Source organism: Rhodamnia argentea, chromosome 7 (genome assembly GCF_020921035.1).
Source record: "Rhodamnia argentea isolate NSW1041297 chromosome 7, ASM2092103v1, whole genome shotgun sequence".
In the NCBI taxonomy this organism is placed as follows: domain Eukaryota; kingdom Viridiplantae; phylum Streptophyta; class Magnoliopsida; order Myrtales; family Myrtaceae; genus Rhodamnia; species Rhodamnia argentea.
This window is the reverse complement of record NC_063156.1, coordinates 3678192-3748068: the sequence shown is the minus strand read 5'-3', so window position 1 is coordinate 3748068 and position 69877 is coordinate 3678192. Positions and strand designations below refer to the sequence as shown.

The following is a 69877-nucleotide window of genomic DNA, read 5'->3' as shown; positions in this document are numbered from 1 at the left end:
AGGAAATGAAATGATTTAGTTGCAACCCTCATCTCACAATTAGAATATACCAATGATAAACTCTTAAAGGAACAAGATTATGCATCTTGGTTTTATAGATCTCGTGAGAAGCTACGTCAAATCTTCAATCTTGATACGAAGATTTTTACCTGAATAGTAGTCAATGCAAGTAGACAGGAAACAACCGACATCGCAGTGCTCTGATACCGAGGACGTCAAAGACTCTCCGGAGCAGTCCTTGAGGCATCGGATAACACATAGAACTGGAAAGCGGTGGATAGCACACCCCAATGCACATTTCACCTTGCACGATGTAGATCCCGCGTCGGCGCCGATAGAAGACCACAGAATCAGAGCCGCCACGAGCATCATCAACCCCATTCTCTTGGAGGCTATTACTTCCATGGCTATTCCCACGTAAACAGCTCGTAGCCTCTCTCTCTCTTTCTCAATGAGTCTTGATAGATTTGTGAGCTAGTGCAGTGATGTGTTGAGATGAACAAGTGCACCACCTTTATATACTTCGAGATCCATTCAAGTCGCCGATGACTAGATGATTATAAAGGTATCAAGAGAAGAAAGGGTATCATGTACATTTAATGAGTATACGGATGATATACCATCCGGTGGATATTTTAACAAATTTTAGGGTCAAATAAAAAGGTGATGATAAGTTGCCATGTTTGGTGAGATTTTTTCTCTTATGTGCAAGTACCTGTCAAATTTAATCTCATCAATAAGTTTCTTTCAAACGGGCCCTTCTTTTCTAAAACATATTCAATTTAATCCCTGACAAGTTATTTGATTCTAGTCCGCAGCAAAGCGCCTTGAGGAAGTCCCTTAAGCGAATAAACAAAGGTTTTTTTTTGTTTCCTTTTCTTTTTTCCTTTTGAGTCCTTGACACATTGTCTTATTCTTTGAACACTGTATCACATGCATCGAGGGCCAAATTGAACTGATTCTATGAAACCATGACTTTATCGATGGAGGCCCAAAAAATAACGTCGCATTTGTTCCATAATTTCAAATAGCGTATGTCATTTTTCTTTTGTACTCACACGGTCACAGTCATACTGTTGCCACCCAAAGTAAATCTCCCACAGAAACATGTACTACACACGTGAGAGATCGATACATGTGCGGATCATTTAGGAATTAATACATATACAAAGATCGTGAGGAGTAGATACATCAACTGGACACGTGAACAGTCGGCAAACGTGATAAACACGTGTGGAGAAGACCCGATAGAGGATAAATAAGACTCCATAGGTGTCATTTGAAGATGTTATCGAACCAGCTAGTACATTGAGCATCAACAATAAGCTATCCTCCCAAATTCAAGGTGTTTTAGGAGCCCCAAAGAATATGAAAAATATCTCATCGACTTCCATGGCGGGAGGATAGACTTGAGGCGAATAAGTTTTGGGTAGACTTTAAGAATAGGTTAATGAATTCCCAGAAAGCGGGGGACATGCTCATAACCCTCACGATCGAGAGAGAGCTGGTAAGAGTCCTATTAACAGTTACAAGATTGTCATACTTCTGAGCTCCAAGATGCGAAAAACATGGGCACGACTGACAAAAATGGAAACCGAAGAAAGACACCAACATCATCAATGGTCTGTAATAAAATAACTGCTCAAAGATTGGGTTAAAAGATTTCGGAAGGACTGGGGAAGGCGGCAATTGTTGGTGCGCTAATATTGTAACAGCCGAAGAGCAATTTCCACTCCAACCATTATAAATATCACCAAGCATCCATAGAGAAAAGCCCCCTGAACAAATGAAAATTTTTATCTTATCTTTGCTTATCTTACTGAATTTATTTTTCTTAGCTGCAGTTTTCAGATTCTCGTCATCGAGTCAAACTCCAGTGTTTAGCTTTATCCCAAATACTATGCTCTCGAGTCAAACTCTGGTGCATTATTGAGGCTTATTCATGGCTCTATCATTAAGTCAAACTCTAACAAGCTTTTGGGCGCGTTGGGAATCTTAAAAGGAATTGTGCTTGCCAAGCCGTACCATTGCGCTAAACTCTAGTTTGATTATACGTTTGTGCACTTTCTTTCAATTTCATCTATATCAATTCCCTTGGATCTGCACTTATACTCTTACCTTCGTGTTAAACTCTGGTCGAGGTTATATTTGCATAGTTCTATTGGATTCTGTAAAAATTTCTTGCGTACATTCCTCTCACTATCTTAATTCATGGCCAATAAGTTGGCAGAGAAGTTCGTTTCTTTGTCTTTAATCTTACTTATCGAGTCCATAATCACCATTGTCGAGAGGGAGGACCTTTGTCAAACCTATTTCTAGCTTCTAGTAACAAAAATGGTAGCGGTTGTTATTTGGTCACGTACTTCTTTGACTAGACTATATTTCGAAACCCTATTTCGGTGAATGAGACTTCCGGCAATCTCCTTAACATGAATATGCGCATGCTTCGACTTTCTTTGTGTTTGGTGCAACCTTCATGGTGTCTACATGCATTAAAAAGGCTTATGTTTGTGGTATGACGATTCAATGAATTTACATGTAAATCATGCATAGTCCTCCCGAAAGATTATTTTTGGGAGTTTCATAGTTAATAATTGAAAATCAAGTGTTACTTTGGTTGACTTCAAGGAAGATCTAGATGTCATGATGGGGTAGAAATTATACCTAGATGCGAGCGAAGCCTTCGGACACCACACAATCGAGATTGCATTGCTCAGCACCATCAGGATATATGATTTTCCATCACGATTCATGTCAAAATTATACGTACTACCACAACGAAATACAGAGTAAAGGCGAGAAAAAGAAATCGATATACAATATTGTCCTGGTTCAGCTTAAATAAGAGCTATATCCAGCAGACGATCCCATTATAATTAATAGTCCACCCTCTATTAAAACTCTCAATTACAAGAGAAATAGATGATGTATTGGCCACTCAATAGCCATTTATGTGCTTAAGCCGAAACCACCAATAAAATACTAATCCAAACTATATCCAGAACAGAATTGTTACGGCACAACACCCGAAGTAGCTATTCACTACAGGGACTCCGTGCCTCTCTTTCGATTGAAAGTATGAACTGCGTACTAAAACACCCTCACACGCCCAGGCTACCACATATTCACCCCCTACGACATTTAATTATTTTTTTTATAATTTCTTCACATCTTCTTTTCCCTCGTTAAGTTTTTTTTTTTTTCTGGACTTCGGGCTAAGGTGGGCGCGACAACCCTCGCCTAATGCAGATCGGGTGAGCTCATCAGGTAGTAGGGAGCTCCCCCTAGCTCTTCCTCATTTTCGCATATAAATTGAAAATTTTCAAGATTGTATTGTACTGCAAATTGCAATCCATTCTTATTCGTCAAAGTTACCTTTTGGTTAAGGGTATATGTGGCTTCTTTTGCACCACAAACACATACTTATAGACTAACTTTTGATCGTCTAGTTTGTACAACAACTGGACATGTGCTCTCACGTCATGTCATGTAAGAGATTGACATTCTTTTGCACATAGCAATTTTTTTTTCACACTGCAGGATTTTGGTTGTGTGAAACATTTTCATGATAAACCTAACGTCAAATGTTACATTTTCTTTTATAGTGATATCTCGTAATCTAAATTCGGGTAATAGAGAGCGGATTCATTTGATCACGAATCAAACTTCAAGGAAATGTACTTCACTTCTGGGCAATCAGATAATTGAAATGGCAATATTTATTAGTTGGGGTATGAAATCACAAAGACATTGCGCACATCCGTTGCCTTCGTTTGATTATAAAAAAGGAAGCTTTCGAAATTTCAGTTCAATGGATAGGTCTTCTGGCAATCCTGAGAGCACGAATCGGCACAAGCTCCAACCTTCTTCACGTCCACTCCAACATTTTTGGTCTCTACATGTGTTCAAAAAATGAAACATGAAATTGAAAATGTCACTCATATCAATGGGCACATGACGAAGTCCAAGGAAATGAAATGATTTAGTTGCAACCCTCATCTCATAATTAGAATATACCAATGAAAAACTCTTAAAGGAACAAGATTATGCATCTTGGTTTTATAGATCTCATGAGAAGCTACGTCAAATCTTCAATCTTGATATGAAGATTTTTACCTGAATAGTAGTCAATGCAAGTGGACAGGAAACAACCGACATCGCAGTGCTCTGATACCGAGGATGTCAAAGACTCTCCAGAGCAGTCCTTGAGGCATCCGATAACACATAGAACTGGAAAGCGGTGGATAGCACACCCCAATGCACATTTCACCTTGCACGACGTAGATCCCGCGTCGGCGCCGATAGAAGACCACAGTATCAGAGCCGCTACAAGCATCATCGACCCCATTCTCTTGGAGGCTATTACTTCCATGGCTATTCCCACGTAAGCAGCTCGCAGCCTCTCTCTCTCTCTTTCTCAATGAGTCTTGACAGCTTTGTGAGCCAGTGCAGTGATGTGTTGAGATGAACAAGTGCACCACCTTTATATACTTCGAGATCCATTCACGTCGCCGAATGAGTAGATGATTATAAAGGTATCAAGAGGAGAAAGGGTATCATGTACATTTAATGAGTATACGGATGATATACCATCCGGTGGATATTTTAACAAATTTTAGGGTCTAATAAAAAGGAGATGATAAGTTGCCATGTTTGGTGAGATTTTTTCTCTTATATGCAAGTACCTATCAAAATTTAATCTCATCAATAAGTTTCTTTCAAACGGGCCCTTCTTTTCTAAAACATATTCAATTTAATCCCTGACAAGTTATTTGATTCTAGTCCGCAGCAAAGCGCCTTGCGGAAGTCCCTTAAGCGAATAAACAAAGGTTTTTTTTTGTTTCCTTTTCTTTTTCCCTTTTGAGTCCTTGATACATTGTCTTATTCTTTGAACACTATATCACATGCATCGAGGGCCAAATTGAACTGACTTTACGAAACCATGACTTTTTCGATGGAAGCCCAAAAAATGACGTTGCATTTGTTCCATAATTTGAGATAGCGTATGTCATTTTTCTTTTGTACTCACACTGTCACATTCATACTGTTGCCACCCAAAGTAAATCTCACGTAGAAACACGTAGTACACTCGTGAGAGATCGATACATGTGTGGATCATTTAGGAATTAATACATGTACAAAGCCCGTGAGGATTAGATACATCAACTGGACACGTGAACAGTCGGCAAACGTCATAAACACGTATGGAGAAGACCCGATAGAGGATAAATAAGACTCGATAGGCATCATTTGAAGATGTCATCGAACCAGTTAGTACATTGAGCATCAACAATAAGCAATCCCACCAAATTCAAGGTTTTTTAGGAGCCCCAAAGAATATGAAAAATATCTCATCGACTTCCTTGGCGGGAGGATAGACTTGAGGCGAATAAGTTTTGGGTAGATTTTAAGAATAGGTTAATGAATTCGCAGAATGCGGGGGACATGCACATAACCCTCACAATCGAGAGAGAGCTGGTAAGAGTCCTGTTAACAGTTACTAGATTGTCATACTTCTGAACTCCAAGATGCAAAAAACATGGGCACGAATGACAAAAAGGGAAACCGAAGAAAGACACCAACATTATCAATTGTCTGTAATAAAATAACTGCTCAAAGATTGGGGTAAAAGATTTCGGAAGGACTGGGGAAGGCGGCAATTGTTGGTGCGCTAATATTGTAACAGCCGAAGAGCAATTTCCACTCCAACCATTATAAATATCACCAAGCATCCATAGAGAAAAGCCCCCTGAACAAATGAAAATTTTTATCTTATCTTTGCTTATCTTACTGCATTTATTTCTCTTAGCTGCAGCTTTCGGATTCTCGTCATCAAGTCAAACTCCAGTGTTTCGCTTTATCCCAAATACTATGCTCTCGAGTCAAACTCTTGTGTATTATTGAGGCTTATTCATGGCTCTATCATTAAGTCAAACTCTAACAAGGTATTGGGTGCGTTGGGAATCTTAAAAGGAATTGTGCTTGCCAGGCCGTACCATTGCGCTAAACTCTAGTTTGATTTTACGTTTGTGCACTTTCTTTCAATTTCATCTATATCGATTCCCTTAGATTTGTACTTATACTCTTACCTTCGTGTTAAACTCTAGTCGAGACTATATCTGCATAGTTCTATTGGATTCTATAAAAATTTCTTGCGTACATTCTTCTCACTATCTAGAACTCTCCTGTCCATAATCATCACAGAACCCCTTATGACATTTCAAATTCGAAGCATGCATTTCGATGAAGGATATTTCGTCACGGAACAATTACGGCGAAACACTTACATCAAGTAATTTTTTTTTTTGTAGTGGTCGGCATCTCCGTCGCAAGGGGTCTTTTTAAAATGGTGGTAAGAATCCGCCTGAGGAGAAATCTTTTTACCCCGGTCACCATTAGGGGCTTGTGGTGCTTATCTTAATTCATGGCCAATAAGTTAGCAGAGAAGTTCAATTCTTTGTCTTTAATCTTACTTATCGAGTCCATAATCACCATTGTCGAGAGGGAGGACCTTTGTCAAACCTATTTCTAGCTTCAAGCAACAAAAATGGTAGCGGTTGTTATTTGCCCACGCACTTCTTTGACTAGACTATATTTCGAAACCCTATTTCGGTGAATGAGACTTCCAGCAATCTCCTTAACATGAAGATGCACATGCTTCGACTTTCTTTGTGTTTGGTGCAACCTTCATGGTGTCTACATGCATTAAAAAGGCTTATGTTTATGGTATGAAGATTCAATGAATTTACATGTAAATCATGCACAATCCTCCCGAAAGATTGTTTTTGAGAGTTTCATAGTTAATAATTGAAAATCAAGTGTTACTTTGGTTGTCTTCGAAGAAGATCTAGATGTCATGATGGGGTAGAAATTATACCTAGATGCGAGGGAAGCCTTCGGACACCATACAATCGAGATTGCATTGGTCAGCACCATCAGGATATATGATTTGCCATCACGATACATGTCAGAATTATGTGTACTACCACAACGAAATACAGAGTAAAGGCGAGAAAGAGAAATCGATACACAATATTGTCCTGGTTCACCTTAAACTAGAGCTATATCCAGCAGACGATCCCATTATAATTAACAGTCCACCCTCTATTAAAACTCTCAATTACACTAGAAATAGATTATGTATTGGCCACTCAATATATACTTATGTGCTTAAGCCGAAACCACCAATAAAATACTGATCCAAACTATATCCAGAACAGAATTATTACGACACAACACCCGAAGTAGCTGTTCACTACAGGGACTCCGTGCCTCTCATTCGATTGAAAGTATGAACTGCATATTACAACACCCTCACACACCAAGGCTACCACATATTCACCCCCTACGACATTTAATTATTTTTTTTATAATTTCTTCACATCTTCTTTTCCCCCGTTAAGTTTTTTTTTTTTCTGGACTTCGGGCTAAGGTGGGCGCGACAACCCTCGCCTAATGCAGATCGGGTGAGCTCATCAGGTAGTAGGGAGCTCCCCCTAGCTCTTCCTCATTTTCGCATATAAATTGAAAATTTTCAAGATTGTATTGTACTACAAATTGCAATCCATTCTTATTCGTCAAAGTTACCTTTTGGTTAAGGGTATATGTGGCTCCTTTTGCACCACAAACACATACTTATAGACTAACTTTTGATCGTCTAGTTTGTACATCAACTGGACATGTGCTCTCACGTCATGTCATGTAAGAGATTGACATTCTTTTGCACATAGCAATTTTTTTTTCACACTACAGGATTTTGGTTGTGTGAAACATTTTCATGATAAACCTAACGTCAAATGTTACATTTTCTTTTATAGTGATATCTCATAATCTAAATTCGGGTAATAGAGAGCGGATTCATTTGATCACGAATCAAATTTCAAGGAAATGTACTTCACTTCTGGGCAATCAGATAATTGAAATGGCAATATTTATTAGTTGGGGTATGAAATCACAAAGACATTGCGCACATCCGTTGCCTTCGTTTGATTATAAAAAAGGAAGCTTTCGAAATTTCAGTTCAATGGATAGGTCTTCCGGCAATCCCGAGAGCACGAATCGGCACAAGCTCCAACCTTCTTCACGTCCACTCCAACATTTTTGGTCTCTACATGTGTTCAAAAATGAAACATGAAATTGAAAATGTCACTCATATCAATGGGCACATGACGAAGTCCAAGGAAATGAAATGATTTAGTTGCAACCCTCATCTCATAATTAGAATATACCAATGAAAAACTCTTAAAGGAACAAGATTATGCATCTTGGTTTTATAGATCTCATGAGAAGCTACGTCAAATCTTCAATCTTGATATGAAGATTTTTACCTGAATAGTAGTCAATGCAAGTAGACAGGAAACAACCGACATCGCAGTGCTCTGATACCGAGGATGTCAAAGACTCTCCGGAGCAGTCCTTGAGGCATCCGATAACACATAGAACTGGAAAGCGGTGGATAGCACACCCCAATGCACATTTCACCTTGCACGATGTAGATCCCGCGTCGGCGCCGATAGAAGACCACAGTATCAGAGCCGCTACAAGCATCATCGACCCCATTCTCTTGGAGGCTATTACTTCCATGGCTATTCCCACGTAAGCAGCTCGCAGCCTCTCTCTCTCTCTTTCTCAATGAGTCTTGACAGCTTTGTGAGCCAGTGCAGTGATGTGTTGAGATGAACAAGTGCACCACCTTTATATACTTCGAGATCCATTCACGTCGCCGAATGAGTAGATGATTATAAAGGTATCAAGAGGAGAAAGGGTATCATGTACATTTAATGAGTATACGGATGATATACCATCCGGTGGATATTTTAACAAATTTTAGGGTCTAATAAAAAGGTGATGATAAGTTGCCATGTTTGGTGAGATTTTTTCTCTTATATGCAAGTACCTATCAAAATTTAATCTCATCAATAAGTTTCTTTCAAACGGGCCCTTCTTTTCTAAAACATATTCAATTTAATCCCTGACAAGTTATTTGATTATAGTCCGCAGCAAAGAGCCTTGCGGAAGTCCCTTAAGCGAATAAACAAAGTTTTTTTTTGTTTCCTTTTCTTTTTCCCTTTTGAGTCCTTGATACATTGTCTTATTCTTTGAACAATGTATCACATGCATCGAGGGCCAAATTGAACTGACTTTACGAAACCATGACTTTATCGATGGAAGCCCAAAAAATGACGTTGCATTTGTTCCATAATTTGAGATAGCGTATGTCAATTTTCTTTTGTACTCACACTGTCACATTCATACTGTTTCCACCCAAAGTAAATCTCCCGTAGAAACACGTAGTACACTCGTGAGAGATCGATACATGTGTGGATCATTTAGGAATTAATACATGTACAAAGCTCGTGAGGAGTAGATACATCAACTGGACACGTGAACAGTCGGCAAACGTGATAAACACGTATGGAGAAGACCCGATAGAGGATAAATAAGACTCGATAGGCAGCATTTGAAGATGTCATCGAACCAGTTAGTACATTGAGCATCAACAATAAGCAATCCCACCAAATTCAAGGTTTTTTAGGAGCCCCAAAGAATATGAAAAATATCTCATCGACTTCCTTGGCAGGAGGATAGACTTGAGGCGAATAAGTTTTGGGTAGATTTTAAGAATAGGTTAATGAATTCGCAGAATGCGGGGGACATGCACATAACCCTCACAATCGAGAGAGAGCTGGTAAGAGTCCTGTTAACAGTTACTAGATTGTCTTACTTCTGAACTCCAAGATGCGAAAAACATGGGCACGAATGACAAAAAGGGAAACCGAAGAAAGACACCAACATTATCAATTGTCTGTAATAAAATAACTGCTCAAAAATTGGGTTAAAAGATTTCGGAATGACTGGGGAAGGCGGCAATTGTTGGTGCGCTAATATTGTAACAGCCGAAGAGCAATTTCCACTCCAACCATTATAAATATCACCAAGCATCCATAGAGAAAAGCCCCCTGAACAAATGAAAATTTTTATCTTATCTTTGCTTATCTTACTGCATTTATTTTTCTTAGATGCAGCTTTCAAATTCTCGTGATCAAGTCAAACTCCAGTGTTTGGCTTTATCCCAAATACTATGCTCTCGAGTCAAACTCTGGTGTATTATTGAGGCTTATTCAAGGCTCTATCATCAAGTCAAACTCTAACAAGGTTTTGCGCGCGTTGGGAAGCTTAAAAGGAATTGTGCTTGCCAGGCCGTACCATTGCGCTAAACTCTAGTTTGATTATACATTTGTGCACTTTCTTTCAATTTCATCTATATCGTTTCCCTTGGATCTGTACTTATACTCTTACCTTCGTGTTAAACTCTGGTCGAGATTATATTTGCATAGTTCTATTGGATTCTGTAAAAATTTCTTGCGTACATTCTTCTCACTATCTAGAACTCTCCTGTCCATAATCATCACAGAACCCCTTATGACATTTCAAATTCGAAGCATGCATTTCGATGAAGGATATTTCGTCACGGAACAATTACGGCGAAACACTTACATCAAGTAATTTTTTTTTTTTTGTAGTGGTCGGCATCTCCGTCGCAAGAGGTCTTTTTAAAATGGTGGTTAGAATCCGCCTGAGGAGAAATCTTTTTACCCCGGTCACCATTAGGGGCTTGTGGTGCTTATCTTAATTCATGGCCAATAAGTTAGCAGAGAAGTTCAATTCTTTGTCTTTAATCTTACTTATCGAGTCCATAATCACCATTGTCGAGAGGGAGGACCTTTGTCAAACCTATTTCTAGCTTCAAGCAACAAAAATGGTAGCGGTTGTTATTTGCCCACGTACTTCTTTGACTAGACTATATTTCGAAACCCTATTTCGGTGAATGAGACTTCCGGCAATCTCCTTAACATGAAGATGCACATGCTTCGACTTTCTTTGTGTTTGGTGCAACCTTCATGGTGTCTACATGCATTAAAAAGGCTTATGTTTATCGTATGAAGATTCAATGAATTTACATGTAAATCATGCACAATCCTCCCGAAAGATTGTTTTTGAGAGTTTCATAGTTAATAATTGAAAATCAAGTCTTACTTTGGTTGACTTTGAGGAAGATCTAGATGTCATGATGGGGTAGAAATTATACCTAGATGCGAGGGAAGCCTTCGGACACCATACAATCGAGATTGCATTGGTCAGCACCATCAGGATATATGATTTGCCATCACGCTACATGTCAGAATTATGTGTACTACCACAACGAAATACAGAGTAAAGGCGAGAAAGAGAAATCGATACACAATATTGTCCTGGTTCACCTTAAACTAGAGCTATATCTAGCAGACGATCCCATTATAATTAATAGTCCACCCTCTATTAAAACTCTCAATTACACTAGAAATAGATTATGTATTGGCCACTCAATAGATACTTATGTGCTTAAGCCGAAACCACCAATAAAATACTGATCCAAACTATATCCAGAACAGAATTATTACGACATAACACCCGAAGTAGCTGTTCACTACAGGGACTCCGTGCCTCTCATTCGATTGAAAGTATGAACTGCGTATTACAACACCCTCACACACCAAGGCTACCACATATTCACCCCCTACGACATTTAATTATTTTTTTTATAATTTCTTCACATCTTCTTTTCCCCCGTTAAGTTTTTTTTTTCTGGACTTCGAGCTAAGGTGGGCGCGACAACCCTCGCCTAATGCAGATCGGGTGAGCTCATCAGGTAGTAGGGAGCGCCCCCTAGCTCTTCCTCATTTTCGCATATAAATTGAAAATATTCAAGATTGTATTGTACTGCAAATTGCAATCCATTCTTATTCGTCAAAGTTACCTTTTGGTTAAGGGTATATGTGGCTCCTTTTGCACCACAAACACATACTTATAGACTAACTTTTGATCGTCTAGTTTGTAACAAAACTGGACATGTGCTCTCACGTCATGTCATGTAAGAGATTGACATTCTTTTGCACATAGCAATTTTTTTTTCACACTGCAGGATTTTGGTTGTGTGAAACAGTTTCATGATAAACCTAACGTCAAATGTTATATTTTCTTTTATAGTGATATCTCGTAATCTAAATTCGGGTAATAGAGAGCGGACTCATTTGATCACGAATCAAATTTCAAGGAAATGTACTTCACTTCTGGGCAATCAGATAATTGAAATGGCAATATTTATTAGTTGGGGTATGAAATCACAAAGACATTGCGCACATCCGTTGCCTTCGTTTGATTATAAAAAAGGAAGCTTTCGAAATTTCAGTTCAATGGATAGGTCTTCTGGCAATCCCGAGAGCACGAATCTGCACAAGCTCCAACCTTCTTCACGTCCACTCCAACATTTTTGGTCTCTACATGTGTTCAAAAATGAAACATGAAATTGAAAATGTCACTCATATCAATGGGCACATGACGAAGTCCAAGGAAATGAAATGATTTAGTTGCAACCCTCATCTCATAATTAGAATATACCAATGAAAAACTCTTAAAGGAACAAGATTATGCATCTTGGTTTTATAGATCTCATGAGAAGCTACGTCAAATCTTCAATCTTGATACGAAGATTTTTACCTGAATAGTAGTCAATGCAAGTAGACAAGAAACAACCGACATCGCAGTGCTCTGATACCGAGGATGTCAAAGACTCTCCGGAGCAGTCCTTGAGGCATCCGATAACACATAGAACTGGAAAGCGGTGGATAGCACATCCCAATGCACATTTCACCTTGCACGACGTAGATCCCGCGTCAGCGCTGATAGAAGACCACAGTATCGGAGCCGCCACGAGCATCATCGACCCCATTCTCTTGGAGGCTATTACTTCCATGGTTATTCCCACGTAAACAGATCGTAGCCTCTCTCTCTCTTTCTCAATGAGTCTTGACAGCTTTGTGAGCCGGTGCAGTGATGTGTTGAGATGAACAAGTGCACCACCTTTATATACTTCGAGATCCATTCAAGTCGCCGAATGAGTAGATGATTATAAAGGTATCAAGAGGAGAAAGGGTATCATGTACATTTAATGAGTATACGGATGATATACCATCCGGTGGATATTTTAACAAATTTTAGGGTCCAATAAAAAGGTGATGATAAGTTGCCATGGTTGGTGAGATTTTTTGTCTTATATGCAAGTACTTGTCAAATTTAATCTCATCAATAAGTTTCTTTCTAAAGGGCTTTTCTTTTCTAAAAGATATTCAATTTAATCCCAGACAAGTTATTTGATTCTAGTTTGCAGCAAAGCACCTTGAGGAAGTCCCTTAAGCGAATGAACAAAGTTTTTTTTTTGTTTCCTTTACTTTCTTCCTTTTGAGTCCTTGATACATTGTCTTATTCTTTGAACACTATATCACATGCATCAAGGACCAAATTGAACTGATTTTACGAAACCATGACTTTATCGATGGTGGCCCAAAAAATAACGTTGCATTTGTTCCATAATTTCAGATAGCGTATGTCATTTTTCTTTTGTATTCACACTGTCACAGTCTTACTGTTGCCACCCAAAGTAAATCTCCCACAGAAACACGTACTACACACGTGAGAGATCGATACATGTGTGGATCATTTAGGAATTAATACATATACAAAGCTCGTGAGGAGTAGATACATCAACTGGACACGTGAACAGTCGGCAAACGTGATAAACACGTGTGGAGAAGACCCGATAGAGGATAAATAAGACTCGGTAGGCGTCATTTGAAGATGTCATCAAACCAGTTAGTACATTGAGCATCAACAATAAGCAATCCCACCAAATTCAAGGTTTTTTAGGAGCCCCAAAGAATATGAAAAATATCTCATCGACTTCCATGGCGGGAGGATAGACTTGAGGCGAATAAGTTTTGTGTAGACTTTAAGAATAGGTCAATGAATTCGCAGAATACGGAGGACATACACATAACCCTCACGACCGAGAGAGAGCTGGTAAGAGTCTTGTTAACAGTTACTAGATTGTGATACTTCTGAGCTCCAAGATGCGAAAAACATGGGCATGACTGACAAAAATGGAAACCGAAGAAAGACACCAACATCATCAATTGTCTATAATAAAATAACTGCTCAAAGATTGGGTTAAAAGATTTCGGAAGGACTGGGGAAGGCGGCAATTGTTGGTGCGTTAATATTGTAACCGCCGAAGAGCAATTTCCACTCCAACCATTATAAATATCACCAAGCATCCACTGAGAAAAGCCCCCTGAACAAATGAAAATTTTTATCTTATCTTTGCTTATCTTACTGCATTTATTTTTCTTAGCTGCAGCTTTCAGATTCTCGTTATCAAGTCAAACTCCAGTGTTTGGCTTTATCCCAAATACTATGCTCTCGAGTCAAACTCTGGTGTATTATTGAGGCTTATTCATGGCTCTATCATTAAGTCAAACTCTAACAAGGTCTTGGGTGCGTTGGGAATCTTAAAAGGAATTGTGCTTGCCAGGCCGTACCATTGCGCTAAACTCTAGTTTGATTTTATGTTTGTGCACTTTCTTTCAATTTCATCTATATCGATTCCCTTAGATTTGTACTTATACTCTTACCTTCGTGTTAAACTCTGGTCGAGACTATATCTGCATAGTTCTATTGGATTCTGTAAAAATTTCTTGCATGCATTCTTCTCACTATCTAGAACTCTCCTGTCCATAATCATCACAGAACCCCTTATCACATTTCAAATTCGAAGCATGCATTTCGATGAAGGATATTTTGTCACGAAACAATTGCGGCGAAACACTTACATCAAGTAATTTTTTTTATGTAGTAGTCGGCATCTCCGTCGCAAGAGGTCTTTTTAAAATGGTGGTGAGAATCTGCCCGAGGAGAAATCTTTTTACCCCGGGTACCATTAGGGGCTTGTGGTGCTTCTCTTAATTCATGGACAATAAGTTAGCAGAGAAGTTCAATTCTTTGTCTTTAATCTTACTTATCGAGCCCATAATCATCATTGTCAAAAGGGACGACCTTTGTTAAACCTATTTCTAGCTTCAAGCAACAAAAATGGTAGCAGTTGTTATTTGCTCGCGCACTTCTTTGACTAGACAATTTTTTGAAGCCCTAGTGCAGTGAATGAGACTTCCAGCAATCTCGTTAACATGAATATGCACATGCGTCATTAGAAGATGTCATCAAACCAGTTAGTACATTGAGTGTCAACAATAAGCAGTCCCACCAAATTCAAGGTTTTTTAGGAGCTCCATAGACTATTAAGATTATCTCCTCGACTTGCACGGCAGGACGATAGATTTGAGGCGAATAAGGTTTGGGTAGTCTTTAATAATAGTTCAATGAATTCGCAGAATGCAGAGGACATGAGCATAACCCTCACAATTGAGAGAGAGCTAGTAAGAGTCTTGTCAACAGTTACTAGATTGTCGTACTTTAGAGCCCCAAAATGCGAAAAAAACATGGGCACGACTGACACAAATGGAAATCAAAGAAAGGCACCAACATCATCAATTGTCTGTAATAAAATAACTGCTCAAAGATTGGGTTAAAAGATTTCAGAAGGACTAAGGAAGGCGCCAATTGTTGGCACGCTAATGTTATAACCACTGAAGAGCACTTATCACTGCAACCATTATAAATATCACCAAGCATCCATAAAGAAAAGGCCCCTGAACAAATCAAAAAATTTATCTTATCTTCACTTATCTTACTGCATTTGTTTTTCTCAGCTGTAGCTTTCAGGTTTTCGTCGTCGAGTCAAACTCCAACGTTTAGCATTATCCCAAATATTGTACCCTCGAGTCAAACTCTAGTGTATTATCGAGGCGTATTCAAGGCTCTATCATTGAGTGAAACTCCAACAAGGTTTTAGGTGCGTTGGGATTCTTGAAAGGAATTGTGATTGCTAGGCCATAACATCGAGCCAAACTCTGGTTTGATTATACGTTTGTGCACTTTCTTTCAATTTCATCTATATCAATTCCCTTGGATTTGTACTTATAGACTCTCACCTTCGAGTTAAACTCTGGTCGAGACAATATTTGTTTACTTCTATTGGATTTTGTAAAAGTTTCACATGTAGATTCTTCTCACTATCTGGAACTCTCTTGTCCAAAATCATCACAGAACCCCTTATCACATTTTAAAATCGAAGCATGAATTTCGGTGAAAGATATTTTGTCACGTAACTGTTGACACCTAAATTTTGATTATTTATTTTTTTAGTCATTTATTTTGCATAAAAATTAGGACTAATTTTAGTTCTAAACAAAAATAATCAAATCAATTTTTTATTTTTTAGCACGCATGCGTCACATCCGCATTAATTATGACCAATGGTGGATGGACTTAAACAAGCGATTTCTAAGTTTAATAGAATTCATTAGACTTAGTAAATTGAAAATTGGTCTAAGCCGAGAATCGCATTGAGTTTTGCTTGGATCAACCGAAGTCCACATTTTATTATCATAAAAGGCAAGGAAAAGACATGGCTAGGTCATACGTGGCCAAGCATGCAATGCAAGAGGGGAAAAATATATTCTCATGGTCAAAAGAGGAAAGAATCAAGCAAATTGGGTAAAGATTTAATTCTTCAAGCCCAATCTTCTTCTGCATGTGAAGGGAGGAAAAAAACAAGATATGTGTTCATGGCCTGAAAGATTTGCCCCACGGAGATTATGTATCCGACCATGCAAGAGTGTGATATTCATTGAAAAATATATCTTTATGTGAAGAAAGGAATCTCGGCCAAGGATGAAAAAGAAAAATTGTGATATTCTTTGAAGAAGCCCTAGCAATCCACTATATAAAGACGCATCACACACGCATTCTCGTGGGGGGGAAATTGACGACACTTCTAAGGGATGAATTTCTCGAGACAATCTCCTCATTCGGAGCCTTTGGTTGTCCACCACCGAAGAGTAATTGGCGTTCCTCGTTGTATCACGCGACTTAGGGCGTATTCCAAGCTGCAGATACTTTCCAGTCCACTTTGCATCGTTGTTCAGCTCCAAGTCAAGGTGCACCGGTCTTTATTTTGCCATTATTTAAATATTTAACCCTTGCGCTACGTGTGATAAAGCAATTGGAAGCGTCCTCTAGTGATTTGCGCTTCAAAAAGCACAGATTTACGGTGGAATTCTTCACGCGCGCTGCTGGAAATTCGGTTTTGAAAAGGTAAAAATCCTTGGTTCTTGATTGCTAATCCGTGGTTCTTGATTGCAAATTCATGCTCGTTAACTTGGTAATATGCATGCGTATTCGTGAACATGCTTTGATTTACAATTTGGAAAAACTGGAACTATTTTGATCAAAGATATGACGAACTTTTGTTGATTATCAAAGAAAATATTCTTGAGATGTTGCTTTGATGTATTTCCGTCAATCGACCATATATGCCGCTCTAATCTAAAGTTGCTTGAAAAGTTTTACATCCTCGCATATCGAAAATAGTTCGATCTTTGATTGACGATTTTAGTTCCTTTTTTTTTGGAGCTGAAGATTTGGTTTTGTGGAATACAAATTCTGGCACAAGTTCGATTGATGCACGAGATTGGTTAATTTTCATGATACTATTGGGGATTGATAAATAAAATTGGAACCATTGTCTTTCCTTATAGTAACAAGCTGTCCAACGGATTTTTTTTGGATCAATTTGAAATTGAAAATTGGGAATTTTTGGGAATCAATCGCAAAGCTTTGGCATATCCTCAAGGGGACAACTTGAAGTCTGGTAAGTGTCCCATGAGACTGTTGTCACCCATATTGAGATGTTGCATTATCGGTAAATGGAAACACCGCAGCTGGAAATACAACGAATAGGTCACAGCTCTCCATGCTAAGCCTTCTTTTGGGTCAGATGTTCAGGTCACCAAGGACAAGTTCTTCTAGTTTGGTTAGATGTTGAACAAGAAATCTAAGAACCGGACATTTCCAACAGAATGTCAAAAAATACACAAATTAAGGTAAACCAAGCTCATCAACTTGAAGATTTCCGAAGGGACTCGGCCATAGAAAAATAGTAGCCGAGAGATTGAGATGAGTCGATCTCGAAACTTCCCCGATCTGGAGTGGTATGGGAGCACTTTCCAGGTCAAGAACTATAGATATGACTACTTTCCGATGCGTTCGGTCTCGTTATCTTGTCCACGTGTCAGCACAGGCTTAGCTGACTTTACTGTTGCTGACGGCTAATGAGTACGGTTTTAGCTCCAAGTACAGTCAACTGCCATCTTTATATCCGAGTGGATGGGCTCAAGCCGCTCAACTCAAGATTCGCAAACATTCGTAAACTTGTCAGGACAATATAATGCCATATATGTCAAAACGCTTTAGAATATCTTTTAGGATTTTTAATGCGGTTATCTTTTAGCTTTTACATTTTTTCGATTTTCGTTTATTTTGTAAAAAATAAATAATTAAGAAATGTTTTGCTAAAAATAATTACTTGTATCATTTGAAATAATTAATCAATGAATGGTGTATATATTATCGACAACAATTTTTTATTTAAATATTTTCGTAAATAATAAAATTATTTATCATTTATTCATTTTTATAAGTAGCACGAGTGATTGTTTTTCAGAAAAGTATTTTCTAAATATTTGACTTTTCGTGAAACAGGAGAAACTTAAAAGAGGATTTTATTGTACGAGACGGAATAGGCTATGTTGTTGTCGATAGAACTATAGATATGACTACTTTCCAGGTCAAGAACGGTTACATGGCCAGTGTTCTCATTGGGCGCTATGCCATCTCATAAGCAGCAATCCCAGGTTTCGTTTCCAGGTTAAAGTACTTGGATTTTACTCTCAGCCCAAATACCGTAATTAGTTATTTGACGTAGTATTTTCACGTTGATAACTAATCCACGTTAGTAAAGGTGACATTAAAAGTTACCTCCAAACAAATACATTCTTTGACATGAAAACAAGGGAAATTAGAAAGGACCAACAACGATTTTTGGACGGGAGCTAACGGGGTGGATTTAGGACTATAGTTAAATTTGGTGATTTTTTTAGATGAAAAAAAAAATTGGGGCAAACTCACGATTTGACTTGAGATTTTTTACTGACAAAACGAGTTATGTGCAAAATTAAACAATGAACCCGTGACATCCTGTATTCCGACTCCTTTTGAAGCCTTAAATAAATGAAAAGTCTCATCAATGTATTTCAGTCTAATCTCACTCGGAATTGATCCCTCTCAAGCGGACTAACCAAATAGGAATGGCTAGTTAGGAAAATCAAGTACGTGAACCTAAGAACTTGACCCTAAACCGACTCTTTGGCCATGAAAATTGTTGAGGAAATATTTTGGACTAATATAGGCCAATCCTAGAATTATTAAGGAACGACTTGGATAATACCCTACGCTTGGATCACGGGTGATTCCGTTTGACCTCGTATGGGTTCCGAACATCCCTAAATTATTTTCTAACGATCGTGTCCATCGGGACTAGTGATTGACCATCGCAATTGAATGACAACCAAAGTCTCCATGGCTTGAGAAATTCTTAAACATGATATTAATCACGGGTCGATATGCGTAACTCCTAAAAGTCGCCCGTTAGTTTGAGATACGCTGAAATTTCAATTGATCGAGATTGATCGCGAATCGAGCTTCAGAATTTGATGTCGGACCTTCAGGGGTTTCAATAATTAAATTTTGGGCGTTTCCTCATCCAGTGTACAATTTCTTCGCGATTCGCCCAAAGGGTTTAGGAAAAATAAAATTTGGACTGAAAATGGGAAAAGACCCATTTGCCCTTGAAGAATATCCAATTTTTCACTTTGGCTCAAGGGTATTTTGGTCAATACTCCTCTTGGCAAAAAATTTGGACTATTCTTTGGTGAGAAATTACCATTCTACCCCTCTTGACTTTGAAGACCCAAAATATCTTTGCCAAAAAATATCCAACCTTTTATTAATTAATGTTTTTGGCCTTCTTCTTCTTTATTTTCAAGAACACACTCTCTCTCTCTTACTCACTCTCCCCCCCCCCTGGCCGAAATTCCCTCTCTCCCTCACCCTCCATTGCCGAAATTTTCCAAGCCACCCCGGTGTCGCCTTGAACTGCCAGAGCTTGACTACCGCCTTGAACTACCAGGAACCACCGGATTTTGTGGATTTTTAGCCGAGCAAAGGGAGTCGCCGGAGCCGCCGGATTGGAATCAAAACTTCTCTCGTTTTCTCGCCGGAAAATTCACTAGAATTGTGATAAGTTGGTCTCTAACCTTAGATTAGGTACCTAGGTTGCTAATGGACATTAGGTTGAGTAGATTTTGGGTGAAAAATTGGTTGGTTTTGCTCATTATCATGCCTTGGCCGAAAATGAAGATGAAGGGAGGAGAGAGAAATGTGTTCTTGAGTGAATAGTGAAATGCAATGAGTAGAATTGGATGGCTAGGATTTAATCTAGCTTTTCTTGCTTTAATCCAACGGCCTAGAAGGAATCTTGTTTAGGAAGCTTGATCGAACGGCCGACATTAATTCACGCTTAGTATAGATTAATTGAGTGGTGGAGATTTATTGCATGTGGGGATATTTTAATCGGACGGCCCAGATTAATCACCACGTTCATATAGTTTGATTAATTGGTACGTATTAATTGTACATTAGTGGAATTTCGATCGGACGGTGATTAATAAGTGCTATGTTAGTATAATTCCAATCGTGTGGTGTAGATTAATTTTTGTGGTGACAAAAATTAATCGTGTAGCCCGATTGGCCAATGGTTTGAGTGTGATCTAATCGGGTGGTCCCGATTTATTAATTCTCTAACGTGAGTGAATCACGTGGTCCCGATCGAGTGTTTATTCAGTATAATTTAATCGAGTGGTCTCGATTGAGCAGTTGAAGAAAATTAGAAAGATCATGTGGTCCCGATCTTTATTTGGAGAAAATTTGGTGAGACTGGATGGTCTCGATCTACTAATCAGGAAATTTAGCATGATCACGAGGCGAAGATTGATCGATCGGAAGGATTTAAGAGATCGTGAGGTATCGGATTGAGCGATCGAGGAATTATTGTTGACTTATGGTCTGTATGAGGATTATTTGAGAGGAAATATGGAATTTTACCCTAAAGCGTTATGACGCGGGATTCGTGTTTTTATAAGACCATAAATTGCCCGAGGCGTTATGACGCGGGCTTTGTTATTATTATTTTACCCCGAGGCGTTCAACGCGGGGTTGTGCTTATTATAATATCCGGAGGCGTTAAATGCGGGATAGTGACCTGAGGCGTTATTACGCGGGTCCGAACTATATAATGGCCTGAGGCGTTATTATGCGGGTCTATCCAGTTGTAATATAGTCCGATGTGTTAAACGCGGGCTCTGGACCAACGTGGAATGATATATGATAGCCTAATGCGTTAAACACAGGCTTTGGATCCACGTGGAATATTTATTTTATAGCCTGAGGCATTAAACGCGGGCTCTGGAACAACGTGGAATATTTTATTTACAGTCTAAGGTGTGGAACGCCGATATGGGAGCAACGTAGAATATTTGGAAAGGTGTGGCAATTTTTGGAGAAATAATGGAATATTCTGGAATTTATTTGTGGAATTTTTTATGGAAGGAAGAATTGTTGGGAATTGCTCACCTAGGACGTGTCTGGAGGTATCGGAGCCCTAACCTAGGGTTAGGGGCTTTCTTACCGAGATTTATTCTCACCCCGTCATTGGCTCTCTTTTTCAGAACTTCTGCCTCAACAATTTGGGATCCCTCGGGATATGGAAACTGTAGTGACAGAGTACCCAGGGGGGGAGGACAAGGTGTACTATAGGCACGTCACTACCATTTGAGTGGACATCGAAGAACTCTTTTGGAAGACCCACACGTACGTGGCGTGGACGTACTGCCATGGGGACTTGACGGTGGGTCCGCCGACGGGCTTCGATATTCCCTACGATGGTGTTGGGGAATGGGACCCCACTAGCACTCCACCTCCGGATGGCGTAGTGGTGCACCCGTACGCTAATCCCGATGACGTGGAGCCCAGCCCAGAGGTCGTGGCGCCCGAAGAAGATGAGGAAGTTGTAGAGCCTTCGGATGCGGAGCAACCACCAGAGATGGACAAGAATGAGCTAGCAGCTGTAGATGAGATGGTACCTGTTAGCTAGGACGAAGCCTAGGGTAGTTGGCCTCTTGACTTTTGTACAGTGCTTTATTTTGGATGTGTAGTGGGTTTCGACCACGTAGTCTTTTTGTTATAGGTGGTCACAGGCTTGTACATTAGCCTCCGAAGCCCTATGTTTGAAAGTTTGTAACAACTATGTATATATGTACATAAGTTTGTTTTTACCATCCCAAGTTATCGTAGTATTGTTGGTTTCTGTACGGGGATTTGTTTCTGCTTCCGCACGTGGTTTTGTTTTGTTGGCCTTTGGATCCTGGAGAACTGTACATAAGCGTGGCCGGGAGAGGATGTTTTCGAGCTCGAAGGGTTCGGGTCATGACAGAACCTAAAGTTGGATTTTTGTTTATGAACATGTTGGAAATAATGGCAATTGAAGTTATAATCAAAGATTTTAGGAAATTAGGCTCGGAAAAATTTTCTCTTTCAGTATCTTTGGAATATCCGCCAAAAGATCAGTGACCCAATCACAAAATTTGATATCCTTGCAATAGAAAAATTTCCTCTTTGAGTATTTTTGGTATATCTCGCAATCGCTAAATTAGATCACAGGATCAATAAAAAAAAATTGCGCTCCACGACAAATCATACAAGCAAGGGATTCTCTCTCGCTCTCTCTATATATAACACTAATTCATCGTCAACCCTATCATTCACACAACACGATGCTGCGAAAACCTTTACAGGCCCTTCGCACGCTTCACCTCGCCTCGACCCAATACCCACCTCGAGTATCCGAATCTCAATGTGGAGAGTCTGATAGAGAGTCCGAATCTTAATGTGGAGAGTCTGATAGAGAGCTTATCTTTACCAATGTTGATCTTCACGTGCGTGTCCCACGACGTCGAGTACGTTGACGATCGGGGTGCGTGTCCGACGACGGCGAGTGCTGCATGTACGTTGACGATCAGGTGAGTGTTGTGAGCTCTAAATTTTGGATTTGGATTGAATTGTGACGATGGGTGATTGTTTGGAAAGGAAAAGGAAGGGAAATTGGAATGAGACTCTTGCGTTTGGGCTTGATAGATCTGTTTGGTTGCCCACAAAATGTGGCGAAAGAGAATCGTCGAACCCTATTTTATCAGTGTATCATCTGGGTGTAATCTATGCCAAAAATATTTTATCTGTATATCATCTGGGTGTAATCTGTGCAAAACATCCATTTTATGTTATTGTGGCAAGGCAAGTTCACGCCGTAAATGTAATGGTATGGCTTTGTTTGCAGGAATTACGTAGACAAGGAAAAATTAAGAGGATTACTTACCTGGGATAAGACCATGTAATTGAGGGTTATATTCATGCTAATTGAGTGTTTTGCTTGGATTGTGCATTGTATTTTGCTTCATAACTCACAACAAACCTTGACGATTGGGGTTTCTGTTTGAGTACAGGCGACAACTTGGGAGACATTCCCTCGGGATTCGCTTGAATCGCTGCTAAAGCAGAATCCGAAGGTGTGTCTTTTTCGAATGTTTATCGTAGTCCGTGGCTTCATTGGCTCAGTGTTCCTCCCCAAGCCAAAGGCATTGACGAAGATGATAATGGTCTTTTAATAGGTTGTGTGATACTAGAACCGCCTTCACAATATCTTGCCTTTTTATCCATAGATTTTCTAGCTTAATGCTGTAATACAAGCATTTTCAGAAGAGTAGCTTGACATATATTTTGTGGCAAATTTTTGTCATGGAAGTGATTGTCTTCAGTGTAACATTAAATGCTCTTTTGATCATCATTTGATACAAATCTAAAGGATCGGTTTGATTTTATCTCCATCTGTGGGTGGTTTCTAATGGTCGATCCAACCGGTATCCTTTACGACCCGCGAAGGCATGCTGTTTCCAGTTTTGATTGCTATAACTTATGAGGTGTCTGGTTTAGACCAACTTTCTGTTATTTATTAGGTTGTTCTTAATGAGCGTGAGGTCTATCCCGGAGATGAGTTTTCTGCAGCTTTGGCTGATTTAATGAAGCTTGGTGACAAGGTTATGCCTCGCTCAGAACAGGTATTGCCTTCTTTTCCCTTCTTCTCTAAGGTGGTTTGTTGTTGTTCAAGTGATAGCTGTAGAGTACTTTTCGGCTCTGTTTGACAGTGATTATGTTCCCAAAAAATGATTCTGATCAAAATCATTTTTTTTTATTCTGTTCCCTGGATGATTTTTTTAGAATCAGAACACGTTTGGTAACTGTTTAAAATTTTTGTTCCTAGAACAGAAACACGTTTGGTAGCTGCACAAAATTTCCGTTTCCAATTTTTCATTTAAATCAAATAATTATATAATCACATTTGATGGCAAAGAATAGGGAAAATAATCAAATAGTGATTATGGAGCAAAAAAGAAAAAAGAAAAAGTAACAAAATTTCCGTTCCCAATTCGTTTGTCGATTTGTCATGAGTATGCAATCGTTTATATTGTTTGAAAAGTAATTCGTATTACATTTGCAGAATTTGTCTAAATCATTTGTTTGGTATTATTTCTTGTGACTTTTAGATTGATTGCTCCCAAAAAAAAATGAAAGAAAAGCTCCTCATTGTGCAACCGCCTATAGTTTTGCACTCTTGTAATTACACATCGTACAAGCTTACAAAACCTGCAACTCAACTACATTGATTTTTTTTTTTTTCACCTGACTCGACAAATTTTTTGTATGGCTCGGAAAATGGAGAAAAAATGGAGATTTAGTTCGCGATGCGGAGGATTGGGGCCGACCCAACCCTATGGTACGAAAAGATCTCTATGGGGGTTCAACCGACAATATAATGGTTGACAATACTTTTGTCCAGACATATGTTGGACATTTCAAATCCAAAAACCCACAGCACAATCATGTCAATCAAACTTGATAAATGTAGGTGTGAGGTATGATCAGAAAAAGAATTTCTACACTCAATCATTTTAAATCAAAGACATTAGTCACATGCTGAAGAAGGAGAATTCAGTTACGGGACGCGTGAAGTACCCGAGGTTATACTTCTTGAACTGTCGAAAGAGCAAAATTCTCAAGTGGTCCAGGCTCCAGTATGGCCCTTCTAAACACTTCCTGTATAATCAAGATAAACCCAGTTCATGATAAACAATTTAATCAACAAAACACTTTAGTTTACATTAGCTACTGACTAATTTCAGTTTCACAGTATGAAAAAGTAAAAGGCAAAATTAACATCGCTACAGAAGCTCCACCGGTGACCTACGTTGAGAGGAGGAAGACACCGAGCTTCTTTGATGAACAAGGAAAAAAATCGACTAGAAAATGCCAGACCAAAAAAAAATCCAAAGGCACAAGCAGCATCGACGACAATGGGGAGCAGTTGGTAACGGTGTTCATTTCACTAGTGTGAAGCAGAGCAGAGGAAGAATGAGACCAGCGATCGTGTTGTTCGGGGATTCAATAACGCATCAATCTTTCCAGCCAGGTGGATGGGGTGCTGCTCTCACCAAATTTCAATCGAGACTCTCGACCAAAGAGGAGACACCCTTTCGACTTAAGAATCACTAGATCCGACACCCCCATGTCTTTCCCCTTCTTTTTCGAGACAAATCCAAGATCCGCAAGCGACCCTTGAGGTCAACCCTCACTCGAGGCCGATGAGGGGTCTTTGCCCAGATCAGCAGCCTAGAGTGAGATGGAAAGGGAGACGAGACCCGAGCAAGGTGTGAATGAAGAAATGGAACTCACCGGGGTAGTGCGACGACGATGGCGGCGGTAGTGGAGCTCGTGAATCACGACAAGCTGCAAACGACTCAAGGAGTTCCTTCGTTTTTAGGTGGAGGGCACAAGTGAGAGAACTGAAGGTATGAGGGATAAGTCATAAGTATATCATGCAAAAAAGTGATCCCCAAAAGTGTTCCAAAACACCATAATCATCTTTTTTTTACTTCTGAAAAGTGGACTAAAAGTGTTCTCGGGACCAAAATCAAAATCATTTTTTTTTCATTACCAAACATGTTTCTAATCCTTTTTTGTTTCTGGGAATAGAAACAGAGGAGTAGAATCACTGTCAAACAGAGCCTTCTTGTTTATCGGTCTCAATGACCGAAAGTCATTTTAACTCTTATCTCAACTTTTTTTTTATTTTTTTATATATTTTTTTATTTTTATTTTATATAGTTATTTCTTTTCCCTCAATCGGTCTTGCTTCCATTTTATTTATTTTTGGGTTCATCGACCACCGACCCCAACTAGTATGGGATAAAGGTGATGTTGATGTAGGTTGGTAATAAGCTCGAGAGCTATCCCACACATTACTCAATAGATGAGGTACTGCCTTTTCCCTTCCTTCTCTAAGTTTGATTACTCTTTCTACTTAGTGAGGGTTGTTTTCAATGAGAGAGGTGCTTTTTATGTAATAGTTCAGGGGTGTAATTCTTTCTCCATGATTTCATTCCGACTCGATTTCCTATGCTTGAGGAAGGCTAAGAATCCAAAAGTCAATTCAACTCATGTTGCATTTTTAGTAGTTGATAGACCTTTATGGACATTGTGAATCTTTTAGTTGCTCCAAATAATTCAAAGGCATTATTTATTGGTTTATCACTGCTTCTCTCTTCTCTGGCGTGACTTTGCTCACTCTATGACCACTGCCACAGGTTATAATGTTGGACCAGGACAACCTTCGAAAAGGATAAAGTGAGAGTTACATCTGATGCAGTATTTGGTACACGGGGGTAAGATTTACTGAGTGCTTCTTGCATGTGGTATGGTGGACCATAAGGGAGATTGGTAATATTTCTGGTTTTCAGCCTTCATCAAAATTTGTGCATTTGAATTGCTTTCATCAAAATTTGTGCAACGCTAACAATGAACGAAGACAATTTGTTCACGAGCAAGGTCGTTTCCCTCTGTTGAAAATGACATTAGTCAAGACTGTTGCTTTCCATGTTTCATTGTGCAGTTTTAACCCGTCTTAGATGCCAATGATTTAGATTCTAGAAGATTTTTCTGACGTTATCCATTGTTCCTTTAAATGATAGCCCATCCATTCGGCTCGACACTTAGCATCATGACCAGCCTTTACCGTAATACATCATCCTGCTTGGTTCTGTTCATCTGGCTCTAGCTATCATGAATATGTTTCTCCTTTACTTGTTGGCAAGCAGCCGTTAGTTTTAGTAATTGATGATTTGTACATGCTAAATCGTGTCATGATCTTTTATTTTTTTGCATCTGATGTTTATGTGAACTTGTTTTGTTGCTTTTGTCAGGCAGAGGATCTTCTGGAAGGCTCTTCGAAAAAACCAGCTTCTACCATAATATAGGAAATAATTCCGTTGGGACTGATTTACGTGTGACAACATAATTTAGATGGATGCAGCCCAATGAAATTTGTGTACAATTTATCTTATTTAATGATTTCTTTTCCATGGCACATGTAATTTTCATAACAAGTTGTAAAGCTCCTGTTTATTCAAGGTCGATTGTTACATGTCACACCTGGGCTTACTGGAAAAACTGGAGCAAGCTCTCTTGTATTGTGGATGGGAGATGCTCAATATCTACCGAAAAGGCAAGTCTTTATATGGTATGGTGTTAAAGTATACCATGTGCGACTTATCAAATCATCGCTATTTGCATGTGTCAGACATGACCTAAGTATCTTGCACGCATATATCATCGCTGGTACTGAGACTGGCCTGTTAGTCGCTGTCAAACATTTCGGCAGAGTCTGCAGGTTACTTGGAGGACGTGGTCCTTGATGTTATGCTCTTTTCTAGTCCTGATACTATTTCCAAGGTGCAAGTCAAGGAATTAAAAGTAACATCCAGATGGAACAGGGCAGAAAAAACAAATAAGAGAAAATGGGCCACTCAAAGATCAGATAGAACTTGTATGGTGAGAGATGATCTATGTTTACCTCCAGCCTAGACGAACCTACCATCATAACCTGTCGGCGAGTCTACGCCATGGTGCGTCAAGGGTCAGTGCCGACTATTTTTTTCCGCTCATACGGGTCCCCATTGACTAGTCTGTGTTTTCTTTCTTCTTTTGAAAATTTAAGTCTGTTATCTCACTTCAAGCTAGTGATCTCTGAACCTTAACAATGGATTAACGTCCAGAAGTCACAAATTTTCCTGGTGATTAGGAAAGTAATAGGAAGAGCCAATAGAGATTCTCGGAGAGTCAAATAGTTCATAAGGTGAACTTGTCCATTGCAATGAACTGCATCACTCTTCCTTTCCCTGCTAAATGGAAGCATTATACAGAGCAATAATCAATGTTCTCATTTGACCAACACTAACTAGAATCACAACAAATAGTCCGACAATAAACTTCCTAGTTATATTTTACCTGCATTAAGCAATGAGCGAAAAGCAAAGTCGAGCTTTAGTAGCATCGAGCTATAAGAAAAGGGCAAACTTGAACTTTACTAGCATCGGTAAACTTCTCAGGTTTCGTCTGTCAAAGGCGAGGCCAATAACTAGTCCAACCGTATCCTATCACAACTGCTTGCCAACTAAGACCAAGCAAAAACCCTGAATCTTCATCTTCCTCGCTCGGTGGCAATGACGCCGAGTCTCCACAGTCATTTGATAACGGACTCCCACAAAGTCCTGAATTCTCCAGATATGAAGTATTGAGGAACGTATCAAATTGCCCTCCCCTCGGTCCTGAAAGCAAGTTATGAGACACGTTAAACAGGGCAAGGGAATTGAGCCGAGTCAGCTGCTGCGGGACTCCCCCTGTCAGCTTGTTCTGAGACAGATCCAGCGATTCGAGTGCTCCGATGTTCCCCAACGAAGATGGGATTCAACCTGTGAGCACATTGTGAGAGAGATTCAGAGCGTGAAGTCCTTTGAGATTCCCGATGTTCTCAGGAATTTCTCCTTCAAATTGGTTTGTGGACAAATCAACGGCCATCAAAACGTCCAAAATCTTCATGCAAACCATTTGCATGCCCTTGTTGTTGATTGACAAGTAATAGTCATAATCGCCATAGTACGTGTATATGGGCACGGTGGTGGGCAGGAGACTTTGTTGCATATCTGCAAGTAGTTTTTTGTCAGATAATCACATGGCTTCCCAACGTTGGAAGCATTCAGATGGCAACCCTCCTGTAAACTGGTTATGCGAGAGATTGATGATACGGAGCTTAGGGAAGTCGGACTGGTTTTAGGCTTCCCAATTGGACCGTGGAATGCATTTGATTGCAGGATGAGAATGCTCAATCTAGGATTAGCTCCCAACCAAGAAGGGAAAGTACCATTGACCAGATTGTCTCTGAGATCCAGGAACTCCAGCATGTCGCAACTTGCCAATGATCTGGGTACCTCCCCCTTGAGTCTATTCTGACTTAGATTGACCATATTTAGGCTTCTCGTGTTCGTCCAGTTCCGAGGAATGGGACAGTGAAAGTTGTTGCTCCGAAGATTCAGTATTGAAAGAGAACCACTGATGTTGCCCAGACATGTCGGAAGCATGCTGCCTAATCTGTTATAAGACAAATCAAGCGCCATTAGAGAATCCAAATTGCAGATCATTGGCGGTATCTCCCCCATAAATCTGTTGTTTGAGAGTAAAAAGTAGAGGCTGGTTGCAGGTGGAATCAGGACCGGCCCTTGGAACATATTAAATCTAAGTCTACAGTGTGCGACCCAGTCCAAGGGAAGAACTTTGGTTTCTGTTCAAATCCGGTTAGACGATTATGAGAAACATTCAGATACTGCAGGGTTCCTCTACTTATGCTTAAGAACCACCGAGGCACCTGACCGCTTATGTCATTGCACGATAAGTCCATCCACTCCAGCTCATGTTGGCTCCGTAAAAAATTTGGGGAACCCACTCAAGTTGCACTTGGACAATCCCAAGATGGTCAACTTGGCCAGTGTAGTATTGGCACTACTGTGCAATAGCATGATATGGTTGCCCGAAAGATGCAGGATGCTCAGTTGTTTGAGGGGAGCGAGTGTGTCTAAGGACAGCGTTCCATTCAGCATATTCGAGTAAAGGTTAAGATACCTGAGTTTCACAAGTCTAGAGAGCGAGGTTGGGATCGAACCTTCCAAATCATTGTACAGGAGCTGCAACCCGGTCAAGTAGGTCATATTCATCAGCCACGGCGGAATGCAACCACGTAAACGACAGAAGCCTAGGCCTAAGTAAGAAATTCAGCTTAGATTTGCAAAAGAAGATGGGATTTCGCCATTGATGGCGATGGCACTGAGATCCAAAGTGGTTAGTTTGGATAGCCTCCCTATCCATTGGAAGCTCCCACTGGTAAAGTTATTGGTGTCGAGGGTCAAATAAGTGAGTTCAGTGAGGTTTTCCAAAGAAGGGATTCTGCCACTCAGGGTATTGTTTGAGAGGTCTAGGACCACCAGCTTAGCGAGATTGCTAATCGAAGATGGAAGAGAGCCCGAGAAATGGCAATCTTTGATGAACAGCTTACCTAAAAGGTTCAGAGATCCTATCAAGCTAGGCAGCTGGCCTGAAAGACTAGTTCCTGTTAGCCTCAAAGACCGGAGTAGACTTCCGCTAGGGAATTCGGGGAAATGGCCAGCGAGGTCCTGTTGATACCCGGCATCGAGAAATTGTAAGTTCGGCAGATGACAAATCCTTTCCGGGAGATCCCCATGTAACCCACTATCTGTCAGGAGGAGTGATCTCAAAGAAGATAGGTTTGCCATAGTATCAGGAACCGAGGAATTTAGGTGAGCCAACCAAGGTGAAGTTCCTGTACTCCGCTCAGGTTCTGAACTAGGTTCCCGAAACCAGGACCACTCAATTCCGACGGATGATCGAAAGACGAGACATTGTCCACGGACAGATCAAGAGACCCCAAGTCCGAGAGCATGGATATCTCTAGCGGGACTTGCCCGGCGAAGAAAGATTTGGACAAGTTGAGGTACTTCAGCTTTGTCAACCGGGAAAACGATGATGGGATTTCGAAGAAATTGAAGTGGTTCTTGGCTAGACTAAGTTCTTGGAGGTGCACAAGGCTGAAGAGAGTGCTGTTTGGACTGGGAGAACCATGGAGGCAACTGTAACTGAGATCAAGGCCGACCACATGGTCGGCATCCTTGTCGCAGCGGATCCCGCCCCACGAGCAGCAATCTCCGCTCTCGTCCTCTGAGCCCCATGATTCTACTCTCGAGAAGTCACAAGAATCAGAAATTTCAATCGCAAAGCTTTGCTTGAACCGCAACAAGGCAAGCTTCTCATGGTCACTGCACAGCGGATGCTGGGAAGGGGGAGGCGAATCCGCCATTACTGCTAGTGGAGAAAGGGACAACAAAAGCATGAAGAGGCATTTCGAAGAAGGGGCCAATCAGAATATCTTCCTCTCTGCTCAGCGCGAACCGGAAAATTTGATCCTCTTTATATTTACTCATAGGCAACATAGCGAACTCCTGCAGGATAGCCACAATTTTCTCATCGCCTTGTTCAGCAGGGCACTCGATTACGTAAACAAATGGAGTACTTCCCTGTCGAATAGGACCGAACCCCATTGCATCTGAATGCATGCAAGTTTAGACTGACCAGTGATCGCCCATCGACAACTCTTATTCGCAGTCATTTGACACCACGATCATCTGATTCGTCACGGTTCTCCTGATGGCATGTGCATGCTGTTACAGACTTACAATCTTCGTAAGACGGCGTGATTGGATTGGTGATGGACCCGGCGGCATGTAGAAGTCCTGCAATCACCCGAACATGAATCTCCACAAGCTTCAACCTTCTCTATACCTGCTTCGACTTTCTCGGCATCTACACGTATTGCACAGTAAGGGTCATGTTAAAAAGAGATTCAAAATACTTATTACGCGTATTTAATATGGCTAATTAAATAGCAGAATATTGGTTGCGCCTTTAACGTCCGATGATAATATATCCAAGACTGCGGAATTTCCTTGATTGGTTACTTGACAAAAGCCCAAGGGCAGTTGGATGTCACTTTGCATTTCAAATTGCTAAGAAAACTAGTATGAAAACCAAAAAGGTGACCGTAAGTTGCTGTTTAACTATGTCTTCTATAAAAGTAAAAACGTGTCTTCTGAATGATCTTCCAAAGTTACCTAGTTGGGATGATTGTAGGTTGGCCAAATCATATTTACAGTGGAGAAATCTTGCTCAACTAAGTAAAAATGACCAGCCAATATAGGAAATTGGGCCCACACCAGTCCTTGGATTTCAGGGAAGGAAATTGAAAAGGGTATTGTACAACAAATCAAACTGCGTTTCGTAAGTAAAAGAATTGGACGAGATAAATCAAACTAGAAAAGGTATTGAGCTAAAGTCCACGAACAAAATTTAAAAAATTTAATGTTCAGGAAGCACATTGCATATTAGATCAAAATTTAGAAATCAATCATGTCATTTTCCCTACAAAAAAGCAAGACCTACCTCAATTTTAAGGACGCTATAACATGTGTATTGGACGAGATATGAAGACCTTTTTCACAGTCTTTTCTGATTAGTAACTTGGAAACCATCGCTAGTTGGCAATTTAATTATGAAGTATGATATGACTGGCATGTAAAAACAACTATCCACGAATTGTTTAGTGGCACACTTTTATCGTAATGTATCAATACAACCAGCACGGCATGCAAAGGAAGCACTGCGAGCCTTTTGCCATCAGGAATGACAAAAACCATTCCTTTATCATGTGGAAAATCTCCGAAAAATGGCTTCTTTTCGTGCGTATTTCAGGGTAGGAGATGCAAAAGAGACTGCATAATTCAGCATGAGGATGAAAAATACTAGGAAGTTCCAGCTTCAAACTTTTGACGACTGCTTATCATCATCTCATGACTCCTCACCGCCAACATCCCCCCACCGAACATTGTGCTTTGCAGCAAGATAATGCGCACCAACTGGTCCTCTGCTGCCATAAGGGTAGAGCTCGGGGACTATCTTCTTTTCCTCCAGCTCCTTCAGTAACGGAGTGAATAATGCCCAAGCAGCATCGAGCTCATCACTTCTTATGAACAACCGACGCTCTCCTTCTATTGCATCCAAAAGTAACCTCTCATATGCATCGGGTATTTCCCTAGGATACCTATGCATCACAGAAGAATCTCGGTCAGTTTTGTAAAGAACACTGTAAATTGCAGGCATGATGTAGAGGCATAAATTTTCCCGCTTTATACTTGATCTAGAGCATGGTTGAACTCGACATTGTGACTATCCTTTTTCATCAACCATATATTTTGCCACTTCAGTAACAAAATCGCATTCAACCAGTGTCCCAAGAGCATATAAACACTGGAAAAAGAAAATAGAATGATACAATTGCTACCTATTAAGATTTCTATATGACTTCTGGTATTGGATCCACACTGATTGGATCAAATGGATCAAGGATCCAATGCATCACATAGCAGTTGTGTGAACTTGTGCCATACATAGAGCATCCGCACGTTTATAGGAAATGCTGTCTAGCAGTTTCATGGGCTCAGTACCTTGCTTTAAAGAAAAGATTGAGGTCGCTGCGATCCAATCTCATTCCAAGGCCAGGAACTTTATTGTTGATCTTCAGATATATAGCTTCATCAGGTTGTACACGAAGCACCAGCTCATTTGTTGCCTTATCTAAATCAGTTCCAAAGTTTCTTTTGTACAGGTTCCCAGGGACATGTCTGAATTGAACTCTAATCTCTGCCCTGGAATTTAGCAAGCAGCAATTCAAGGTCTTTCGGATTGTAATTACTAATGAGCCAGTGTGCAGGGCAGAGAGAGAGAGACAGAGACAGAGACAGAGAGGTTATGATTACCTCTTAGTGTGGAGAGCCTTGCCAGCTTTCAAAAGGAATGGAACTCCATCCCATCTGGCATTGTTTACAAAAAGAGCTGCAGCAGCAAATGTCGGTGTGAGACTATCCTTCGGTACAGTCGGGTCATCCGTATACCCAGGAACAGATTTACCACCCTTACTGTGGCCCTTGTATTGGCCCACAATTACATCTTCCAGTTGTAGTGGTCTCATTGACCTTAACACTTTCACCTATTCAAGAACCAGAACCACTCTGTTAAAATATACTTTTTACAATTGCAGTCTTGCAATGGAAGCCTACATCCCCAAATGAGAGAGGGCAGACCCTGTTTGCTCATGGCTCGCGTAAGATAGAAATGCACCTCTGGAAAGGTAATATGAAACAAGCAACATCAGCAAACAACTAAAACAGGTTATAACGTAGTAGCTCTCTCAGCACCTTCTCATTCCTAATGTCTTCAGCATCTAAGCTGACAGGTGTCTCCATTGCAAAGAGCGCCAATATTTGCAGCAGATGATTTTGCATTATATCTCGTATTATACCATAATGGTCGAAATAACTGATGACAAGAAGAGAGTTATAGAATCAGCAACTTCTTATTTTGAGAGGACATTCCAGAAACAAGAGTACCAGCAGTGGATCTATGGAACTCACCCTCCACGGCCTTCCGTACCAAAATCTTCAGAAAATATCAGCTGCACACTGCGAATGTAGTTTCGAGACCATAATGGCTCGAAAACCAGATTGGAAAATCGGAGAACTGACAGATTTTCAACAAGTTCCTTCCCTAGGTAATGATCAATCCTATATAATCACGAGATCAAGTTTCTGGTCACAACCAAGTTCTTGCTCGAAAATAGACAAAGCAACCCCATAGATAGAAGGTACCTAAATATTTGATCCTCACTCAGGTATTGCTTCAAACATCTAGTCAGCTCACCAGATGATTCTGAATCACGACCAAATGGCTTTTCAACAATGACCCTGGTCCATCCACTTGTCGAAGAAGCAGTAATGCTAGCACATCTCACCACATCCACGAATATATTTGGAGGTATTGATAGGTAAAATAACCTATTGGCCAATTTTCCAGCCTGAAGGAGCAATTTGAGACATACTAATAATAAGGAAAGCAACATCATTAAATTCACTTGCCAGCTACAAATCACTGTCTCCTCAAATTAATATGCCGTACATGCGTTTGTTCTGCATAAAACGCAAAGTTGCAACCTTGACTTAAGAAAATTAGCAACCCCTACAAATCGGCTAATCGGAACTGGAAATGAAGTACCACAATTAGAATCCACAACATTTAGACCAGAACAGGGAACCATCACCTCCTTCTCTTTTAGCTTAATGTCCAATTCTCTGAAGTTCTCCTCCGAATTATACTGACCAGAATGGTAGAAGCATCTCTTTAGGAACTGAGTCATTTTATCTTCACAGTTTTCCCTAAAAAAAATCCACCCGGAAATAGATAAAGGAAGAACCAAGAAAAAAGTAAATGGATCCAGCATTCCACGAAAATAGCAACACAGAAAGTACCTCTTATCAATTCTACAAGTCAGCGTTTTGCTAATCATCGTCCTCAAGTCCTCGTCCGTCATTTTAGTCCGGGCGTAACCGAACACCGTAAAATTCTGCAGTAACCCAGTACCATTTTTACAACGGACATTGCTACATACCTGAGAAAACTGCATGAATCAACCTTGCACTAGAACTATTCGAGGATGTAAGATCAAGACCTTAGGTAGACAATCTTCATAGAAGAGTGCGAAGATGGCCGGAAAAATCTTCTTTTTCGCAAGGTCCCCAGAAGCTCCAACGACGGTGATGCTATAAGTTGATTCAAACTTCTCTGATTCTGAATTAACAGGAGACAAACTTTCCTTCACACTAGGCATGGAATGTTCTTTGGCAAGAGAGCTTCCTGCATAACCATACTCCAAAACACCACAAAGATTGCAACTTTACTCGACAAATCGCTGAAAATGTTCAGCCTTGAGAGGATTCAAGCACTCACCGTCGTGCAAAGAAACAGAGCTCACCGGATGCTCATTGGAGGATTTGAGCTGGAAACTCTTTCTCGAGCGATTTCTTGATCGAATCCGCGAAACCCATGAAGACTCCGGCGTTTTTCTCGGGAAAACAAGAAACTTATCCAGACTCTTGTGGAATTCGGATGAAGTAGCGTGGGAGAAGGTCATTGCGGAAGAAGAAGAAGAAGAAGAAGAAGAACAGGGACTCATGTGTCCGGCCATGGAACTGGGCAAAGCAAGAATACAGATCAGTGCAGAACACGGCGACTGTCCATCGTGTTTGTGTCGGATCAAGTGGATAATACACAGATAAAGAAGATATTTTCTAGAGGACAAGTCCTTTGGTAGTCTTTCATGCGAAGGTCGTATTTGCCTTAAACACCTCGAAGGGCCCAATTAGATTGAAGTCAAGTAATAATCTAATCCCTTGCTCGGCCATAGATTTTTATTTGAGACAAATCATGAGATTATGGTGGCCGGATCTCTATTAAGGAAAAGAATAAATTTTGGGAGATTTTTCAATTAATTCTTGGTAACATTGATACACAGGTTGACTTCTTGTATCACATATTCTTTTTTGAAATAACAGAGAGAAATAAAAAATTTTACTTTACAAAAAAAAACATTTTTTTTATATTTTTCAATAGGACTATGGTGCTGTAAATTTAATCGTATCTCGAACTTTTGTCAATTCAATGGAAAGTTTAGATTAGACTCACTTGACGATTGAAAATAGGATAAATACCATGTTTGAGACCATTGAAAAGTCCTTCTAAGGTAATAGACAAGATTAAATGGGTTACCACTTTGTTATTTGTTATGGCCGGAACTTATAATTAGATTGTGAAAATTAGCGTGTGAGACGTAAGGTAATAATTAGAAAAAAAAAGTCAAAACAAAGTAGTCAATGTCAAAGTATTTTAACATGTGAATCATGCGTAACACTATCAAGGGAAACCTATCACATTAAGTTTTTGCTTAGAAGCTTAATCTACCAAATGAAAATATCGAAATTGCTTATGTTGGTATGATCCCATGGGCCCATTTGATTTCCCCAATTCCCCAACTTTTAATTAGTGAAACGGATCATGAACGCCACTTTACTCTTTATTAGCTCTTAAGCGGTAACATATCATGAACTCCTGAAGATGTGTGACCCACAGTGCCGGCCAGCGACCCTTTTGAAATTGGTTAACCTTGATGCGGCCCGAGATAATTGTGCGAAGCATGTGACAGCAAAAGAACGCCTCGAAAGGGAGCTGCAATTGGGAGTTGCTTCACAGGAAATCTTTCTAAAGTCGGAATCAGCCACTAAATTTGTGACCGCAAGCAAGGAGGAGAGTATAGGATCGACAGTTCGTCTATGCTAGTGGAAATCGTGAATTAAAAGAGAGGATAACATCGACTCAACTAGTAGCGAAAGGGCAGTTCGACAAGTTTTACTGGCTTGAAACTGCTAGCAGTAGGCGGCGGAAACAGAGGTAGGAATTGCCTTATCATGAGCGCCAACCCAATTATCAGGGCAGTCGTCTAGCTGTGCCAAGGAAGGCGACTTTGGCCTCAATGACGCAGAGATCATCCACGAGGTATTCTTGGACCCTCTTCAGCGAGGCAAAAGAAGACCAACCCCACCCAGGGCTCGATCGACTGAACCATAGCGGACCTGCAAAGCGGACATTGATAGCCACGTTAAGACAAATGTATGGAAATACCAGGCGAAGAATTCGTGGAATCAGGAACTTGAAAGATCGCCCTGATTTCGGATCTTTAGTATCTCCAACCCAAACAAACAGCTTCTCTAGAGATTGTGCTCTTGAGTTAGTCAACCAATTTTAGTTGAGAGAGAATTACTTGACGTGCGCTCCCGATAAACAGTGCCGTCTTCGCCTCTCAACTGAATGGTGAAGCTTGCGTTAACTTTCTGCCCAAGATCGAGTTTCCCTGAATCGGCCAAACAAAGAAATATTGAAAGGCTTTCGTTCCTCGCTGCTGAAGCTCCCCTCGGATATAGATGCAACTTCCTGAACAGATGAAGCAACTTAACCAATGAGGATGCTTGGAAACGAAGTTAACATTCATATGGAAATTTTAACTCTCAAGAATCAAGTCAACCATTTCTCACTGCCAGCAAAAAACGGCTCGGACCGGCAGTGCTCTTCCTCCAAAGTCGAGAACTTTGATATCTTCCATTCATGTGTATATGATGTAGCCTCTTTTGGTGTGAAACATTCGCCCAACCCCGAATTCTTGATGACGAAGACCTCCACTCCGAAAATGCAGGTGTCGTCAAGGAGGTATCCATTGGACGGGTCGGTGAAAGCCGCTAGTGGCATAAATCTGGGAATGCCCCATTGAGACTGCATCGCGCTAAACCTCGTATCTCTCCCTTTAACACCATAATGGAGAAACTTATACATAAGTAACCAAAGGCTGAATTTTGCCTTTTCTCTTTGGATCGATGTGGATGGAAATTACCTTGTTTCATCAAGTACTGGTCGCGAATTCTGTCCAATACAAAGAATCTAACAGTGGCATTTATCTCGGAGCCAATTGTCAAAGGAGACGTCTTGGGAATCGCCAGATATATAGATAGGTGATCTCCTCCGTTTCTGCTTTTGTCTCCTTTGGGATACAGAATCAATCTCCTGCACAAAAATGTGTGAGTACAATGATCGTATAGTTCTACATGATTGTATCCATAGCTTGATATACATGAAATTCATTGTTATACTATATGAACAGTCCACGAAGAAAGTCAATTTGGCGCACTCCAACACTTTGCAGCACAGATTATTTGTTTTCATAGTGAAAAGACCACGGTAGTCTCTACATAATTGTTTTATAGAAAGAGAGACACACCACTTCTGATCTCCAGCTTCAAAGTTGTTCGTCTCATACATGTCGATGTTGTTCTTTGACAATGAAGAGAAAGATTCGATCTTGAACACATAGTGAGCCGGCGAGACCTCTCTAATCTCCATAGTTATTCCTGCTTAGTAGGATCAAACCCAAAAATCAGACAAAACAAAAACAATATGTGAAACAAGAGAAACCAGAGCAAGTGCACGTTTGAGATACTAAGAGGGCGACATAAATACCGTAAGCTTCATCATCCATATTTACAGTAGACTATTTCTCTTTCAACTTGGTATATAGGATGGCCGAGTGTAGTTGACGAACGAGGTATGAACGAATGTGAATATATCAGAGACAAGACATGCCCTTAGGGCAAACTCCTCAGTTAGGAGGCAAGAGAATAGGGTGGTGCAGGATAGGGATTGGCCTTGTTTCACTATTTTCTTTTCAAATTTAGGAAATTCGATTGGCTTTGTTATTTCCCCAACCAGAATAGGATTTCCTTATGTTTTTCCTTGAGATTGTGTATACCGGATTTTATAAGTTGAATTTTAGAGATAAATTAAAGCTAATGGACTTCTCACTTATCTGTTCTATTTAAGTTAATTTCAAAGTAAAGGCACTTTAGATTAAATTACTTTCAGTTTTTATATTCTTCGAATTGGAGTTTTTGGATTGTTTTAAGATATGCTCAAGATAAGAGAATCTTAGAAGTAGAAAATAAAATAAAATGGAATGCAGTATGTAGTATGTTATTTTCAATAACCTGTACTTATATTATCTTAATGCTTTTTTCCAAATTAACTAAATAGCATCCATCATTCATTTCATTCCTGTTTAAATAATTTTTTAAAAAGGTTATCTAAACTAAATGAACAATATCAATGGTATAATTTGTAGTTAACTAATTTTGGTTTCATTAAATAGAATGTATATCATCGAGCAAATCATTTCATTCATGAATCTACTTAAATCTTTGCAAGATATAGATATTGTTAATTGAAGTATAGTGGATTACCTATTTATCTTCATAGTTGTATAGATTTAGTAGAATCAAATAAAATATATCAATTGCGATACTTTCTTTTTATCCTTATCTTTTGAAATTTAAACTTTATTAGAGTTAAAAGTTTGGGATGACAAAGCCATAAATTGCTACTAATTGGATGAACTTGGGTCATGAAGTAAAAATGTGTCGTGTGTCTTGCCATCACAGAGGTAAATGAAATATTATACTGCAAGCACATAAGCAACATTCCCTAACATCATTTGTAACAATATATTTGTGCATGGCTAGTGCTTTGCACGAGCATATATCCATAGACATATCTTTACATATGTAAATACATTAATCAAACTCTAGATCATAAATGTATATAAATTGTATTAACTTCAAAAAAAAAATGTATTTCAATTTCTGACTATAACAACGAATCGTAAAAATGCTATTATTCTTTAATTTCTCCTCTCAAGCACAATTCTTGGGCATGGACGACCTAATTTCAAATCAAACATAACGAGTTTGGAATCTAGCAAAACTTTGTAGAACTACTTTCCATATATCTCCGTCTGTCATGGGTGTCAAACAAATGCAAGAGTCTCCCATTTGTAAAGAGAAAGAGATCCTCACACTTGAACCTAATTGACTAATTCAAGATTTTCCATTCATAATTCTGATTAAGCAAATGTCCAATCTGTTTCAAATTAAGTGGATATTGGAAAAATTATTTTCATATTTGGTTTTCTCTAAACAATTTTGCTTCAAATGATATAAGCTTTGTTAGAAATAAGTGAATCCTAAAGTAACAAATTAAGTAAAACTCAATAAAATGCGAGCATGCATGTTATACTAAGTTCCAATTTTTGTTCTTTTATTCTCATATTTTATTCCAGTCAATATTAAATGACCCATTTGTTCATATAGTCAGATAAGTCATCCTTCTAATTGTTTTCATTTACTTTAATATGAATGGATAAATAATGCATTTATTCACATAATAAACAAAAGCTATACTTCAAATTGTGATTATACATGAGAGATATTTTTTGACTTGTTTTCAAATTTAATAGATAGACTATATATATTCGGATGTACTGTAAATATATTTGATTTTTTTCAAATTTAAAACCTGTGCAATAAGTCATAAAAGAAAGATGTTTGAGAATGATAACCTCAAAAGTCCATTACAATGTGAAATATCCAAATTATATGAAGCCAGTCAACAAACAATGAATTCATGGGTACTTTTAATTTAACATCACAAGAAATTCGAGTCTCTCAACTTGGCCAGTAATTTTGATTGGCTATATATTAGGGTTTTAGAGTGGGAATACATGCAAGGATTCGGAAGTATGCCCTTTTAATTCCAAAGGATTTGGAAAGTTTTGGCTTGTTGGGTCTAGAGAAACTCTTTTGACAATGGTGTCTCATCCGAATTTTTTTTTTCAAAAGTGAACCGTTTTATCTCTTGGATGATTGTTGTTTCCCTGAATAGCGAGTCCCTTCGACTCGTCTCGAAGGGTATGTTTTGGTCGGACTTGATTCAATTTGGTATAAAAGTGAACATTTCACCCAATTAATCCTTGTATTCGTTTGATATGCTGAGGATATCTCATAATGCAAATGAATCTGAGTTATTAACACTTTGCACTTTCAGCTATGGCATACGAAGACGCTGTCAAAAATGCAAAATGTCGCAACTTGTTCAATAAGGAGGATCAACATGATAAATAAGTAATGTCTACGAAAATCTGCCTAAGTAATGTCTACGAAAATCTAGCCAGAGGCAGAGATGCCTACAGAGATCTTGTTGCGTGAACACATCCAGTAAATATAATGCTGTCATGGCAACTTGCTAGTTGTGCCTAGCACCGTGACTTCGGCTTCAATGACACAGGAATCACCTGTCAGCCATTCCCGAACTGTTTTCAAGGGCATGAAAGACGACCAACGCCGCATTGGGTGCAATGCACCGGGTGCATGACTAACCCTTCGATTCTTTGATATGCAGTGCAGAGAATCTCGCACCCTATTCAGGGACGCAAAACAGGACCAACCTGACGAATTGGTCGATTGACTGAACCAAAACGAACCTGCAAAGAGAACATTTATAGCCACGTTAAGACAAATGTAAGGAAGTACCTGGCGAAGAATTTGTGGAACGGGGAACTTGAAAGATCGCCCTGATTTCGGATAACGATGCCAACCCTCAAAGGAATCGGATTTAGTATCTCCACCCAAACAAAACAGCTTTTCTGGAGATTGTATTGAGTTAGTCCACCAATTTCAGTTGAGAGAATTACCTTTACTCATCCGCTCCCCAAGAACAGTGCCATCTTTGCCTCTCAACCGAATGGTGAAGCTTGCGTTAACTTTCTGCCCAAGATCGAGTTTCCCTGAATCGGCCAACCAAAGATATATTGAAAGGCTTTTGTTCCTCTCTGCTAAATCTCCCCTCGGATATAGATGCAACTTCCTGAGCAGATGAAGAAACTTAACCAATGAGGATGCTTGGAAGCGAAGTTAACATTCATATGGAAATTTTAACACTCAAGAATCAAGTCAACCATTTCTGATTGCCAGCCAAAAATGGCTTGGACCAGCAGGACTCTTGTTTCAAACTCGAGAACCTTGATATCTTCCATTTATGTGTATATGATGTACCCTCTTTTGGTGTGAAACATTCTCCCAAGCCCGAATTCTTGATGACAAGAACCTCCACTCCAAAAACGCAGGTGTCGTCAATGAGGTATCCATTGGATGGGTCAATGAAAGTTGCTAATGGTATAAATCTCGGAATGCCCCATTGAGACTGGGTCGTGTGAAACCTTGTAGGTCTCCCTTTAACATCATAAGGGCAAAACATACACGTGAGTAACCAAAGGTTGAATTTTGCCTTTTCTTTTTGGATCGATGTTGATGGAATTACCTTCTTTCATCAAGTACCGGTTGCGAATTCTGTCTAACACAAAGAACCTAACTGTCGCATTTATCTCGGAGCCAACTTTCAAAGGAGACTTGTTGGAAATCGCTAGATATATAGACAGGTGATCTCCTCCGTTTCTGTTTTTGTCTCCTTTGGGATGTAGAATCAGTCTCCTGCACAATACGCGGACTTTACACCAAATGAACAGAAGAAAGAGGAGTCCAAAATTTTGTCAGTGCCATGATTATATAACTTTTAGATACTTGATTGACTTTATTTTCTGTCTTTAGCTTGATCAACCAGAATCAAATTCAATGTCCTCACATGAGAACGATGCATGAAATCCACTCTTATACTATACGAACAGTCCAGGAGTAAAGTCAATTTGGCGCACTCCAACACTTTGCCGCGCAGATTATTTGTTTTCATGGTGAAAACGAGATGGGAGTCTCTGAGGAATTATTCTATGGAAAGAGAGATATACCACTTCTGATCTCCAGCTTCAAAATCGTTCGTCTCATACACATCGACTTTGTTCTTCGACAGCAAAGAGAAAGACTCTATCTTGAACACATAGTGTGCCGGCGAGACCACTCTAATCACCGTAGTTATTCCTGCTCAGTAGAATCAAACCCAAAAATCAGACAAAACGAAAACAATCTGTGAAACAAGAATGTCTCACAACAAGTGCACGCTTGAGAAACTATGAGGGCGACATAAATACCACAAGCTTCATCATCCATGTCTGCAGTAGACTATATCTTTTTCAATTTGGTGTAGTGGATGATCGAATGAAGTTGACGAACATGGTATGAATTAATGTGAATGGAAGAGGTAAATATATAAGAGACAGGACATGCCCTTAGGGCAAACTCATCAGTTTGGAGGCAAGGGAATAAGGTGGTGTAGGATAGGGATTTGCCGAGCTTTTCAAATTCAGGAAGTTTGATTTGCTTTCTTACTTCCCCGAACCAGAATAGGATTTCTTTATGCTATCTTTGAGATTCTGTTTACCATGAAAGTGTTTTATGAGTTAAATTTTAGAGATAAATTAAAGCTGAGGGACTCCTCACTAATCTGTTAATTTAAGTTAACTTCTCCCTTCAAGTTTTGCCAAATTAAATAAATAGTATACTTCATTCATTCTTAGTAGAATAAAAGCAAAGGATACTAAAGAATGCGTAGCGCCAAAAAAATTATAATGTGATTTTCGTAATGTTTGTCGAATTGAATAAACCATTTCTTTCTTGGTTAAATAATTTTTTTTATTTAAAATTATGCTATATTAATAAACAAAATCATTGGTTTCATTTTTAGCTAAATAGTTTTTGTTTCATTGTAGAAAATATCATCAAAAAAATCACAGACTGTATATCATCGGAAAAATCATATTATTCATGCTTATACTTTACTCTTAGCAGGATAGATATTGTTAACTGAAATATATCAGATTATCTATTTCATTCATAGTTGTATAGAATTAGTAGAATCAAATAAAATATATCACTTAAGATGCTTTCTTTTTACCCTTATCTTTTGAAATTAAATCTTAATGAGATATTCAAGTTTCGGATGAAAAAGTCATAAAGTAAATACTAATTGGATGAACTTGGGTCACGTAGAAATGAAATGTTCTATTGCAAGCACATAAGCCAACATTCCCTTAACTATATTGCTAAAATATATACTTATGGCGTGGCACGGGCATATATCGGTAGACATATATTTACGTATGTAAACACCCAAATCAAACTCTGGATCAGAAATTGTACATCAATAGTATTAACTTGAATAAGTGTATTGCAATTTCTAATTACCATATCTAACCACAAAAATGCTATGATTCTTTCTCCTCTCAAGCACAATTCGAAATTACTTTGCAGAATTACTTCCGATATATCTTCGTCTATCATGGGTGTCAAACTAAATGGAGGAGACTCCATTTGTAGAGAGAGGGCGATCCTCATACTTGAACCTATTTGGATAATTCAAGATAAACAAGTAAAACTTAATGAAATGTGAACAGGTATGCTACTACTAAGTTGCAATTTTGTTCTTTTATTGTAAGATTTTACTCCGGTTAATATTAAGTGACATTTATTCATATGCTAAGATAAGTCATCCATCTAATTGTTTTCATTTGTTTTACATATGAATGGATAATACTGCACTAATTCACCTATTAAACAAAAGCTATACTTCAAACTGTGATGATATGCTGTTCTCTTTCAGTTCAAGCATTCGCCTATTCCCCAGCCCTTGGTGACAACAGCCTCCTCCGTGAATGCGGTGTCGTCGACTAGGCACCGGCTCAAAGGGTCGGTCTAGAGTCGCTAACGGCAGGATATCAAGATGCCTCGTCTGTGAATTTCCTTCAATATTTTTAAGTCGTGACAGAAAATCGATTTCGCAAAATAGATATGATGGACCACTTTTTTCCCTTTCTATCAAACGATCCACATGCGCGACCGATCCCGTATAAACACTAACGAGCCCAGTAATTTCTCTAGTTCCCAACTTCGAATTTGTGAAGCAACTTTTAGCGCTAACGGATAATAAAAATTATAAAATCTTGTTTTTTAAGGAAAACTCCATACTACCCTTCATTAACTCTTAAGCCTGAGTAACGGAAAAGTACCAAAAAAGTACTAAACTTATTGTATTAGTATTAATTTAGTCCTATTGAACCAGGTCAGTGCACTCACAATGAAAAAAAAAGGGAAATAGAAAAAATTTGGCACACTCCCACACTTTGTGGCACAGGTCATTTCTGTTCATGGCGAAAAGAAGATGAAAGTCTTCACGGAATTATATTACAGAAAGAGAGACATACCACTTCTGATCTCTAGCTTCAAACTCGTTCGTCTCATACACGTTGTTCTTCGAAAACAAAGAGAAAGACTTGATCTTGAACACATAGTGTGCATGCGAGACCACTCTAATCTCAGTAGTTATTCCTAGAATCAAACCCAAAAATCAGACAAGACAAAAACAATCTATGAAACAAGAGAAACAGGAACACGTGCACGTTTGAGAAACTAAGAGGGAGACATAAATACTATAAGCTTCATCATCCATGTTTACACTAGACTCTTTCTCTTTGAACTTGGTGTAGAGGATGGTCGAATGTAGTTGACGATCAATGAATGTGAATTGAAGATGTAACATATCAGAGACAAGACATGCCCTTAGGGCATACTCATCAGTTAGGAGGTAAGAGGAAAGGGTGGTGTAGGGTAGGGATTGGCCTTGTTTCACTATTTGCTTTTCCAATTTAGGAAGCTTGATTGGCTTTGTTATTTCCCCTAACTAGAGTAGGATTTCCTTATGTTTTTCTTTGAGATTATGCATACTACAAATGTATTTTGTAAGTTTAAGTTATAGAGATAAATTAAAACTGATGGACTTCTCACTTATCTATTTTATACTAGTCAATTTCAAATCAAGGATTAAGCAAGCGCACTTTACATTTAATTACTATCATTTTTTATATTCTTCGAAATGGAGTTTTTGGATTGAGTTAAGTTACGCTTAAGATAAGAGAATTTCATCCATCGTTGCATAGTTTTAGTAGAATCAAATAAAATGCATCACTTAAGTTACTTTCTTTTTATCCTTATCTTTGAACTTTAAACTTAATTAGAGATGCAAGCTTGGGTCACGTAGTAAAACTTTGTCATTTGTCTTGCAACATGGCAATCACAAAGATAAATGAAATGTTATATTGGGAGAACATAAGCAAACACTCCCTTAACTTATTTTTAACTATATATTTATCGCACAGCTAGCGCTTTGCACAAGCATATATCCGTAGGCATATCTTTATATATGTAAATTATACAAGTCGAACTCTAGATCGGAACATGGACATAAATTGTCTTAATTTCAATGTATTTCAAACTATGATTACAATACCAAACCGCAAAATGCCCTTATTCTTTCTCCTCTCAAGCACAATTCGAGGGCATTGATGGCCTAATTTCAAATTGAACATTGCAAGTTTGGAATCTGGCAGAACTTTGCAGAATTACTTTGGATATTTCCCCTTCGGTCAAAAATAAATGGAGGAGCCTCCAATTTATAGCGAGAAAGAGATCCTTGTACTTGAACCTAATTGGCCAATTCGAGATTTTCCATTCATAACTCTGATTAAACAAATGTCCAGTCTATTTCAAATTAGGTGGACTTTATTTAGTTTTTGCTAAACAACAAGCGGTTTCTTATGATTCGGGTGTCTCAAAGGGATTGTTAGGGTTGGACAAGCCCATAACACTTTATTTGAGGATACAGAGAAATACAAAGGTTGCCGATGAGAGCTGCTTTGAAATTGACTGGCCGGGATGGAAAGAAAGATGAAAATTGGTAGGGCGTTGCCATGGATTGGTCAGGCCGCAAGGTCCAACTCTTCGTTGGAGTAGGTTTAACAGAGCAAAGAGTGCCGCTCCGTTCATTCAATCGCTTCTTTTTTCTGGTCCATGTATTGTTGTTTAGACTTCTCCATGAAGTTGTCCTACAGTTTCCTAGAGATTAGAAAGACCACCTTTCCAAACATTTCAGAAATTAGAGGATTATACATTTCAAGAACTTCGCTTTTTAATTCAAATTGAAAACACCAAGGTACTCCTCAATATTTTTTCCATTTAAAAATGGAGAACCATCTTGAAAATTATGTGACATTACTCAAGTCCTTGGTCGTCTGGTGCAAAAAGAAGAGTCCTTGGTCTTTACTTGCTTTCTTTTGAACAACCTTAAGTTCTCAATCGAATGAACGGAACTCATCCGATCCGTAACGGAGAAAGTTCGACATCAAATACAGCATTTGGATCTCTTAAATAGCATCCCCAACATCACCTGGCAGTTTTAAGAACATCTGATCGGAGAGAAGTTGACCAGTTCAAACTATTCAGGACAAGAACTAGATTCTTATTGTCGACAACACAAAAGCTCCACCACCTCGATTGCGGATCCGCAAATGAATTTACGAAGACTCAGTCGGTGGTTTGGATTCTAAATGTGACACCGACTTTCGGGCTTGCAGAAAAGAACTAAAACTAAACAGGCAAAACGATTCAGCAGCTTGAGTTTTGACTGCAACGCAACGCCAGAAGCAGAGACTAATATTTCATAGCAATCGCAATCTTTGAAAGGTGACGCAGACAAAAGAGTTTGCAATTACACTCCCCCACCCAGCCTTTCTAGCGCAGAGAGAACCATGACCCTTTGAAGACTAACTATCAAAATGGACTATTCAACCCAGAAGTAGTCCAACAAGGGTGGTCTAAGCACAAGAAAAGACATACTCAACCCATGAAAGAAACATCATTAAGTGATTGTCTGATCATTAACTCAGCAACAATCATGGAAGTTTACTCACTGTGCCAAGAACTTCCACTTCAGCCTCCACGACAAAATCATTACCAGCTAAGTCATCTTGAACGGTTGTCAGCGGCAAGGAGGAGGAGGGCATACCACACTTTTTAGTTGGACCAGTAAACCAATAATCTGCTAAAAAGGAATTAACTGTATCAATCTTAAACTCAACAACAATGGTGGCAAACCAAATAAGTCAGATCATACTTAGCTGAAGAGGAAGGAGGATCAGATCTATAACATGTTTCGTTATAATCAGCATTCCAGCTATCTTTCCATTCCATTTCAATATAATTAAGCTTAGCTAAAGATTTTGTGCTGGCCATCCATTTTAGATCTGAAGTTACCTCCTGTCATCTGATGCGTCTCGCCAGATTTCCCTTTTAACCGGATGGTATAAGTGGCTTTGACTTTCTGATCACCAGAATCTACTAAACAGAGATATACCGAAAGGTTTTTGTCCTTGTTATGCTGGTCACCCCTTGGATATAGATGTAACCTCCTGAACACATAAGGAGAAACGCAACCGAGCAATGATAGGAAAATCAGAACAAAGGAATATGCAAAAAAAGGGGGGGAAGCTATGGTTAATATAAGAGCTACCAGTTGTGATTCCCTGCAGTGAAAACTTCAGAGCAGCGCCCATTCCCCGATGTAGAGAAGGTTGATATCTTCCATTTGTGACAAACAGAGTTTGGACTCGCTTTTAGTGTCAAGCATTCACCCAGACCTAAACTTTTGGCAACAAATACCTCCACTCCGAACACACAAGTGTCATCAACAAGGTAGCCATTTGATGGATTGATGAAAGTTTTCAGCGGCAAAAATCTTGGAATACCCCATTTGTGCTTCATTGCACGAAACCTCCTGTTTTTCCCTGCAACATATAAAGCGAGAGTTCTCCAAGCTACCAAAGGTGTAAATCAATTTTCCTTTATAAATTTAAGGGAACAAACATACCTTCTCTTAACAAGTATTCATCGCGTATTTGATCAAACACAAAGAACCTAACAGTTGCATTTATCTCCCCGTCAACTTTCAGAGGATCAGCCTCAGAAACAGCCAGATACAGGGACACGTGATCTTCTCCCTTGTTACTCTTGTCTCCATCAGGATAGATAATCAATCTCCTACACAATGACAAAACGTCAGATTGAAGAAACATATACCCATGAAGAGTTTCCGTTGTTAGCTGAATAAGAATAGATTTGCCCATTAAAAGATCTTCAGTTTTGACACCTTTGATCAAACTCTCTATCATCGCCAAACGCGATTGGAGCCTTTGTTTCTTTCAATGAAGGACCGCATCACTCAGCAATCGGGTAGTTACCAATAATCGCACGAAACAACCCACATTAACCACGTCTTTACTTGGATACCAAGATACACGAGATTCATCTGAGCCTCCTAAAATGTCGATTCAATCTGAAAGAACAAGAAAACCTAAAAGACACCCTCATGCCTTTTTTATGACAATATATACACCGTAGTCTCTGCTGTCAATGTCAAGAAACAATACACCTTAGAAGACAACAAGCATGGAGTAGGACGAAAACTTGAGCTTGCAGAGAGAGATTATAGATATACCACTTCTGGTCACCAACTTTGAAATCGTTCGTCTCATACATGGTGATGTCGTTCTTTGAAAGCAGAGAGAAAGACTCGATCTTGAACACATAATGCGCCGGCGATATCTCTCTCGTCTCCGTCGTTATCTCTGCTCAGTTCAAAACCCCCCAAAAATCACAAACAGTATAAACAACAAAAACCCCAGAAAGGGAAAAAGAAATCAACTGAAGAATATCAACAGACACATCGCATCCTTTGCTTTATCGGGAGAAACACGAAGAGGAGAACTGTACCATCATCTTCGTCGCCCCCTTCAGCAGCATTCGAATCCGTTGCTTCTCTCTTTCTCTTTGCCATTGTGTGGTTCTTCAAGCAGCTACAGTACAGAGGATGCTTGATGGCTCTGATGGTCTTTGGTGGTGCGAAAAGGAATGGAAGGAAAAAGACTTCTTTCTTTTCGTTTCCCAATAATTCAGCCGCTTCGTTGTGAGGACCAAAAAATGTCCAAAACAAAGAGAGGAAAAAAAAATGTAAAAAGGGGGGGTTTTTTTTTAAATGTCATGAAAAATCTTAAATTGACACACACATGACAAATTTATCATAAACTAATTTTTGATCATCAAAAGTTGCAAATTAGTACACCTATAATCAATTTAATCCAAAGGCCCAAACTATTTTTTTGACCATAAAAAATCTAAAATCGAATATTTGTGACAAATTTACCTCAAACCGTATACATATAACAAATTTACCCTCCGTTGATTTTCTTAAAATTGAATTGATACCATGAAAAACTTCAAATTGGTACACATGTGAAAACGGAGAGTAAAATACCCCAGACTAATAAATCCGCTAATTGTTACGTGTTCTCCGATTCAGCAATAAGAAGGTAAAATCTAACGGAAACTAATGAAGGGTAAATTTATCACATTTATATTAATTTTGGGTAAATTTATCGTAAGTGTATCAGTTTGAGTTTTTTTATACCAAAAAATTAATTTGGGATAATTTATCACAAAAATATTAGTTTGAAATTTTTCGTGACGTTGACTTCTTCTTTTTTTTAACTTACTTGGTGAGAATAGTGAGACTATAAATAGGTGAGAGTAGGATTGGCTAATCCACCTTGTGCTTTTTTTTTCTCCCTTTATATCCTTTAATTCTATTTTTCCCCTCAACTTTGTTTTGTTTTTCCTTCCTTTTAATTACAGCTAGATGAAATGTATTCGTATAAAATATATGTATGTTTATGAGCCACATATATTTTATCATGCCGTTATGTTTTGTATGTACACATACTAATGGAGCATATGCCGAGCACCAAAGACAACGGTATTTCTAGCTCTTGGACCATAATAAGATACATGTATAGATCTCTATTATATGTTTACGATAGAGATATTTCATCTAAGATTGGTAAAACCAACTTGTGAAGCATTTTAGTAATTTTATGAACCTGTTAAGACGAGTCAAGAGTAAAAAAATTTCACTGATCTCTAATCAATTGTATGAGTTAATATACATATTCGTATTTTTCGCATACATATTTCTTTTACGTAAAAGAATTATGACAATATTATCATTGTTTAATTCATATATGTTTGCCAACCACAACATCGCGTGGTCAGCATTAACCTTTGACTCGATGGTCATTTAGTCTCTAAACTTTTTTTGTTTCGGCATTTTGAAATTTGTTGCAATGTGATTCTTCGAATAAATGTGGGGTCACGATGTTTTTTTTTTTTTTTTTTGACATGGTCTGCAACTTATTTGGAATATCTTGGCCTCGTATGAAACGAATCGATTTTCTGTTATCTCAGGGCATTTTTTTTTTTTCTTCCTGCTCGGTTTTCTGTTACGTCAGGACATTGGGTTGCTGGAATGTAGCACTTTCTGCGGTCGGGTAATAGTCGCGAACGTGAACGGACAGGAGTATCGGATCAAAAACTCTGTGCTACAAAGAACCGACAGATTAAAAGAGAGACATCAATCAACTAGTTGCAAAAGCACAATCCCGCCAGTTTACTGTCTTAAAACTATCAGCCTAGTTCGCAGCGGAACCAGAAGTATATATCGTCTGATCATGACATCGCAGAGAGTAAAATCTCCAAACTGGCACACCCGTCAATTACGATTACCTCGAAGGCATTTGGTAAACATCCGGATAAAGAAAATTTCTCATTTTCAAAGCATCGTCTTTTTGGGTGCATTTGAGATTAACATAGTTCCTTATTAGGTATTGTTAACCAATGCCGAGAGACACTCCTTACAAAGGACCTTTTTATAATTTGTCATGTACAATGAAATTAATTGCATTTTTTTTTTATCTGTCGTTACAAGAAATGCGAATCTCTTAACCCAACCAAGTTCTACCAATGCAAGCATTTGCTAATTCTGATGGGCTCTACATTAGGATTTGGATTACATGCAAGGATTTGGAATCACGCTCTTTCATTCTAAAGGATGGTTGGAAAGTTTTGGACTGTTGGGTTCAAAGAGACTCCTTAGAAGACGGTCAATCAGCAGCATATATACTTTTTCAAACATCAGACGTTTTGTCCCTTGGATGTGTGCTGTCTCACTCAATAACAAGACTCTTCGACTCGTCATAGCATGTTTGCTTTGGTCGGGCTTGATTCGATTAGGTCATGAGTTTTCGGCTCTTGTAGCAACCCCGCATTGGGTGCCATGCACCGGGTGCGTCACCGATCCTTGTATTCTTTACAAATGCTGATGATATCCTACGATGCAAGCAAATCTGAGTTGTCGACAACTTGCACTTTCGGCTCTGCCATATGGATACTCAGGTGAAAAATGCCAATAGTTGCAACTTGTTCAACGAGTATCAACATGACTAACGAGTAATCTATATGAGCATCTGACTAGAGGCAGGGAAGCTTGCATAGACCTTAATGCATGAATACATCCAACCCATGAATTGGTGTCCTGAGGAAAGAACTCTCCGTGATTGTCTGTTTATGAACACATGCAGTACATATATTGCTGTCATGGCAATTTGCTAACTGTGCCAAGCACCGTGACTTCGGCTTCAATGACACACGAATCATCCTTTAGGCATTCCGAAACCATTTTCAGCGGCATGAAAGCCGACCAACCCCAGCTCCTGGCAGAGCTACTCAACCATACATTACCAGCTGCGAAGCAACAAAGACAAGGGCGAGAATGCAGAAAATTTCAGTTTGAAAACATAGAGAGATTTCAGCAGTTTCTAATTATATGACTGCATGAAAAAACCAAACTCATTATCGACTAACAGGTGCGATTTATTTAGCAGTGTACTGTGGCGAGACAGAAGCCCGTTGTGTGATTGAAATTGAGCATCAGTATGACTTTCTGTTTTCGCTTCTATTTACGATGGCCTTGAAGTGCGGCGCTCATCCCGCTCGTAAGAACAAACACATACCTTCCCCCTTACGGTATACAACATTGTTTTGGCCTTTTTAACCGGAAGGTGAATCTCGTGTTCACTTTCTGATCAGAAGCAAATTTGTCCACATCATCTAAACGGAGAAAGATCGAAAGGTTTTGGCCCTTGTTATTTATATCACCCTTGGTACAGCAACACCTTCCTGCGAAAAGATTGAAAATAGTGATGGTAGATAGGACCGCCAATAAATCAACAAAAACAAGAGTCATCACTGAAAGGAAGTTTGTAAATAGGAGCTACCATTTGTGGTCTCCAACGGTGAACACATCAGAGAAAGATTCATCCCCCAAGCTTGACAGCCCCGATATCTTCCATACATGAGCATAAGTTGCGCTCCCTTTCAGGGTCAAGCATTCGCCGACTCCCGAAATCTCGATGACGAAAACCCCCACTCCGAAGATGCAGGTGTCGTGCACAAGGAACCCGTTTGACGGGTTGATGAAAGTTTTCAATTGCATGTATCTCGGAAATCCCCACTCGGTTTTCAACGTTTGAAACCTCGTGACTCTCCCTTCATTTCACAAGTGAAGTTTGGTCGATTTTATGTTAGTGTTCAGAAGGCGACAATATCTCGCCCTTTTGCTCTCATTAAAGAGCTCTTACCCTGTTCGGTCAAATACCTATCGCAGATTTGATCATACAAACAGAACCTGACGGCTGCATGAATCTCCCCACCGAGTTGGAAAGGACTCGCCCCAGAAGCCGCCAGATATATGGAGATGTGCTCTTCTCCGTTTCGGCTCGTCTCCACTGGGATAGAGGATCAGTTTCCTGCAGAATCAAGATGCTCCCGATCACGGAATGTACATGAAAAGTTTCCAGTCGTGAATTGACCATAATTATTCTTAGGATCTTTGGAGTGCTTCGACTTCTGATTACTGATGCAACATTTACTCCCGCAACGAGGTCTTTATCTTAGAAAAGGTCACCTTGTTTTGGATGAATATACAGAAGGTCCAAACACCAGACTCTTAGCAGTAACGGAAATTAATGCCTGTAAAGTACTTATAAACCATCCTCTGAAAGAAAGGCCCGAAATTTGGGGCATAGCCATGGGATTCCATATGATGGACAATCTCTTCAAAATTTAGTCGACAGACGTTTTTGGCCGGCGATGTTAAACCACTGTAAATGGTTCTTTTATGCCTGCGAATGTGAGAGTGTGAGGTGGAGACTAGAGAGAACAGAAACGAAACCATTTATGTCCTCCTGCTTCAAACTCACCCGATTCGTACTTCTCTGTGTTGTTCTTGGCAAACAAAGAGAAGGACTTAATCTTGAGCACAAAATGCGCCTGCGCGACATCTCTAAGCTCCGTCATCACTGCATCAACAAAACCAGAAGGAACCAATCAACCCACGAGTTCTAACAGTTACTTCGATCCCGAGTGCGAATTATATCCGCAACTCCAAATTGGAAAAATCCTAGTATATTGACAGTCTTTCTACCACCAACAAGATAGACTGATGCAGCATATGAACTATGTTGGTACACTTGAGAGGACATAGAACCGTTGGCTTCTCTGTAAATTTTAAAGAAGTCATTTTCTAAAGTTTTGAGATTTTCAACTTGACCAAAGTTTGAGAGTCGATTGAATGATGGTTGTAGAGGGGATCAATAGAGATTATTAATCACATGATTCATTTCCAAGATACAGTTTGATGTGGTTCTGTTCTGTGACAATAGAGAGAAAGTTATCTCTGGTCAATGCAAACCCCCCCAAAATCACAACCAGTGGAAACAACAAAAACCCCAGAAAAGGAAAAGGAAACCAACTGAAGAAGATCGATCGAGATATCGTCAAGCCACAGAATTCCACAAGTTCATCTTATTTTCTGGGTTTTGGGAGAAACTCAGATAGAGAAATTGTACCATCATGTTTGTCGCAAACTTCAGCAGCAATTGAGTCCGATGCTTCTCTGTTTCTTTTTGACATTGTATGGTTATTCAAGTAGCTACAGCACAGATGATGCTTGATGGGTATGATGGTCTTTGCTGGTGTGAGAGAGATGGAAGAAAAAAGACTGCTTTTTTTTTTTCCCCCGTTTCCCAGGATTCAGTCGCTTCGCTCGGAGGAAATCATGATTGAGGAAGCGGAGAGATAGATAACTGAAACTTTGGTTTGGATCGATTCATATTCAAACCTCTCCTGTCTCTTGGCTCAGTCATCGCTCAAAGTCCCCCATCCCCATACTTTCCCACCATTGCACCGTAATCGTAATCCCAACTTTTCACAATCTTTGCACGAACTTCCTTAAATTTTGAAATTTCCTCGTAAACTTAGATTCTTGTTATATTCGCTGATTTTTTTTTTCTCTGCATAGCTATCATGAGTTATCAAAAAAATATTTTGTTAGGAAAAACTAGATAATTTTGCTAGGAAAACGAGGTAAGTTATCAAAATAAATATTTTGATATTAAGAATACTCATTAAATTGAAGTAAATTTGGCAGCGGATCACGAAGTCTTAGCGTTCTTCTCTATCTAATGAATGGCACAAGGCAATTTTAAAATTTAAGAAAAATTGTACAAAGATTGCAAAAAAGTTGGGATTACGATTATACGATGCAATGGTGGCGAAGTTTGGGAGATTTTGAGCGATTTTCAACTGAGCCAAGAGAAGGAAGAGGAGTTTGAATATGAATCGATTCAAACCAAAGTTTCAGTTCTCTATCTCTCTGCCTCCTCGATCATGATTTCCTCCGAACGAAGCGTCTGAAAAAAAAGAAGAAAAACAGTCTTTTTTTTTCTTTCATCTCACTCACGTCAGCAAACACCATCAGACCCATCAAGCATCATCTGTGCTGTAGCTACGTGAAGAAAAAGAGAAGCAACTGATCCAAATGCTGCTGATGGGGGGCGACGCACATTATGGTACCATTTCCCTCTTTGAGTTTCACCCTAAAGCAACTAATAAAAATGAACTTGTTGAGTTTTATGGCTTGACAATTTGTCTATTGATCTTCTTCAGTTGATTTCTTTTTCCCTTTCTGGGGTTATCGCTGTTTCGCTGTTTGTGATTTTCGGGGGGTTTGGACTGAGCAGAGATAACTACGGAGACGAGAGAGATATCGCCGGCGCATTATGTGTTCAAGATCGAGTCTTTCTCTCTATTATCAAAGAACGATATCAACATGTACGAGACAAACGAGTTCAAAGTTGGTGACCAGAAGTGGTATTCTCTTATCTCTCTCTGTCTCTGCAAGCACAAATTTTTTGTGCTACTCCATGCTCGGTGTCGTCCAGGTTGTATTGTTTCTTAACATTGACAGCGAAGATTATGGTTTATCTATTGTCATAAAAAAGGTTTGAGGGTGTCTTTTAGGTTGTGTTGTTGTTTCTGATTGAATCCACGGCTTAGGAGGCTCAGATGAATCTAGTGTATCCGGGTATCCAAGCAAAGATGTGGTCAAGGTGGGTTGTTTCATGCGATTATTGGTGACTACACAATCGCTAATTATGCATTGTGATGCGGTCCTTCATTGAAAGAAACAGAGGCTCCAATCGTGTTTGGTGAGGAGAGAAAGTTTGCGCGAAGGTCTCAAAATTGAAGATCTCTTAACGGGCAAATCCATTCGTTATTCAGCTAACTACGGAAACTCTTCATCGGTATATGTTTCTTGAACCTGGTGTTTTGTCATTGTGTAGGAGATTGATTCTCTATCCTAATGGAGACAAGAGCGAGAAGGGAGAACACGTGTCCCTATATCTGGCTCTTTCTGACGCCAATCCTATGAAAGTTGGCTGGGAGATAAATGCAACTGTTAGGTTCTTCGTGTTTGATCAAATTCGCAATGACTACTTGATAAAAGAAGGAACTTTTGTTCCCAACATCCTTTTAAAGAAAAAGTGATTTACACCTCTGGTTGCTTGGAGAACTCTCGCTTCATATGTTGCAGGGAAAAACAGGAGGTTTCATGCAATGAAGTCCAAATGGGGTATTCCAAGATTTATGCCACTCAAAACTTTCATCAATCCGTTGAATGGCTACCTTGTTGATGACACTTGTGTGTTCAGAGTGGAGGTTTTTGTTGCCAAAAGTTTAGGTCTGGGTGAATGCTTGACACTAAAAGCGAGTCCGAACTCTGTTTGTCACGAATGGAAGATATCAAACTTCTCTACTTTGGGGAATGAGTGCTACTCTGAAGTACTCACTGCGGGGAATCACAACTGGTACCTCTTATATTACCCATAGCCTTTTTTGTTTTCCTGTTTTGCTTTTGCATATTCCTTTGTCCTGATCTTTGCTTGGTTGCGTTTCTCCCTATGTTCAGGAAGTTAAATCTGTATCCAAGGGGTGTTGGGCGTATCTGGGACGAAAACCTTTCGATTTTCTTTGTTTAGCAGATTCAGCTGATGAGACAGTCAAAGCCACTTATGCCATTCGGTTAAAAGGGAAAGACGGCAAGATGCATCAGCGGACAGGTGGTTACTGCTGATCTAAAATGGATGGCGAGCACAAAATCTTTAGCTAAGCTTAATTATATCAAAATGAATGGAAAGATAACTGGAATGTCAGTATTTAATATGATTTATTTGGTTTGCCACCATCATTCTCATTAATGCAGCTAATACTTCTTTTGCAGGTTCTAATTGGTTCAATGGTCCAAATAAAGGACGGGGTTGGCCCTCCTTGCCGCTGAAAACCGTTCAAAATTACTTAGTTGGCGATGTGTGCGTCGTGGAGCCTGAAGTGAAAGTTCTTGGCACAGTGAGTAAACTGCCATGATTTGTTGCTGAGTACATGATCAATCACTAAATAATGTTTGTTCCAAGGTTGGAACATGTTTTTTTTCTTTTTTTCCTCTTGGGTTAGGACTTCCCTCGTTACAGAACTTCTGGGTCATTAGTGTATTTTGATAGTTTGTTCACCATAGGATCGTGATCTTCTTAAGGCAAGGTGGGCAATATAGCTGAAAACTCTTTGTCTGCCTTACCTCTCAAAGACTGCTATCGCTACAAAAGGATTTTTTTTTTTTCAGCGAACATGTCACGATTGATTACTCCTATGTTGCTCTCCTCTTTAGATTAAAAGCCCGAAAGTGGGCGTCACTTTTAGAATCAAAATGGCCGACAGAGTCTTCGTCACTTCATTTTGCGGATCTACAATTCGCAGGTAGAGCTTCTATACCATGGACAAGGAAAAAGCGCAGATGCTAAGTTTGTGAACAAGAATACTGTTCTCGACCTAAAGAGTCTTCACAGGTTCAACTTCACAGCCCATAATAGTACAATCAGATGTTTTAAACCGTTGTCAGGTGATGCTGGGGATGTTGTTTTCTAGATCCAAGCGCTCTAGTTGATGTCAAAGAGTTGCTGTTCATTTCATTGAAAACTTCCTTCTTTTCCTGCCTATGCATTAACCCCCGCTAGCCCACTGATTTTCCTTTAGACCGGAAGAATAAAATGAAAATTACGGTACCAATGTGGACTTTTTTTGGCTTTGCATCTTTAGGCACTGGATCTGTAGGGACACTCGTTAAACATCCAAATAACGAAAAAATTTCTCATTTTCTAAGCTTGATCTTCTCACGTTATGCACGATCAAGGCAAAGAGAAACAAAATGTTTCTTTGTGAGGTACGATTAGCAAATGTTACAGTTGCTAAGACCCTTTTTATAGCGCAAGTAATTGGAATTTCTCAACTCGACTAATCTTCACGAATGCACGCGTTTGCTAACTCTGACGGGCTGTAAAAACGAACCCAACCCCCCCCATTCAATATATCTTTGTTTGGCTGATTCAGGGAAAACTTGATCTTGGGCAGAAATTTAACGCAAGCTTCACCATTCGGTTGGGAGGCGAAGATGGAACTGTTTATGAGGAGTAGATGACTTCTGGTAATTCTCTCAACGAGAATCGGTGGACTAACTCAACACAACCTCTAGAAAAGCTGTCGTTTGGGTTGGAGGTTCCAAATCCGATTCCTTTTGAGGGTTGGCATTGTTAGGATGCATATGAGTTATGTTAGAGATGTCCCACATTAGAAAATTAGTAATGGTGCTAAGTGGTCAACGTTATCCTAGTTAGCCCACAACTCATTGGTTAAGCGTTTAAGTGAAGGTGGATCGAGCTCGATATATTAATGGATTCTGATTTGAGAACCCTTTTGACGATCTCACTAATGATGGTATTAGACTTTTGCTAATAAATTCTTGATTCTGTATGGTAAAACTTGCCGTTTTGTTACAATAGAGAGAAAGACTCGTCTCGAGCACATAATGCGTGGGCGAGATCTCTCTCGTCTCCGTAGTTATCTCTGCTCAATTCAAGAACAACGCCACCGCCCCCTACCCCCCCCCCACAGAAGATCGATAGAGATATCGTCAAGCCACTACCATCATGTTTGTCTCAAAACTTCAGCAGCAATTGAATCTGCTGCTTCTCTGTTTCTTTTTGACATTGTACGGTTATCCAAGTAGCTACAGCGCAGATGATGATGCTTGATAGGTCTGATTGTCTTTGCTGGTGTGAGAGAGGTGTAAGAAAAAAAGACTGATTTTTTATTTTTTATTTTTTATTTTTTTTCTCCACAAGGTTCAGACGCTTCGGTCTGAGGAAATCATCATTGCGGAGGCAGAGAGACATCTCTTCTTTGTCTGTGCTTAGTCGAAAATCGCTCAAAATCTCCCCAACTTTGCCACCACTGCATCGTAATCCGGATTTTTGGAAAAGGCAGAGATTATTTCCTCGATTTTAAAAAATCAGATGTGATCCAAGGAAATATCCTAAAAATCTTTAGAATATATCTAAATATCTCTCTAACACGGCATTTTCGGGAAAAGCAAAGCAATTTGGATCGCCGCACCCGTCTCTTCTCTTTCTTTTCCCGGACACGAAGAGACTGAATCCTGTATAGATTACATGCTTTATTATATGACTATCAAAGGAAAACAAATCAGATGTGCATGATCAAAAGAGATATTGAAAATCAGAAAAAAAAAAAATGTCCTAAAAATCTCTAGAATATAACTAAATATCTCAATGCAATGTCGCTGAAAAGCAAAGCAATTTGGATGGCGACGCCCTTCTCTTCTATTTCTTTTGCCAGAAACGAAGCGACCCTGGAAAAACAAGAAGAAGCCCCTTGCTGTATTTCTTCTTCCATTCAGTACGTAACACCGCTGACCAGAAACCATCAAGAATCTTCAGAAGTAGAAGTCCGAGAAACAGAAGAAGAAAGAAATATAAAGACAGGGAAATGGACGACGAAGCTTATTATGGTACGTAGCTTCGCATTTAGCTTTTCTACATCCGGAGACAATTTCTTTTCTTTTTTTTTATTCTATTCTCGGACATGAACCCGTCAGTTGGTTTCTCTCTCTTTGTTAATTGGGCTTGATTTAAACTGAGCAGGAATAACTACGGAGTACACAGATGTCTCACCTGCACATTATGTGTTCAAGATTAAGTCCTTCTCTCTGTTTTCAGACAACGGCATGGACATATATGAAACTAATGACTTTGAATCTGGAGGCCACAAATGGTGCTCTCTCTCTCTCTCTCAATGTGTGTGCATGAGATCTGTGGTTATTACTGCTTAAACGTTGTCTATTGTTGCAGGAGACTGATTCTCTATCCCAATGGAGACAAGAGCAGAAATGGAGAAGGTCATGTGTCTATATATCTGGCAGTTTCCGAGACCAGTCCTTTGAAGGTTGGCTCGGACGTGAATGCAATCGTTAGGTTCTTTGTGTTTGATCAAATTCGCGACGTATACTTGGTAAAACAAGGTAACCAATTCCACATATTAATTTCGAGCAAAATGCTAAATGCAACTTTGGTTGTAACTTTGTAAAAAATATACACTTATGATATTAAGGGAGCTCTACGAGGTTTCGCGCAATGAGGTCCAAGTGGGGAATTCCAAGATTTGTGCCTCTAGAAAATTTCAAGGATCAGTCGAACGGGTACCTTGTTGATGACACGTGTGTCTTCGGTGTGGAGGTTTTTGTCATCAAGAACTCAGGCATCGGTGAATGTCTAAGACTAAAAAAGGGTACATCCTCACATACACATGAATGGAAGATTCCAAATTTCTCAAGTTTGGTAGAAGAGTCATGCTATTCTAAAATATTCATTGCTGGAGATCAGGAATGGTAACTTAAATTTCTTGAATCTGTTAAATTTCTGTAGGAATGATATCTTTCATATCTGCTTGTAGATTTTTTTTTTTTTTCTGCTTTCCGGGATCTTTAATGGTTGTGGGACTATTCATCTATGCAGGAAGGTGCGTCTCTATCCAAGGGGTGACTGGAGAGAAAGGAACAAAAGCCTTTCGATATTTCTTGTTTTGGTGGATTCAAAGAAACTAGCTCCTCAAGTTAGCGCAAGGTACAGCTTTCGGTTGAGAGGCCAAGATGGTGCTGTCCATGAGGGCCCGAAAGGTATTATCATTGACAAATTAGGAATCATAAATTTAGTTTGCATTAATAAATGTGGCTAACAGTTCACTTTGCAGGTTCACGATGGTTCGGTCGTTCAAGCTCTTCATGGGGGTGGTCTTGTTTTATGCTGCTAGAACGCGTTCGAGATTTCCTAGTCAATGATGAATGCGTCGTCGAGGCTGAAGTCACCGTCCTAGGCACTTCTGGCAAACTGACATGACAAATACGATTCTGAGTCCATGATCGGACGATTTCTACCGCCGTTTCCTCCTCGTACTAGGCTGGTAGTTTTAAGGCAGTAAACTCATGGAATTGTTCTTTTGGAACTAGTTGATTGCCGTCACTCTTTTGATACGTTAGTTCTTTGCAGCACAGAAAGTTTTTGATTATCACTGTCTTGCCAAGTTCATAAAATTGGTAATCTCCTTCATTAATTAGAATTACCTATTTGAGATGGATTAATTATCGTAAACATATAGATCTACATTTTTATATTATTATGGATCCAAGAGCTAACAGGATCACCACCTTTGGTACTCGGCCCACTAGGAACACATGTACACATACATGTACATATTTATCATGGCTCATAAACATACAAACATTTTATCAGATCAAATGTATCTGTATTTAAAAGAAAGGAAAAACAAAACAAAATTTAGGAATAAAAGTGAATTAAAGGATAGGGAGACAAAAAAAAAAAGCACGAAGTAGATTGGGTTATCCAATCCCACTTGCACCTATTTAGAGTGTCTCACTACTCTGCCCCTAGGAAGTTGGAAAAAAAAAAAATTCTTTTCATCCTTTTGTTCTCTCTCTTTTTTGGACATACCTCCCTAATTAGGTTATTGCAATTTGTCTCGTTCTCAAGTCAAGTGTATCCATCTCATTATGATCATGGTTACCGTTGTTGTTATAAAGTTTTGACTAATTGTCATGTTTTCTGACATTGCAAGTTTATGAACTGCGAATGATGTTGCACATAATGAAATCGCTTTGAATTTTTAAACATCTGCAGCATTCTTTACGGAGATTGTCTAACTACTTTTTCGGGATTCAGATATATCGAGATGACTACCTCGGAAATTCTTTTCACAAGATATTCAATTTTTTTGAGATTGTAACATACTTCACAGAATGGTTCCAAAAAAAAAAAACATACTTTTTCAAAAAAACATACTTCACATAACAGAAAAACGTTAAAGTCGCACAACTTGAGAAGGCTTTTTTAGAAAATGACGCCTCTTTAGCGACAAGAATCAACTTAAATATTTGTTTGGGATAATCGCTCAAAATCATCTTTAAATTCACAATAGATCCGTTAAAAGTATAGATTATATCTCTTTAACTTTGATACATTTGCATTATATTTTTTTATTTTTTATTTTTTCCCGACTTCTCTCTCTCTCTCTGCTAGGGTTTCCTTCCTTTGCCCCTCCACTTGGAAAAATAACCGCTACTCTCCCTTTGAGGGACCTCCCTTCCCACTTTACTTTCTTGCTTTCCTCTTCCCTCTTTGAAGTTTTCATTTTATTTGCGTGAATAAATTTCTCCAGTTGATTTTGAGTGAGCGTGGAGATTAGTTAGGCCATCCGTCTAGCGACGGATGCTGAGGAGGATATTTGTGACGTGGCTCCATAACTTTTCTAAAATTAGGGCCGCTCATTTCTCCCGATTTAGATTTAGGTCAAGTTTTGGGGATTTTACTCTCCTACGCTAAATATAAATATTGTTCTGGGAGGTCCCTATAGGTATTATTTATGTGTTCTTTCAACATATTGATGTTGGTGTCTCTGCACGACAATGATGATGAGGACGTCGAACCTAGACTCACACCCGCAAGTAGTTGCGAAAAGAATGGGAGATCTTAGCACGTGCTTATCACTGAATCTAGTGATAGGCCGCCGACGTTTTACGATAGATTTGTCCTTGAGGGATGAGAGTGTATTTCTAACGGCAGATTGTGTTTTGTTTTCTGTTTTCCAGCTTCTGTTTTGTTCAAGAGTTGTTTGGAATTTGCTAGACTTGAAAGATGTAACTCTTAAACTATTATTATGATATAAGTGACATCTTTCTCTCGACCAAAAAAAAGGGTTAGAAAATGGTGAATAGGCATTGTCAATGGAGTTAAAATATTCGATGAAGATTATTATGATAAGAAAAGCGAGGCAATTCATCACTGGGGATAAAAATTAACTACTCCTAAAAGAATTAAAGTTTAAAGGAAAATAAGAACTTGAAATGTTTTTATTTTCTTAAATAAAAGCCTAAAGTGAACTTTATTTCAAATAATACCTTAAGTGGCCATATCAAATAAAGGTCTGAAGTGATTATGACAATTTCAAATAAGGGCTTCTTTCGTTGGCCGGCTAAATACTCTAATCAGTCCAAGGCATTTTTGTCTAAAGACAATTTTAATTTTAAATTTTTATTTTTTCCCCCATTTTTTTCTTTTCTTTGCTGCGATCGACGTGAGCTTGGCTACCCCAGCAACCTTGGTTGGACGCTAGGAGCCAGAACCTCGCCGGCCGCGTCTGGGTTAGGCAACCCTTGCTGGCTACTTCTCGAGGAAATGCTTGAGATTCAGTTTTTTCACTTGGTTATGTATGTGATGCGTGCTCCAATTACACACTAGGATTGGAGTTCTCTCAGTTGTGGAGAGCGATTTGCTCGTGACCGCGAAGATAGTAAAGTATCGTGAAATGTTGGCATTTCGCCCGTTGGCCGTTGCTGTCGGTTTCCGCACGATGACGATGTTCGCAGTGTTAGAAAATTGGAGTTTCACCGTCTGGATTCATCCTGTTGTCCATGTTCACAGCTTTGTTAGCGCTCTATTCACCCGTCTAGCAACTGTCCTTGATGACAATGAACCCTTTTGCTACTTCGTGGCTTATCCCGCGTGCTTTGGGGAATGAAATATATCTCATTGGTCATTGCCGATCTGTCGAAGGTCTCCAGAAAGTTAATCATACTGATTTTCTTTCTCGAAATAGTAATGATTTGAAATAATGTCTTATAAAATTATCGTTTCTATCGCTTATAAAAATGAAATCGAGTAAGAATATATTTCATTTTCACTAATGACGAAAATTTTCGCTGATTGAATTGTTTGAACAAAATAAACAACCCCTTTAGGGCCCGCTCATCGCATGATTCAAAATTACGACATCGGGAGTAACACTTCGTCCATGCTAGCAAAACAGAGCCGGCATTTATGCCAACTCAATCTTATTTAATATAATCAATTTAGTACTAAATATTTTGACAATTTATCAATATAGTCTACCCTATCAATTTTGAACGAAGATAGCTAACGTGAATGCCGCCCATCTTAAGTGGTGATGCCAATGCTCGTGTGAAGAATCCCGCGACCATATCTCGCCGGACGACAAGGCCCGAAACCCGTATTGGCTGTGGTTATGCCATGAAAGCCACATAAGCAATGATTAAGACACGAGAATCACCTCAGCTGTGTACATGTTCATACATCGGAATCTTCGTCGTGCGTGGGTCGACCACGAGCCTAAACAAATAACGTAGTTCCACAATGCCCACATACAAACATCACTAAATTGATTCTTGTGGTACGATGGCTAATTTGGGCCCGTGACGTTGTTATAGTGATTTTAGTCTTTACGCATCATCGCTGGAGTCAGCAATTTCTATGGAAAAATGAGCACACGAGGGTTTTACTGAACGGTGGAGGAATTGAGAGATCCATACGCGCTCGCTCGTTCACTGGCATGTTGGCCGCCTCTTGATGGGAAAGACCTCCTTTACGACCCCTACTTCTAGATTTTTTGTTTTGAAACATGTTAGGGCCCGTTCATTGCAGTTTTGTTGTTTCTTTCTATACAGGATCCTTCCTCTAAAATTTTCAGAAGGCGTGGGACATTTTTGCTCGTTCAGGTCGTGTCTTACACTCCACGGGCGACGTCTGCAATTCCTCGGCGGTAACCAAACTCAACTCCTCTCCGTCCCGTCTGTCCTCGTTGCAGTCTCGCTCGCGCGTAAAAGTCCCCGAAAGACACCCCGCGCCGCCACTTGTCCGGCTAAAAGTGGACGAGGGCCCCACGCGTCGGGGGAAACGGAAAAGAGGCACGTGCGAGTCATGCGTCCGGCGCCCCCCCTCCCTTCAATTTTTAGAATATATGGTTACGGTTGAGAGGCGAAGATGGAACTGTTTATGAGGAGTAGATGACTACTGGTAATTCTCTCAACTAGAATCGGTGGACTAACTCAGTACAACCTCCAGAAAAACTGTTGTTTGGGTTGGAGATTCCCAATCCGATTTTGAGGGTTGGCATCGTTAGGACTCATATTAGAGACATCCCGCATCGAAAAATTAGCATGATGCTAAGCAGTCAATGTTATCCCAGCTAGCACATTACTAATTGGTTTAAGCTTTTGAGTGAAAGTGGATCGAACTAAATATGTTAATAGGTTCTAATTTGGGCTCCATTTTGACGATATCATTGATGAAGGTATCAGACTTTTGCTAATAAATTCTACTTCCTATGAACTAGAATGCTATTAATGCTCTTTCAATACCCGAATCATGATTTTTTTTTCTATTTTTTGCCCACAAAGTGGTTCATGCGGTCTTGTCGAATCATGGAATCCGAATTTTGTTTCTACTAAGTGCTTATACACGATTGTTCGCATTGAGCTACTCCTATGGTGCGTCCTAATGGTTGAACGAAGCTAGAAAAATCGAAACATAACAACCAAAACATCAAATAGATATCGAAAGTCAAGTAAAAGAGTTTTAAGTAAGGAATATGAATCTGATACAAGTCAGGCAAAAGATATTCCATGGCCTTATTAGAAGCCCTTAGACATAATGCCCATAAGCTAAAATCGGAACCTTAGGTCACTTTGATGTGATAAAAGGAAAAGAGCGGTAAAATAATTCGATACGAGTCGAACAATAATAGACATGGCCGTATTATCGAGCATCGCGACTTGGTCCCCATCAGCTAATCCTCTTAATCGTAATCCTAAATATAAATGCCAAAAGCACTTATTAATCTTTTAATTCTTATCAAAAGAATATCCTATCTATTTCATCTAGATAAAAATTATCCAAAATTAAAATTGCCCTAAATATCATGAAATTCAGTATCCTAAACTCTATGAACATCAATTAGTGAAGCTTTAAATCCTAAGACATAACTGAGGGCTGCATTTTTCCTATCCTTTATTTTTTTGTCATTATCTTTTTTTTTCCTGTATTTATCGTCGTCATCGTCATTATTATTTCATTTCTTATTTTGGTATTTCTATTTATTTGTCTAAATTTCTTCTTTCATCTTCGGTCCTCCTATCCCAGAATTCACGAGCCTTCTCAGCTCTCTAACCTCTCTCATGCTTTTCTTCACTGAAAATGCCTCCATGAAAGCATTGAACAGCATCTGAGCAAAATCTAATCAAAGCTGCAATCTATTTGGACAATTCAAGGCCAGCCATCACTTTCGATATCTTCAACCCGTCGACATTCAGACAGCATGTGCGCTCTGCTTTCCATGGATTTTTCCGGTGACCGTGAACATTACTCAATGACAGAGATTCGAGCTTTACATCGATCTATATAGAGGTAACGAAGTGAATCAGGATCGAAGACTAAATGTAAGCGTTAGATTAGATGAAACCGAGGCAGGCATAGCATTTGGAGGTTCCGGCCATAGTCTAAACCACTGAGACCAGAGATAGAAATGGATGAAATCAACATGTACTATTGTCATGAGGAAAGAACTGACGGTGGTTGTCCGTTTATGAACACATGCAGACCATACATTGTTGTCATGGCAATTTGCTAACTGTGCCGAGCACGGCGACTTCGACCTCAATGACACACCAGTCCTCCGTCAGGCATTCGTGAACCGTTTTCAGCGGCATGAAAGATCCCCAACCGCAGTAGTAGGTGGAGCTACTCAACCATGCAGTACCAGCTGCAAAGTAGCAAAGACAAGGGCAAGAGTGCAGAAAATTACAGTCTAGAAACGTTGAGATATTCCGGCATTTTCTAATTATGCAGACTACGTGAACAAACCGAATTTGCTACTTATTAACGGGTGCGATTTATTTGGCAGTTGTAGTGCGGCAAGAGAGAAGCCGAGATTGAAATTGTGTATCGCTCTGGACTTCCTGTTTTTGCTACTATTTACAGTGACCTTGAAGTGCAGCGCTCATCCCACTCACGAGAACAAACACTTACCCTTCTGATGGTGTACAACGTCGTCTCGGCCTTTTAACCGAAAGGTGAAACTCGTGTTCTCTTTCTGACCAGTAGCCCATTTGCCCACATCCTTTAAAATGAGAAAGATCGAAAGGCTTTGACCCCTGTAACGCAAGTTACCCCTCGGGTATAGGAACACCTTACTGGGGAAGAAAATGAAAATAGTAGCAACAGATAGGAAAAATTATGTATCCGCAAAGGCAATAGCAATCGTTTTGAAAGGAAGTTTGTAAATAGAAGCTACCATTCGTGGTCTCCAAGAGTGAATACATCAGAGACCAGATATTCATCCCCCAACTTTGACAGCCCCGATATCTTCCATTCATGAGTATACGATGTGCTCTCCTTTAGCGTCAAACGTTCGCCAACTCCCGAACTCTTGATGACGAAGACCTCCACACCGAAGACACAGGTGTCGTCCACGAGGTACCCATTGGACGGGTCGGCGAAAATTTTAAGCGGCATGAATCTCGGGACCCCACATTCGGCTTTCAACGCGTGCAATCTTGCGGCTCTTACTTCAATTCACAAGCGAAGATTCAGCGATTCACTATTAGTGTTCAGAAGGTGACAATTTATTGCCTTTTGCTGTTACTTCAGTGCTTTTTACCTTGTTCGGTTAGATATCTATCGCAGAGTTGATCATACAAAGAGAACCTGGCGGCCACGTGAATCTCCCCGCCAAGTTGGAAAGGACTCGTCCCGGAAACTGCCAGATATACGGAGATGTGGTCTTCTCCGTTTCGGCTCTTGTCTCCATTGGGATAAAGGATCAGTTTCCTGCAGAATCAAGAAGTGCCGTACAGCTCCTGATTGCTGAATCAACATTTATTTCACAGCAATTTCTTCATCATAAAGAAGATTACCTTATTCTGTATGAATTTACAAAACTACAAAAGGGTTCAAACATCATATCTTTAGCAGTAACAGAAATATGCCTGGAAAGCATTTAAACCATCTTCTGGAAGAAAGGCCTAAATTTGGAGCACGTTGAAAATTAATTAACCGGCTATGTCGAACCGCTATATTTATGTAGTTCTTTTAATACCTCTGAATGTGAGAGTGTAAGGTGGAGCTAAAGAGAAGAGAAACGAACCATTTACAGCCTCCTGCTTCGAACTCGCTCGATTCATACTTCTCCATGTTGTTCTTGGCGAACAAAGAGAAGGACTTAAAGTGGAGCACATAATGCGCCGGTGCGACATCTCTAATCTCCTTCGTCGTTACTGTGTCGTCCAAAACCAGATGAAACCAAGTTACTGTGTCGTCCAAAACCAGATGAAACCAATCAACCGAACTGAGTTCTAATAGTTACTTCAATCCCGAGCGCACATTATATCCAAGACTCTCCCAACTTATTCATGTAGTAATTGAAAAATTCTTTATAGTGGAGGAAGATCGCATGAATATAAAGAACATGTTAAGCTGATACTGGAAGAAGACCACATGAATATAAAGAATATATAAAACCCATACTTAAACGATGTGGGACAACAAGGCATGTGGAATTTGACTAATGGGGAGTGAACATGCCCACTAACACCGACTACGATACCATGTTAAAAAGTCTAATCCAAAAACTTAAGCTGACAGGTGGAGGAAGACCGCATGAATATAAAGAGCATATAAACCCTTTCTTAAGCGACGTGATACAACAACTTCAACATTATTTACCACAAAATAAGATAGAAACTCATGCAACACATGAACTATATGGGGTTATATTTAAGGCGATGTACCACAGTCGGCTTCCCTGTGTTTCTCAGAAGATGTCATTTTCAAAGTCGGAGATGTTCAACTCAATTTGGAGTTTCGAGGGTCGATCGAATTGTGATTCTGGAGGTATTCATTGGAGATTATTTATAACGACAGCTTTCGTTTGTTCTTCGTTTTCAAGATGCAGTTTGCTTCATTCTCTTGGTTTCCACAGGTTGCTTTATCCTGAAACTGTACGATTCTGGGAATTGAGGAGCGCGAGGGGAAGAACGGCCTGACTCTATCCAAATTCTTTGCCTGATCCATCTTTATCAATTCACTAGATTCTTGGATTCTTGCCTGGCAAGAGAAACATAGAAAGACGGAAAGTTGGGTTTCATCTTGTGACTTCATATTTGATAAAAAAAAGTTAACTATATATGAGTAAAGTTCGATGTAATTACTCAGGGAAATTCTATGGCCCAGAATACAAAAACACGGCCGCTGTCCCGTTCAATCTTAGCTATTAGATTAAGATAGAATAAATTTCGACCGGACGAGTAATTTTAGAAAAGATGG

The 69877-nt window shown here is 39.4% G+C and overlaps 7 protein-coding genes and 1 long non-coding RNA gene across 11 annotated transcripts; 2 read left to right on the top strand and 6 right to left on the bottom strand.

The window, feature by feature from the left end:
* The first annotated feature begins 23945 nt into the window (after nucleotides 1-23945).
* LOC115756253 lies at nucleotides 23946-26433 on the top strand. Its single transcript, XR_004017212.2, has 3 exons — nucleotides 23946-24059; nucleotides 26266-26313; nucleotides 26411-26433. It is a non-coding gene; the product is annotated as an uncharacterized LOC115756253 (long non-coding RNA).
* Nucleotides 26434-28452: 2019 nt separating this feature from the next.
* On the bottom strand, nucleotides 28453-31258 carry LOC125315865 (receptor-like protein 9DC1). Its single transcript, XM_048281939.1, has 6 exons — nucleotides 30712-31258; nucleotides 30440-30637; nucleotides 30010-30145; nucleotides 29255-29481; nucleotides 28806-29036; nucleotides 28453-28661 (listed from the first exon to the last, which is right to left on the bottom strand). Exons 1-6 carry the CDS (start codon nucleotides 31256-31258, stop codon nucleotides 28453-28455), a joined length of 1548 nt encoding a protein of 515 aa, XP_048137896.1.
* A 1261-nt stretch (nucleotides 31259-32519) lies between these two features.
* LOC115756251 (glucose-6-phosphate 1-dehydrogenase, chloroplastic-like) lies at nucleotides 32520-36153 on the bottom strand. 3 transcript variants are annotated; one of them, XM_048282281.1, is made up of 10 exons: nucleotides 35819-36153; nucleotides 35516-35713; nucleotides 35316-35410; nucleotides 35108-35222; nucleotides 34659-34864; nucleotides 34425-34574; nucleotides 34209-34329; nucleotides 33771-34000; nucleotides 33459-33659; nucleotides 32520-33055 (listed from the first exon to the last, which is right to left on the bottom strand). In XM_048282281.1, exons 1-10 carry the CDS (start codon nucleotides 36029-36031, stop codon nucleotides 32803-32805), a joined length of 1782 nt encoding a protein of 593 aa, XP_048138238.1. In that variant the 5' UTR covers nucleotides 36032-36153; the 3' UTR covers nucleotides 32520-32802. The 3 variants fall into 3 exon arrangements, with proteins under 3 accessions (XP_048138238.1, XP_030551815.1, XP_048138239.1); XM_030695955.2 differs by having other exon boundaries at nucleotides 35516-35700; nucleotides 35794-36152; XM_048282282.1 differs by having other exon boundaries at nucleotides 35794-35933.
* Nucleotides 36154-37326: 1173 nt separating this feature from the next.
* Nucleotides 37327-38172, bottom strand: LOC125315864 (TNF receptor-associated factor homolog 1b-like). Its single transcript, XM_048281938.1, has 3 exons — nucleotides 37922-38172; nucleotides 37661-37830; nucleotides 37327-37472 (listed from the first exon to the last, which is right to left on the bottom strand). The coding sequence occupies exons 1-3, from the start codon at nucleotides 38170-38172 to the stop codon at nucleotides 37327-37329; spliced, it is 567 nt and encodes a 188-aa protein (XP_048137895.1).
* A 3335-nt stretch (nucleotides 38173-41507) lies between these two features.
* Nucleotides 41508-43334, bottom strand: LOC125315863. The gene is made up of 7 exons (XM_048281934.1): nucleotides 43316-43334; nucleotides 43076-43205; nucleotides 42595-42764; nucleotides 42233-42506; nucleotides 41969-42141; nucleotides 41723-41758; nucleotides 41508-41569 (listed from the first exon to the last, which is right to left on the bottom strand). The coding sequence occupies exons 1-7, from the start codon at nucleotides 43332-43334 to the stop codon at nucleotides 41508-41510; spliced, it is 864 nt and encodes a 287-aa protein (XP_048137891.1).
* A 4366-nt stretch (nucleotides 43335-47700) lies between these two features.
* On the bottom strand, nucleotides 47701-50026 carry LOC115756273. Of its 2 annotated transcripts, none has more exons than XM_030695976.2 (6): nucleotides 49824-50026; nucleotides 49549-49678; nucleotides 48922-49091; nucleotides 48565-48838; nucleotides 48309-48463; nucleotides 47701-48093 (listed from the first exon to the last, which is right to left on the bottom strand). In XM_030695976.2, the coding sequence occupies exons 1-6, from the start codon at nucleotides 49885-49887 to the stop codon at nucleotides 47948-47950; spliced, it is 939 nt and encodes a 312-aa protein (XP_030551836.2). In that variant the 5' UTR covers nucleotides 49888-50026; the 3' UTR covers nucleotides 47701-47947. The 2 variants fall into 2 exon arrangements, with proteins under 2 accessions (XP_030551836.2, XP_048139017.1); XM_048283060.1 differs by having other exon boundaries at nucleotides 49776-49952.
* Nucleotides 50027-56900: 6874 nt separating this feature from the next.
* On the top strand, nucleotides 56901-61585 carry LOC115756272. The gene is made up of 9 exons (XM_030695975.2): nucleotides 56901-57125; nucleotides 57253-57403; nucleotides 57565-57689; nucleotides 58095-58236; nucleotides 60335-60464; nucleotides 60542-60711; nucleotides 60801-61077; nucleotides 61205-61365; nucleotides 61440-61585. The coding sequence occupies exons 1-9, from the start codon at nucleotides 56901-56903 to the stop codon at nucleotides 61583-61585; spliced, it is 1527 nt and encodes a 508-aa protein (XP_030551835.2).
* Nucleotides 61586-67843: 6258 nt separating this feature from the next.
* Nucleotides 67844-69386, bottom strand: LOC125316062 (ubiquitin C-terminal hydrolase 12-like). The gene is made up of 4 exons (XM_048283063.1): nucleotides 69343-69386; nucleotides 68700-68829; nucleotides 68214-68383; nucleotides 67844-68121 (listed from the first exon to the last, which is right to left on the bottom strand). The coding sequence occupies exons 1-4, from the start codon at nucleotides 69377-69379 to the stop codon at nucleotides 67844-67846; spliced, it is 615 nt and encodes a 204-aa protein (XP_048139020.1). The 5' UTR covers nucleotides 69380-69386.
* Nucleotides 69387-69877: the final 491 nt, after the last annotated feature.

Excerpts from the sequence above, each read along its gene's own strand:
- LOC115756272 (XM_030695975.2), top strand. The coding sequence starts at position 56,901 with ATGAAGTCCAAATGGGGTATTCCAAGATTTATGCCACTCAAAACTTTC. Across the intron at positions 57,404-57,564 it reads CAAGATGCATCAGCGGACAG|GTTCTAATTGGTTCAATGGT; the intron begins GTGGTTACTGCT and ends CTTCTTTTGCAG. Across the intron at positions 61,078-61,204 it reads ATTGCTGGAGATCAGGAATG|GAAGGTGCGTCTCTATCCAA; the intron begins GTAACTTAAATT and ends TCATCTATGCAG.
- LOC125315865 (XM_048281939.1), bottom strand. The coding sequence starts at position 31,258 with ATGGCGGATTCGCCTCCCCCTTCCCAGCATCCGCTGTGCAGTGACCAT. Across the intron at positions 29,482-30,009 it reads TCTAGACTTGTGAAACTCAG|ATTAGGCAGCATGCTTCCGA; the intron begins GTATCTTAACCT and ends GTCTTATAACAG. Across the intron at positions 29,037-29,254 it reads CAGAGACAATCTGGTCAATG|ATATGCAACAAAGTCTCCTG; the intron begins GTACTTTCCCTT and ends AACTACTTGCAG.
- LOC115756273 (XM_030695976.2), bottom strand. The coding sequence starts at position 49,887 with ATGGCAAAGAGAAAGAGAGAAGCAACGGATTCGAATGCTGCTGAAGGG. Across the intron at positions 49,679-49,823 it reads AGGGGGCGACGAAGATGATG|AGATAACGACGGAGACGAGA; the intron begins GTACAGTTCTCC and ends TGAACTGAGCAG. Across the intron at positions 48,464-48,564 it reads ACTGCAGGGAATCACAACTG|GAGGTTACATCTATATCCAA; the intron begins GTAGCTCTTATA and ends TTATGTGTTCAG.
- LOC125316062 (XM_048283063.1), bottom strand. The coding sequence starts at position 69,379 with ATGACATCTTCTGAGAAACACAGGGAAGCCGACTGTG. Across the intron at positions 68,830-69,342 it reads ACACAGGGAAGCCGACTGTG|TAACGACGAAGGAGATTAGA; the intron begins GTACATCGCCTT and ends TGGACGACACAG. Across the intron at positions 68,384-68,699 it reads GAAGCAGGAGGCTGTAAATG|GAAACTGATCCTTTATCCCA; the intron begins GTTCGTTTCTCT and ends TTGATTCTGCAG.
- LOC125315863 (XM_048281934.1), bottom strand. Across the intron at positions 42,765-43,075 it reads GAAGCTGGAGATCAGAAGTG|GAGACTGATTCTACATCCCA; the intron begins GTATATCTCTCT and ends CGTATTGTGCAG. Across the intron at positions 41,570-41,722 it reads TCAATCGACCAATTCGTCAG|GTGATTCCTGTGTCATTGAA; the intron begins GTTGGTCCTGTT and ends AATGGCTGACAG.
- LOC125315864 (XM_048281938.1), bottom strand. The coding sequence starts at position 38,172 with ATGCAGTCTCAATGGGGCATTCCCAGATTTATGCCACTAGCGGCTTTC. Across the intron at positions 37,831-37,921 it reads TTTGCTGGCAGTGAGAAATG|GAAGTTGCATCTATATCCGA; the intron begins GTTGACTTGATT and ends TCATCTGTTCAG. Across the intron at positions 37,473-37,660 it reads TTATCGGGAGCGCACGTCAA|GTCCGCTATGGTTCAGTCGA; the intron begins GTAATTCTCTCT and ends TCCGCTTTGCAG.
- LOC115756251 (XM_030695955.2), bottom strand. The coding sequence starts at position 36,031 with ATGGCCGGACACATGAGTCCCTGTTCTTCTTCTTCTTCTTCTTCTTCT. Across the intron at positions 34,865-35,107 it reads TTAAGCTAAAAGAGAAGGAG|GCTGGAAAATTGGCCAATAG; the intron begins GTGATGGTTCCC and ends TTGCTCCTTCAG. Across the intron at positions 34,001-34,208 it reads AAGACATTAGGAATGAGAAG|GTGAAAGTGTTAAGGTCAAT; the intron begins GTGCTGAGAGAG and ends GTTCTTGAATAG.